This window comes from Halichoeres trimaculatus, unplaced genomic scaffold (assembly GCF_033239565.1).
Source record: "Halichoeres trimaculatus isolate MK-OKI-2021-1 unplaced genomic scaffold, fHalTri1.1 fHalTri1_scaffold_1, whole genome shotgun sequence".
In the NCBI taxonomy this organism is placed as follows: domain Eukaryota; kingdom Metazoa; phylum Chordata; class Actinopteri; order Labriformes; family Labridae; genus Halichoeres; species Halichoeres trimaculatus.
Window position 1 is genome coordinate 3,015,062 of NW_027437179.1, and position 72,089 is coordinate 3,087,150.

Genomic DNA, 72,089 nt, shown 5'->3' on the forward strand with positions numbered 1-72,089 from the left:
TGGCATCTTTCTTCTGACATGTTTACTTTGTTTCTGCACAGAAACTGCAAGATTAAAGCGTGTGATAAAGGTGAAGATGGAGCTAGACGACCCCTCTGTGGATCTGAACGACCCTGCAGTGAAAGCAGGCCTCCTGAGAGAGGTTAGTCTGCAAAAAACTTTCAAAAAGTTCAAAGGCTGGACATACTTTTTACATTTGTAACATTTGTTGGTTAAGCTGTTTCTTATACCGTTTAATTAACTCTAGTTTCCAGAGTTCAGCAAATCTTTTGACTTTGTCTTACAATGTGTTCCCCAGCTCCAGGAGCGGCTAAAAGAGAGGGGAGTGAGTGATGTCAGCTTGAAGTGGAGAGACCAGCCTGATGGCAAAGTGTTCCACAAGGAGGGAGAAAGTCCTGGGGACAAAGACGGAGAGAAGTGTGAATTGTGAACCTCTTCAAAGTCCGGTCCTGAGAGAAGACAGGGATTAGACCTCTCTTCATGTTGTTTCTGGGGCAGCACGCAGGGATTCATACATATATAACGTGCTTCTTAATCAATATTTATATGCACTAAAACATGTATTCTGATAAGAGACATAACCATAACACTCAACTAACAATTCGATACGATTACCGATACTGGGTTAACATCGTACATTTTTTTTTTTTTTAAAGAATGAGCTTGCAGACAAAATATGCATGACACAGACAATGCAATAAATGTAAAATTCAAACCACAACCACACACACACACACACACACACACACACACACACACACACACACACACACACACACACACACACACACACACACACACACACACACACACACATCTAAATTTGTGAAATTAAAAAATGTATTTTCTCTCTTTTTCAACAAACAAGTCAAAAAGATTCGGGTGAACTGTGCAAAACAAAGTTTGTCCTTTTTGTAAAAGTGAAATTATGTTTTTGTTGAATTACAAGAATTAATCAGAATAAATTACTTTTTTTCACAAATCTAACATCAAAATAACTTAATAAATAATACAAATAAACAATCTCAGGTTTGCATGTGTCCCAAGTCTAGAATTAACATGGTTTTGTTTGTTTGTTTTTTGTTTGTTTAATTAAGGAAAAACAGCCCTAAACTGTTGAAATAGGGCATTGAGATTTTTTTTTTTTATTCGCCGATTTGAATCATGTAACATCTGTATTGATTTTTAACTGTCTGGCGATGCATAATTACATCCCTAGTTCTGACCATAACACCTGTACAAACAGAAGTATGTGACTGGCAACTGAGCTTCTTAACAGCTCAGCTGCTCTGAGAAGAATGAAGATGAAACGAGAGTCCTGTAATAAAAACAGTCCATGTATGGGGAAGCCCAGCACCACACTGCCTTTTGCTGGTGATGCTGAAATTTCCTGTTATTTTCCATTACATCAAAATAAAAACAAATACACATTACATAACAACAAACATGTGACCAGAGGGGTATTGCACAAAAGTAAGATAAATACATCCAGGATAAATGAGCAGGCGCAGCTTGAGTAAGCCTGGTCGGCGCTTTCTCAGATTAGTTGGTTGCACGTTTGCCGAGCCAGGATGAAAAGATGCGGCTTAGTCAAGCCAGGTGTGGATCATTTGGATAAGTGCACTTTCAAAACCTTCTTAAGAAGACCACAAGATCGATCACAGAATCACAGATTGAAAATGGAACAAGGACGTGCATCTTTCTTCACGCGGGACAAACAGGCAATGCTTCTTCAACTATATGAAGAAGTAAAACATATAATCCACAAGAGAGGCAACACGAGTTTGGAAAAAAAAAAAAAAAAAGGAGAGGGAAAAAGCCTGGCAGTTGATAACGGACCAGCTTAATGCGTAAGTAGCGTGAACATGTACAATTAAGAAACTGTACTCCACACACTGTCATAATTACAATTTTAGGATGTGGAGCTGATGACTTTTCAAGTCCACGAATCACTATTTATGTTTTTCTTTAATGTGGCCCATAAAAGTGAATGTTACTCGGGTTATTGGAAGTATAATTAAGTTCAAAGAAAATTTCAACTCTGTGGTTTCGTACAACCTTTACTTCCTGTATTGCATTAGCCCAGCACTTGAATTGCTATCTTAAATCAACAATAGTAGACGTTTGTCCTCCCTTCTGTTTGTCTTGTCTCGTCCTGCCTGTCATTATTTCCCCTTCTTTCACACTGTGGTGTGGCACGGCCCTCCCCTATAGCTCACATCAGGGGTTAAATAAAGTTTAGAATGATGGAGTAGCCTACAGGGAGGGCTGGTGATGGTCACTATAGCAGTTAATCATATTCACATCTCTCGGACTGCTAGAAAAAAAAATGCATTGGTCTTTTCAACGCTGTCATATGACACAGTGCTCAGCAGAAAAGATAATGCAGACAAGGGGAAAAGAAAATAAAAATCAACTCTGTGTCCGTGTTATCTATTGAATCCAATGTTCTTATGTTGTGTTCTGTTTCATCCCTCATCTGTCATGAAGAACAAACCTGTCTGGCCAGAAAAGAACCTGGCAGCAGGTGAAAACCAAATCTAAAAATATTATGCAGTCTGGTAAGTTACTTATGCGTAGCCCAAAGAGCAATTAGCAAATGAAGTGATACATTTGTTGTCTGCTGAGAATTAATTTCTGTACGATTTTAGCTGTGAAAAAAAAAGACACATCAAACCAGCACAGGGGGTGGCCCACCAAGCCAGGACCTGACCCCATCAGAGGAGCTGGCACTCGACTTAAATAAAGGGAGGCCAGTGATGGAGGGGATCCAGGGCGGACTGTGACAATATACATATTAATTAAACCTCTGACAGCAATTTGACAAGCTGTCTTTATTAGTATTGCAATATAACAGTAGGATGGACAATGAGACCGAATGACTGAATAGAAAGATTGTTTAAGTTAAAAAGTGGAGTCAGAATGATGTGGGACCCTTTCACTCCTAAAGGTGGAGTCCTAAAACAGGACAATTTTCCTATTTTCAGGAGACAGTAAAGACAAAATTATATTCTGTCTGTTATATTGTAGTCCATTTCAGTGGTGTGATATATTTATTTTTCCTTTGTTTCTCCTCTTTCTCATTCTGTAGGTTTAGGGTTGTTTTTTTTTTTTTAATTTTTATTTTTTTTTTTTTTACATCAGTTTGGTTTAGTACCAATTTCAGTAAGGCCTGCTTTTTTCCATTTTCTTTATAATCATTTTAAACCTTTTATTGTGGGACTTGTATTAATTAAGAAAGGATTCTCAACTGTCTGTGTTAAAAGTTATTTTTGTCTTCATATAATCTGTGCAAATAAATAATACTAAAGTTAACCAGCAAATGCAATGGCTACAGTTGTAAGATTTGGATGCAGGATGATTAAATGATGTAATGTGTAGAAAAAGCATGGAAATGCTGTAAACCATGCTCATTTCTTACACTATAGAGAGCAGAGCCAGTGCAGGATTAATCTTATCCTGGTAGTTAGCCTGGTCTGGAGCAGGCTAGCTGCAGAGAATAAATCACCATAGTAACTAGTCCGGGATAAACTTGATCAGCTTTTTTTCAACCGACTTGGGGCTAACTTCATCCAGGATAACCAATGTTTGCCAGCTTAATCCCCTATCCTGGTTTTATGCAATACCCCCCAGACTGAAAAACAAAACAAACAAAAAAAAAACAATAATTGATTCTATTCAATTTCAGCTCATAGTGGCTTTGTGTGGTATGAAGATTAGCTAGTATGATTGTATAAAAGTATATAGGCGATAAAACACGAATAAAATATTTTTTGTGTGTTTTACCGAGTCTGTGCTGACCTTTGCTTTTATCACTTGGTATGGGATGCTCAACCTCAAAAATAGGAACAGGCTGCAGGGCATCACTAAGGTGTGTAGCAGAATTGCGGGCACAACACTTATTGACCTGACCATGCTGTACCAGAGGCAGACTCTGAAGAAGGCCCAGTCAGTCCTTGATGATCAGAGTCACCCCCTGCATGCTGAGTTCAGATTGCCTCCTTCAGGTCGCAGATACTGTGTACCAAAATGTAAAACGAATAGAATGAGGAATTATTTGGTTCCAGCAGCCATTGTGCTGCTAAATAACTAAATAAAAGGAAAACAAAAACATATTTCACAAATTGCAAAATAATCACTGTGTTTAACTTAAACATAAGTGTATTCTACAACTAAATAAGATAAAGTAAAGAATTCAGAGTGCTGATATTTGAGATTTTCGATGCAGGCTGGCATAATCTGATATATATATATATATATTTTTTTTTTACCAATATCTGGTATCAATATCAGATCGGGACATCCCTAATCACTGTGCTTCACAACAGTGTAGTTCACCCAATAAACCAAACTCAAATCTTCTGGAGTGCTGCTTTAAGAGCATTCAACAATCCACAACAGTGTCCCAGTTTACTTGCCAATAGTTGGAAGCATCATCTTATTTCAAACTGACCTTCAGTGACACACCGACAAAATAGTCAGCAGCTATCTTCTGAATCTTAGATATTATTTTGATATATTACCTCTCGAAAAACTCATCCGTCTGATCATTTCTCGACCTCTCCCCCTTGTTGCTTTCTTTCCCCTCTTCTTTCTCTTTATTTTTTTCATTGACTCTTCTGCTTCTTCTTGCCACCATGAGAGGTTGAAGAGCCTGAGGAGTCTGATAAGGGGTCGCTAGAGCAGGAGTAGCTTGACTCAGATGATCCAGAAGAATCTCTTGTTGCAATAGATGTCTCTGGGGATGGCTCATGCCTCATGTTGGGTGTTGGTTGTTTTTTTGAAGCTGTATAAAGACAAACATTGAAATATTAACTAGAGCAAACCCTACCCAACCTTAAATATTCAGGCCAGGCTGGCCGAGCCCTGAAATTACGTTAACTACCCGACCTGGCCAGGCCCTAAGTTCTGTGCAAGAACTTAACCCTTGAGCAGGAGCATATTAACCATTAGGCAACACAGGCAGTTGCCTGGGGCCCCTAGTTATCCAGAGGCCCCTAAACATCTCACAAAAATGTATTAATACAATTTTTCTGGTTCAAAGCCATTAATAGTATTTAATTCTGATTTTACATGCTGTTGTATGAGGTAGAGTAGATCAACATCCACATTTTATCCTCAATTTGTCAGTAAACCTCATACATTTGATGGCACTGGCCACTGGCTTTATTTTCAATCATAATATCCTGTAAAATACTTTAACCTTTTAACTGCTCACTCAAGTGTTTGGCAGAGGTCAATAAATGCAGGACTATTTTATTTGTTAAAAGAACATAACACATTGTTTGTCTCAGGACTGAAATAAATGCAAACACACTAAAAGAACTTGTACTTTCTCTGTGTAGGATTTTAAAAGCTAAAAGTTATTATTATAATAATTAGCTATTTTAATACTTGTCTAAAACATTTATAAATATGATTTATGTATAACATATTTTACTCATTAACCCCCCCCCCTTTTTTTTCAAACTCAGTATAATCTATTTTAGGTTCTGCTTGCCATTTTATTTAAATATATTTCTGCCTGTTCTAATTAATTTTGTCCCAATTTTTTTGTGTTATCGCTTAATCAACTGTTAGCTTATAAAATCTTCAACTCCCACACCAAGAACATTTCTGGGTTTTGGTTTGTTTTAAGTTTTCTTTGTTCCCTTAAGTGAATACAAAATCAAACAAGGATTTGATTATTTTTGTTTTTTAAAACATGAAATATCCCTGAATTTACTGATGACCTTTATCAAACTGTTGAACTGGTAGTTAAAAGGGTTAAAACATAACTTTTTTAAACTATATGACACTTACTATAAAAAGCACAAGGGCCCTGCACAGTATTGTTTTACAAAAATCTTTTTATTTATGTCCCTTCAGGGGCTTTGTAATCATAAACATTAGGGGCTCTAATTTCGTAGACCAGGTGCAGGCGCAGGCGCACTTGCCCTGCGCCGGCCTTGGTCGTGCGCACAGGGCGTGACCGACGCACTTTGCAAGTTTCCTGCAGTGCCAAGAGAGGCACAGTCAAGGTGCAGAGGAGCGCAGAGCTGCGCGTCCACGCCTCCCTCCGCACAAATGGCAGAGAGGGAGGAGAAAAGCCGTGAGTGGGTTTAACGCAGCCGAGCGCTGTCTTCACCAATCAAATGAGCACCTCTCCTCGCCTCTAAATGCCCTGCAGCCGAGGCGCAGCGTCTGATTGGTCTGAGTGATCTCCAGCACCGTGAAACAGTGCTGGTAGCGGAGACGGTCAGAGCCGCTGTGCCTGCAGCAGGACAATGGACAGTGGGGCACATCGGAGGACACGAAGCGCATCACCTTGTGGGTCAGCTCCCAGGACAGATTTAATCTGTTCCTTTGTCATTAATAGGAGTACAAAATGAAGAGACAGTTACACAGATGGCTTATTCATTCAGAATACTTTTTATTCCACCTGCACTCCTGGTTTGTCATCGCCAAACAGCAGAACCTATATACTGTATACTCTTCCGGTGTCTCCACCTCATCCTCCTTACAATAATGTACTCCATCTTTTTAGATCATGTTAAAAATAAAGACTAAAACAGAGAAATATGGGAAATCACGGGTAAATCCTGAATGAAAAACATTTATTATGTCTCTTTTTTCTTCGTCTTTTCTCTCCCTTTTTTCTTTGAATTAAATGAAATGGGAGAAGCCAGATATATACTCAGTATCAGATGTTAAGGCTGTTAATTGTTTAATTGTAAGATGTGCATCAAACTTCCAGCTGCCGTCAGGTTAACTTTCCATTATGACAAATGGCTTTATTCTGACATTAGATGTGATGGGAAAATTAATATAGATACAAATGTATATACTGATTCAGACGGTTATATTAAATAGTGATTGCTATGATTGTTTATTGCATTAAAATGTGCCTGACACTCTGGAAACCTGCCTCTGAGGCTTTGATGACATGTGCGCACATGTGCGCCTATCACCAAATTACAGCTGCGTGGGGTGCGCTCCGCCTTGCGCCTAGGATAGACCAGGTTGGAGCTGGCGAGCTTTCAGCATACTTTTTTGGCACGAAATTGTCACTGCACCAACATGAATCTGACGACACTTCCCCCTGGTGCGCCGTCAACTCCCCCTGGTGCGCAGTCACACCCATCTCTGCACAGACCGTCTACCAAATTGTCAAATTGGCAGCGCACATTGGTGCGCCGCACAAAATTAGCACTGCGCAGGCTGCGCCAGGCTTGGGCCCCCTGCGCTGCGCCACGAAATTAGAACCCTAAGATTCAAAATCTTATTTCGATCATAAATATTATTCCCTGGATGGGGATGCATATAAACTTGGTTATGTAACGAGAAACTTAAGCTTGTAGATAGCTAACAGATTTCAAAAGCAGGACAAGGGGCCTAGTTTACAAACTCACCTTCTGTCAAAACTGAACTAAATTACAGAATTTGAAGAAATGCATTTAGTTTGTGATGTCACTGTTATGATTCTGTTTTGGCTTTGTTTTTGTTGTAGGGTTTCGTTCTGTTTTTCCTCCTCCCCCTCCCTTTTCTGTTCTTTCTCCTGCAGGTAGGTGAGTGGCAGGGGGTGTGGCTGGCTTCTCTTCTCTGCAGCAGAGGCACACCTGGGTCCACTCAGCTAATCTACTCACCTATAAAAGCCTGGTCTTCACGTCACTGCTCTGCCAGATAATTCCGTTCACCTTGGTAGTCTTCCAGTGTTCTTTTGTGTGGTCTTTCTAGTTGCTAGTTGCTAAAGTTTTTGGTGTTTTTTCTGCAGTGTGATTCTTACCTGTGTTTTTTGTGTGCAGAAGTCCCGGTGTGCCTCGCGGCGTTTTTTCGGTTTCACCTGTACCTGTGCTCCTGTTTGTCTTCGGAGGATTCTCGTCGGCCAGCCAGCTCCCTGCCTTCACTGCCTGACTTTTTGAGTTATTAAAGACTTCTGGTTTTTTGACCTAACTTACCTGTGTCAGTCTCTGCTTTGGGGTCAGTTTGAACTAAGACCTAACAGTCACCCCGTACAAGATTATAATAATAACAAAAGTTTAATTAGCATAGAACAGTGATATGAAGGGCCCCAATGACTGGGTTTGCCTTTGGCCCCCAAATGACTAAATACACCCCTGCGCTTGAGGCAAAGGTCCATTTTACCTTTTTTTGAATCTTAATATCTCAGTCAGTTTAAATGAAAAATATATGATACTTGGCAAGGGTTATTTTTACATGTATTATTTTTAAAATTCTGTGATCCCATTGTTGTGAGTTGTATAGTAAAGGAGATACTGACCATGTGTACACTCTATGACTTTGTGCCCAACTTGGTCTCATCAACTCCCATATAAACACACACACACACACACACACACACACACACACACACACACACACAGATATATATACTGTGTGTCTGACATTTTAAAATATTTCCCCTATCAGAATCTGATAAATCTAAGCCTCTACCTTCAAATTAAAGCAAAAAAACAAAGTTTTAAGCCTCAGGGTTAAATTGAATAAAGGTCATTCATTTATTTAGAAATAGAGTTCATACTTTTAGTCACACATGAGAAAAAATGTAAAAAAAAATAAAAAATAAAATGAAATAATTAAAAATAACATTATTTGTACAAAACATATAGACATACTTAAGATATTTGTGAAAAACTTTGATTATTTACTTACCCTCCAACAGTTGTTCTTTTAAGAAATCTCTCTTCTTGGTTAGCTCCTTGATCAAGTCTTACTGGCATGCTATTTTCAGTTTTGCCAGGTCAAACTCATGTTTCTGCTTCTGGTGTTTTGCAGTCGGGGCCATTTGTGTGGCAGCACCTGGCAATGGCACAGAAATAGCAACTCCACGACAATACTAAACACATACTCAAGTAGCTACGTAGCTAGCTGGGTGTTGTTTGAAAGTTTGGGGTTACGAATTTGCACCGGTGAAACTTACCAGCAGACCCATCCTCTGCCTCAAAATGCTTCCTCTTGTCCTGTTTTCTTGGCCCTGAACGGGTTTGAATTCTCCTCAGGGGCGAAGGTGTTGGGAGCGGGTCGACAACCTCCATGTTGAACAATGGGTGATACGTTTGTTAAGACAATGGCACTACTCCGGGACTTCTTATTTCCGCAACTTTTGCCTGCCTTTAAAATAAAAGCGCTTACTTGAACGCAACATAAGACATGCTGGAAAGGAAAGAAGAACCATTCCAGATGTCAAAATAAAGCGGCCCGCCCCCCAAAAAACGAAGAACAACAAAAGAAGTCATGTTAAGCCTGGCTCACACTACAGGATTTTAAAAATCTTAAAAGATTCTGAAATCAGATTGTATCTCACACATAAGGATAATCTTCACAGATCATCTTCTCTTAAATCTTTAAAGTCTCGTGAATATTTTTCTAACTCCACCGTTAGGAGGATATTAAGATCGCAAGCTCCCCCAATAAGAGGCACAGCTGAGGGTCACATGATCGACAGGCGCCCTATGGCTGTAGGCGAAGCCCTTGCCATTACCAATATGGCCGTTATAGCCAATGTGCTTCATTTTCCATTTCAGAAACAGATAGGTGACATTGGCGAGACTACGGCCATGTTTTATACAGTCTATGATATAAACACTTAATGAGCATCTATTAAGTTCTTATCAAAGCTTATACCATAGTGGAGCAGATAAGTGAAAAAATCGTTCACTTGATGATGTAAGCATTAAATTTGGTACAGATACTCTCTAAGGGACACTCTTTTGAAACAAAACAATAGACATACCAAAATTCAAGATGGCGGCCATTTTTAAAGATGGACGCCATTTCTATCAGACGATTCTTATTTCAAAAGTTCAAATGGTGATGCAAGCATCAAATTTGGTACAGATACTCTCTAAGGGACACTCTTTTGAAACAAAATGTTAGACATGCCAAAATTCAAGATGGCGGCCATTTTTAAAAATGGATGCCATTTCCATTGAACGCTCATTGTTTTGACAGTTGAAATGGTGATGCGGGCATGAATTTTGGCACAAGTTCTCTCTAAGAGACAGTTTTTTGAAACAAAATGTTAGACACGCCAAAATTCAATTTTTGCACATACACTCTCTAACACTCATGAAAAATCAATTTAGACACCCCAAAATACAAATTGGTGACCATTTTTCATGATGGGGGCCATTTTATTCAAGATGGCTACCATTTCAGTTAAACGCTCATTATTCCAACTCAAACTCAAACGGTGATGCAAATGTAAAATTTGGCACAACTACTCTTTAAGGGTCACAAAAACTATGCTAGACATACAAAAATTGAAGATTGCCGCCATTTTTCAAGATGGCCACCATTTTGTTTTAAATAGCTCTGTTTTCAAGAACATTAATAATAATGACAATACTAATAATTTAATGGTAAAAACAATAATTACATGAATGCTAAAAAGAATACATTAAACCAACACTATGTAGTTTTTCAAACATGATATAGTCCTTACATATCCGTTGTCATGGCCCTCCGCTTTAGGATGAGTTGAATGACACCTCTTTCGTGTTCTGAAGTGGTCTGTATCGCTTGCACTAGCGCTATGTAACTTCGAGGTGGCTGGTAGTAACCCTGCCACACTAAAAAACTACAATTTTACATCGTCTTGCCTGCTTACGGCATACGTCACTTCCCCTGATTCCCGGTTTTCAAGGAAGTGTCGGCGAAAGCCAAACTCAGAGCTGTAGCCATGGCGGAGGCAGCAAGTAAGAGAAAATTTTTGTCGGAGGATGCAAAACAAAGAAAGCGAGAGAAAGACAAGCTGAATGCCCGGACCAGAATAAACATCGGTTCGGCGTTCACTCGGTGGCGTGAAATAAAAGATGAGGAGGGATGTCCGACTGATGCTGACTTGGCCCTGTTATTACTGGACTTGTAAGTACTTGTTGATTGTTTACAAACCGTGTACAGTATTCTCGAGTCTGTAACGTGACTTTTTGTATCACTAAGACCCATCTCATCCTGTTCATATTCATAAACAAGTAATCCCAGGCGGCAGCTATTTATTGCGAACATGGTAATTTTCGAAAGCTATTGAAACGATGACTGCAAACCGCTAAGCGTAAAAGAAAGTGTATGTGTGTTTAGCTTCCTCCGGTGTAAAATACCGGAAATGGAAGATCATTATATTGAATATTTCTAAGATTATCATCTTGGTGTTCATGTACCTGATCAAGCTGCTTGTGCTAACTGTAGCCTACACACGATTTTTTTTTTCATGAAATGTTTTGTTTCTACAGGTATCAACAGAAGCAAGTAACCTCAACTCCATATAAACCTCACTCTCTGCAGCCAATAGTTTCCAGTATTACAGAGGAGTCGGACTGTGGTAGGTACTGCGTTTATTTGTTTAATTTTTTACAGGGCCTGCAGTTTCATGTTTTCCCCAAATTTTACTTTATTTATATCATCATTGACTGAATTTCTGTTTTCACTCAGAGGGGAATTTGGAATGGAAGGTGTACAGATACTGCAACAATGTGCTGAGGCTGAAGAGCTCGATGTTTTAGAAGCCAGGTGAGTTTTTAATAGCCAGAAGCTGCAGTGCTCCCCTCCCCCCAGTACTTGTGAAAGCCCCTGGTCTTCTGAATTGTGTTCCTTGCATGCTGTCCTACAACACTTACTTATTGTTTCACAACAACACATTCTACGCTTTTGATTCTGTATTTTCAGATGGATGTTTTTGAGATTGTAAAGTCTTCTTTTTTTCACAGATGCAGACCATGGAAAGTACAAAAAATGGGGGCTCCAACATTCACTCGACATTTGGCATGCAGCGAAGAATTTAGGAAGAAGCTGAGATAGGTATACTATTTCATTGTATTATGAGGGATGTGTTGGTGATTGCATGTCTACACTTTTATAAAGTGCTGCAACAAAGCAGCATTTTTTGTGACTGTCTAACACTGGTCTTTTCTATTCTCAGGCTGGTACAGTGAGGGACTAGTCTAAACTGTTGCCTTGGATCTGGGACATTGTGAACCACTTCTGGTATTGTGCGAAGCAAGCATCATCTGTGGAGGATTTCAAGGTATGTTTGTGGAAAGTGAATTGAGGCCGTACAAAAACATGGATTACAGTAGGTTACAGATGTACAGATGTGGTTTTTAATTTTGCAGATGAGGTGGCACACTAATTCATCATGTTCGGAACCAACACACATGGGCAACTGGAGCCTGTGAGCATGAACCACTGGATGATGAAGCTCAGAAAAAACCTTGGATAAAACAAGGTAATTCCAATGTATTTTATGAGAGGTGCATGTTGCTTTGAATGGATTTTTGTCCATCTCATACTGAGATATGTCATTACAGGTTCAGCAGCTCATCAAGCCCTTATAGCAGTTGTCTTGGACAAGCGGTGGTTGAAGGATGTTAAGATATTCATCACCTTCAGGTATACACTTTTGTCAATGCTAATGTCAGTGTGTCTTACAAAAAAAATAATCCAAATAGTGCTACAGCTGGTGCAAGTTTTGCTAAAGTCACACATTACAATATCGATCTAAAAGATTTATTCACTGTCTGTTTATTGAGACATTTATACACTGATGGTAGAAGCAACAAGAAATAATGATAAAGTAAAATATAAGCATGTTCATTTATAAGGTCAGTAATTACCAAAATGTAATAACATTTGTATCTTTGTTCTCACACTATCCAGGACTACATCAGATCTGGGAAATTTCCAGAACCATATACTGATGTATGCAAGGAAGCGGTTCTCATACACTCCAGCAGTCTATCGCACACGGACTCTGCTCGCTGCAATAGACTATAACTGTCACAATGGCCGCCTCCCTGCACGAAACAAGGATGGACACAAGATGTAAGTTTATGCACATTTGCAGAGACACTCCCTGTCGTAATCTTAGAGCATTTTTTGAGTATTCTAAAATTGTTTGATATATTTAGTTACAGGCGATACTACAATAAAGGTCCAAGAGAGGGTGTTTTTCAGAGTTAACGCTGAGGATCATCCCTTATGTGTTTTGTTGAATGGACATGTTGACCTGCAATCTGACTTCATACACACAGCCACAGCTTTACCTGTACCCACACTCATATTGTTTGCTGCTATTACAGGGTTCAATTTTTATTACCAGTTTATTATTTTATTTTTCTACTGCATTTACACTTCTACATACATCACTCTCTCTTTACTTTATGCACAGTAACTTACTGTCCATCCTACACATTATTTATGATAATGAGTGGGATTTCTGCCGGAGTTGTTGTTGTTTTTGTAAATAATGTAAATAAAAGTTTGTTGTGCTTTGCAAAAAATGTCTTTATTTTACACACACACAAAAACAAGTGCACACAAAGAAGTAGAAAACAACAAAAACTAAAGCTCTGTTCTAAAGTAGTCGCCGAACCCTGAAACCTGTGTACTGTCCCATTGGGTCTGGAAAAGTGTCTGTTACTTTCCAGACACAGCAGCTTGGTATGACCACTCTGACGCCCACCCCGAGGCGACCATGCTGCCAGAGCACAAACTGGCGATACGCTGCGTGTCTGTACTGTCTTTGCTCCTCCCCAGGCTCCTGGTGATCCTCCACAGCAAAGATGTCATTCCAAGCTGCCCGGGCCAGACGCAACACCACCTCATCCAGGATGTATAAGCGCATGTGGGCCATGTTACTTATGCAGGTCTCTGGTGTTTGCCGACAGCACAGTCTTTCCTGGTCAGTGTTCATTTCCCAGCAGTTAGAACAGGCGCACCGATGGAGGGCCTCTCCACCTAGGTCTTTCTGCTGTTCAGGATCCCTCAGCAAAGCCAGTGCATCAAACATGAGGCCAGGAAGTCTTGTCAAGACCATTTTGAGCAACTGGTCTCTCTGCTCAGGGTCTAAAGCCTGGATAGTGGCATTTATCAGCATTTCGCTGTTCATGCAGATCCTGAATCCTCTGCTGGCTCTCGGGATCCAGGTCTTCAGGTGTCCTTCTCCCCCTTCCCCTCCCCCTCCCCCTATCTCTCCCTCTACCTACTCCCCTCCCCCCTCTACCTCTTCCCCTTCCCCTCCAAGTTGTACTCTGTGGGGGTTCAAACTCTGATGAGGCAGAGGTCGAGGTGTTCTCAGGAACATCAAATTCCTGATGAAACAAAGAAACAGAGTAGGTATGATGTAAATGCACAATTCTATGTTCAATATGAATCAATATTACACTGAACTATAAAGCCAAGGGAATTTTCACATACAGGGGATTTGTCTTGGGTTTACATAATTCTAAAATGATTGAATGTATCAGCAACAGAATCATTGAATAATAATAGTAATAATAAAACTGCAATTCGTAATGAGGAAGCTTTATTACGGAAATGTATGACTGCCACCCAATACCAATCATGTTATAACATGAAGCGTTTCACGTTCTTTCAATAAAGTTTAGCTCGTTATAACGTGAAAATATATTGTTCCAACAAAAACATAACACGTTATAACGTTACTGATCAATCATTATTTATATAAGATGACAGTAATACGCTGCCGTACTTATAACACAATTGTAAAGAATTATAAAAATAGAGGAAACAATGCAATGTAAAGAAAACGTATTGGGCATTTGTAGTATTTTTCCTGAGAAAAATGAAAGTTTGCCAGGCTAATCTGCTAAATAAGAAGAACAGGCATTTTATTCACGAGTTATAATGTATTTTGGGCGACCAATTTATGAGAAAGTTGCTCTAAAAAACTTGACAGGAAATAGTACAGCACAACAAATCCAGACCGTACCGGTATGTAGTTTTGTTTAGACCAGCTATTTCAAGAGTGTGATATCAACAGCTCGTGGTTGTCTTTACTTTTATTCACTTTATCGCTTCAACAGGACGAGGGCGACTTCACGGTAATAAAACCAAGTTGAACTTAGCGATTTATAACATCGTCATTTAGTCAGAAATAAATACATTACCTCGTCGCTATCCATCCTGCAAACAGCCGCTGAAGACAGAAGAATACTTTGGAGCGAAGTCCTGGCTTCTGTGTTTCGTTTTCAAAACAAATGCACAAGACCGGCAGATCCATATATTTACGACAGTACTCGCGCGCAAGGCCTCTTGGGTAGTTGAGTTCTCATAGCGGTCAAGCGGAGATCTTCCGTTGTCCTGCTTTAAAAGACGTTAAATCATAATAATAATTAATATTACTATTAAAATAATCTTAAGAAGAAAAATAATAATAACCTGAAAAAAATCTATATGTTTTATGGTACAGAGGTAAGAGAATTAAAATACAGGCACTTATTTTGCAGGGAATTTTTTTCTTTTTTTTTTATCAAACAGCTTAAGTTGGAAGGTGCAAATGTTTCAGGTTGGGGTTCACCTGCACAGCACTGTGCAGCTGCAAGTGTGAATTGAAGAGTAAGCAGCCAGCTTGAGTCTTTGGTATGGCTCAGTCTTTGTGTAGTTATCTTTTCTTTCTTTCTGTGTATCTCTGCCCCCCTCTCTCTCTTGCTCTTAAAAAAAAACATATATATATATATATATATATATATATATATATATATATATATATATATATATATATATATATATTAGGGCTGGGCAACAATTAAAACTTTTAATTGTAATTAAACACATGATTTCCCTGATTAATCATAATTAATTGCATTGTGAAAGTGCCATAACATCTGTCATGTTAACACTAAATTAGTACTTGTTAAACAGTAATAGTTAAATCACATATTTAGAGCAAATCAATTGAACAAAATGTAAATACAAAATTAAAGCTTATTGCCACTGTCCGGGCATTAAAGTGATACTCCGGGATGAAACAAGTTGGGTCCTATCACAAGGTTTAGGGCAGAAATTACCCCTACAGCAGTGTTTTTGTGCAGCAGAAGCCCAGAGCGCTCACACCAAAGACCCCCTCCCTGCTCGTCAGCCAGGGTCAGCCAGGGTCAGCCAGGGTCAGCCAGTTTCCTCTGCACTCAGACCATATTTTACTTAAAACACAAATAAACAGACTCCCACCAAAAAACTCTGATATCGGTCTGCATTCACGCTTTATTTAGAGAATTTTTAGCGCGTTTCTTACACCACTAAATAAGGCTCTAGTTCTCATCGTGTCTCTTTGTCCTGGCAGACTACCTGCGTTTGTTTATATCTGGCACGCCGTTTGCGCAGACTGATACACTTAGCGGCGAGCGCCTTTAAGTTCCGTGGGGTTGCCCCTCTTCTCCATGCTTGTTTTGGTTACTCATTGGGCCTTTTTCAAACCGCCCCCTACACACTCCCCCTCCATGACGGAGTGCACTCAGTGATGGAGTCACACTCGCAGCTGAATGAAGTTCACTTCATCAGGGTGTAGGGTATAAATACAGCTTTGGGACAGAAACTTCACTCGATCTCAGGCGGAAACAGATAAACAAAGAAAAAAAAGAAAATATAACATAGAAAATACAAAAGAAACTTACTCCCACGCTTCTTTGGCTGCATTTCCATTTTTTTATTGAAGAGTTTTTCATGATTCATTCTCGCTTTAATAGATTATTTTGTTTTTTGTAAATATTAAACGCTCAAATAAACATGAACTGTCTAAACAAATGCAAGGCAGACCTTAATGAATAACATGCACATCTAAAGTTGTGAACATCTGCATGACAATCATGAAATATTTGTGTTTGTTTAACAGTGTTTGTGCAGGCACATATGCGTGGAACTTACATTTGTCTGTTGCTTCCTCCATGGCTGACACCGGACACAATTTAGCACTGCACGTGTTCAGCGAGTCGGCATCCGTGCAGACTCGCTCGTGGAGGGTTTTATAGCCCACTACCCCTCCCGACGGATCGGTTTGGGATGGCCCTTAATGTGGCGGACACTCCGCGAGAACGCGCAAACGGAGGGGTAGCTGGTAGGGAGAGTGTGTAGGGGGCGGTTTGAAAAAGGCCCATTGTGTTTTTCCGCCAATTACGTCTGGTCCACCACGGTCAGCAACAGACATTTACAAAATAAAAGCATGTGAGCAACATGCACTAATGTGCAATAAAATATTCAACGGCGTTAATAGATTGACGGGTTAACGCAAAAATAATGCGTTAACTTGCCCAGCACTAGTATATATATATATATATATATATATATATATATATATATATATATATATATATATATATATATATATATATATATATATACATATATATATATATATGAAAGCATAAAAGCAAAAAATAAAAATAAAAAAAAAATAAAAAAATAAAGCCTCCCTTGTGACTGTTGCCTTGTTACGGTAAGGGAGCTTGTGTACTCTGATGAACTCTGTGAGCTATGCTGCTAGGGGGCAGTTCTGGCAGATTTAACCAATTCAGACAGGCCAAGGGTAAGGAGTTAGACAAAACACAGTCAAATAAACACTCTTGGCTTACAGTTTTGAAGTTTAGAGTGGCTGTAAATGGTTCCTTGTAAAAGGACCTCACGAGCACTCTTAACACCAGTTTTCTAGTACGGTGGTGGTTATCCTGAAAAATGACTGCCATTTTGAACATTCACGTGTCGAATGTCCTTGTTCAAATGAGTGGCTCTGAAGTAGTATTTGTGCCATCTTTTAAGCTCCATCACCATTAGAACCATTGAAAAAAGGTGCATACAATAAAAATAGCAGCCATCTTTAAAAATGGCCGCCATCTTGAAATTTTGTTGTGTCTAACGTTTTGTTTCAAAAGAGTGTCCTTTAGAGAGTATCTGTACCAAATTTGATGCTTGCATCACCATTTGAACTTTTGAAATAAGAATCGTCTGATAGAAATGGTGCACATCTACAAAAATGGCCGCCATCTTGAATGTTGGCGTTTCTAACATTTTATTCCAAAAGAGTGACCCTAAGAGAGTATCTGTGCCAAATTTCATGCTTGCATCACCATTTGAACAATTCTCTTGAAATTTTACAGTTATCTGCTCCACTACCATGGTCAGTGAGAATTCCAATGTCAACTGGTGTGCATTAGATTGGTTTAATGCACGCCAGTTGACAGTTAGTTCTGCAAGTTAAATCACCATTGTATCACTCCACTGTGCGCGTTACCATAGCAACGAGTCACACACATTTCAACGCATGCGAGACCAGCATGCGCTCCTACTGGGCCCCGTCTCTATAAAGCCTGGGTCGCACTACAGGATTCTCGCCCTGATTCAACCCAGATTCGGTCCTCCCAACAATTGGGGAAGAAATCTAGTCAGGGACTAAAATCGACCCCGACGTTCAGCCAAGATTATCTTCTAGTGTGAGCGGTTGACAGATGAATCTTTAGCCCCACGATCGTCTCACAGACTCGTCGGAGCCACCCCGATAATTTCCAAACATGTTTGATATTTATCTGGATGATTACAACATTCATTCTCACTGAGGATGACAACAGACAATTAGAAAGAGCCCCATTAGAAAGGGGCCCTGAGACCGGACAACAGACAACACAGGCTCAGAGTGAAACTGAAGGCTCAGGGTCAGCTGACTGCGCGCTCCACTGGCCCACTCGAGCCAGTTCAATAATGCCTGTAAAAATAACACATAACCACGCCATTTTCATACAGTAGCAAACTGTTGTTTTATCAGTGATGGGTGTGAGATCATGCCATTATTGGCTGATACAGCAACAGTTTCACCTCTGTCCCTCTGCGTGCGCGTATGGATGGAAAGGCACCACTGCAGACAGCTCCACTTCTTTCTCCTCCTGTCCCACCAGTGCGCTAAAAACATCAGATCAAACAACTGAGCACATGTGGTGCATCACTGTCTTTGGTCACATTATTCATAATTTCTTTTAAAGTTTACAGTTTGTGGGACCATGGTATAAGCGGATTAAACAACTCGGAAGCATGCATTAGACCGTTCTCTGCAGAGTAACACCACTCCGCTGCGCGTTGTGGTGTTCCCACTCCACATCGTGCCTTAGAACGGTCTAATGCACGCTTCCTTGTTGTTTAATCCTTACTTATACATTCTTATAAACACATAAAAATGTAGTTATGCACCTTACAAAGTCCATATAGCTGAAAGATTAAGTTGTTATAAATTCCTTTAAGTCTTGTATTAACTATTACAATGACCTTATTAAACACTTATTAAGCAGTTATATAGTCTTATAAACAAATAATAATGTTAATAAGGGTCTTATAAGTACTTACAAAGGTTGTATAATTGCTTATTACAGGACCTTAATATAAAGCGTTACCGACTTATCTGTTTAATTCTGTTTAATTTAGATGTGTAAAATTCTTTACATGTGTTGCTTTTAATACATTTCACCAAAAAGTGGTTAAAACCACATGTTTCTTAAATGACACGTTTGTTACACTTTTTATAATGGTCCAAAAAGTAAGTATATATGTGCTACCTCAGGGATATATGTGCTACACTTTACTATAAGGGTCCAAAAAGTATTAAATCAAGTGTAGCTTTAGTTCAGGCAGGCCACGACTTCAAGCTCTAACGGCTTAGCTGTCACCATTAATCAGCTGATGGCTCAGCTGACTCCCGTGTCCGCCTCCTATTGAAGAATTGCATTCAGAGAGGATTATTTAAACAGCTCTAGCTGTTTATATTTTATATATTTTAACAGAAATTACTGTGACTGTTTCTTAAAATAAATAATTTACACCATGAAATTACAGAGATTACCAGGAAAGGAATCTGATTCAAATGTGTTTTGGCAGAATTTGTAATTTTACGTTATAACGGACATTTACAAACTATGAAATAGTGTGTTTTAATAAATTTTATCAGTAAAATCTAGTTCTGTTTTTTTTAGTTATTTCACATAGTTTTGTGTTACACTGTTTGACTGTAATTTTACAGTATCCATCTGAAAACTTTGCTGCCAGTGCTTTTACTGGTTTTCTTATTTTTGTTTTTCTTTTTTTTTTTTACAGTGCAGGTATGTAATCCAACCTCAGCCACATTTGGCTCTTAGCTGTTAAAGGCTGAACCTCATCAGCACTACTGCATACTCTGCCAAAGTCAACTCAGCCATGGCTCTTACCTCCAACAAAAACAGAACTGTGGTTCATGTCTGTGCTTTGTCTGATAAGGTCTTCTTCAGTTCTTTAGACAGGTCAATAAAGGCCACGTTTGGGGTTTTGGTTTCAGGGCTGAAGTGTCAAAGGACCAGTGGAGTTGAGATGCAGTGCTTTGTGAAAGTCAGAATAACAAATGCAAAAGATTTGGATACTGAGGTGAATTTAAATTGGTGTGTGTGTGTGACCTCTGCAGCCAGATAATTTTAATCTAATGGAGAAAAGTTGCTAGGAATTCCTTCAATCGTTTTGAGTCGCAACCCCCCATTTTAGCATGTACTGGTGTCTGCGACCCCTGCCCCCTTCCCCTAAGGCTGTCAAAATAGGTTAAAAAAAGTTGGTCAAAACACAAACAAAAAGACATTTGTACTTGTACGCCAGAAGAAAAACTCTAATTTCTTTTTTGCATTAAAGGCAAATTTATGCAAACTGTGTTTGATGCAAACTAAGCTCTGAGTTTGTGAGGAGCGTGACATAAACAAGCCCAGCCCTCACAGCAGTCTCACTTTTATTTGTTTCCTTATGAAGAAATTGTGTATACATTTATTTTAAACTGTCCATACAGTGTGAGTGTTGACAGAGGAGGACACAAGCGGCATTTACAAGTAGCTGGTTGTGGTGTGGTTCATGGTTTGAAGCAGCAGCGTGGGAAAAACGGCTGAACCTACAGTGAAGAGTACCCTGTCTGGGGTAGTGTGGGAAAATGACTGAGCGCACAGTCACAAGGTACCCTGTTCCGGCAGTGTGGGAAGAATATCTGAGTTTACAGTTGCATTGTACCCTGTTCCTTAGAACAGATATTGAAGTGTGGGAAAACAGGAAAATTGACACCGAGCTGTATGTTGTACACCTCACCTCATTTCCAACACGGGAAATCTTCAGGCTCCTTCAAAATGACAAGTTGGATTCAGTGACGTGAAACCTTGGGGAGCACAAACCAGCAGATTTAAGGAAGAGGGCCAAATACCTTTTCAGTTCAAGAACTTACAGAGGGTAGACAAGCCATTAGAGTTCATCTTTCAAGGAACTAACATCATCTTTATCTATGTGAAGAAATAACTCAAACTAGTGTTTCTCAGATTGTTTTTTCAACCAAGGAAACACGTTTTTATAACAAAATTAAGGAGTGATGAGCAAAACATACTGAACACAACCCCAAAAACATAACAGTTTAAGAGCCTGGGGCCACTGAATTGGAATCTACTATGTGTAGGCCTTGGGTCCAGCCGCCATGTTGCCATTCTCCAAAAACACCTTGGCTGTTAGGGGAATATGCTATCTAGTGCTGAGGTCACTAACCCGTCGATGGTGATAGTTTGGTTGATCTTTGAAGCTTCCTGGTAGATCTTTAACATAATAGAATAATCAATCACTCTGCATCACGCATGATAGAGTTCTGCCCTGAAACACGCACATTTTAGACAAATGCCGACTATGGCTGGAAAAGTTGCTTGAGAAATCAAGTCCAGGTTACTATGATCATTTACCAGTGTGGAGCAGACGTGTTATCATCTAACTCTGTGTTCTATATACTGAAGTGATTCATACCATAACCTCAATATCCTGTGAGTCACAGAGAAAACTTCTGTTCTACACAATAGTGTAGAACGGAAGTTTTCTCTTCAGGTTCATAAGATTTACAAGCAGAAGCAAAAGTTCTCCCTGTCCATCTGTGTGGGTTATATTTACTTTAACCTTCATCTTAATCAGTTTTTTTGGATACTGTAACCCCTAATTCACACATAGAGCGTGAGCATGTGTCAATTCATACTGGATGCATCTCTGGAGCGCTGCTCAGCGCTACTCAGGACAGTGCCCATAGCAGCTGGATACCCGGGATCACAAGAGAATCACATGTTCCTGCAGGAATCCCACCCATGACAACATACTTACATGGTAATTAATTACTATGTTAAACTTGCCTGGCCCCTCCCAAAACATCAGCCCCTTCAGTCCATGCCTTCTCCTGTCTGTATAGAAAGGATGTGTTTTTTTATATAAAATTATGAAGTTGTTCACCTGCAGGAGTAACTTTTCCTCATCCAAAATCATGCATTTGCTCTGGATCTGCCCTGTGCCAGTGACGTAGTTTTGATACATAGGAATGAGAATTAAGATCAGGAGACAGAACATGGTGCTTTATTATGAAATAAGCAGATACATAAAGCGCGAGCGCAACACTCAAACTTTATGTGTGAATCAGGGGTTATGTTGAATGCTGTGCTCCGCACATATTCCGATCAGCTGATCGTTAATCCCCTCCCGCTCATACACGAAACCCCTTTCTGCTGTCTTTAGGACTGAAGTTTTAGTTTAATACAAAATAAAAAAGATAAACATTTGAATGACTACAACAGGAACACTTAAAGCAGTAATGGCAAGAACATATTTAATGGAAAAGGTTTGTGTGCAAAATTCCTTATTACTTGATAAATCAAAGCTGCAGGTGCTGCCATTAAGTGCAAGAAGATTTTTTATTTTGTTTTATTCTCTTTATTTTTCTATGTAGAATGATGTAGCCAACTAACCTTAATTAGTTGCTGCAACAGGATCCTTCAACCTTCAACAACATTTAGTCATTAGTGCTAACTCACTGAGATCTGGGTCTGAGACCTTCTGACTCATTCTACCCCTGAGGACAAAGAGGAGAAGAGTCAGATTAAGTGCTCTGAGTGTTTCCTGAACAGATGAGTCTTCAGGCATCTCTTAAAGTAGAAAGGGACTCTGTGGATCATATGGAGTTAGCTAATTTAACCCACTATTTGGGAACAAGGGAGGAGAAGAGTCCGGCTAGCGATTTCGAGCCGTGCTTGGCTGGGAGCACCAAGTGTCTTTCACAAGCAAAGCATACTGGGTGAGAAGGAGTGTAGACCTGGATGAGGGACCCCAGGAAGGCAGGAGCTTTGAATTTAATGCCACTGGGAGCCAGTGAAGAGACATAAAAAGCAGGAGACATGTGCTGTGCAGTTTTAAAATTAAAGAAATGTTTTTGCTTTTGGTAGAAGATGTACGAGTGTGCCTACTAAGTGCATGATTGACCTGAAATTTGTTCAATTTAGGTGGAAGTTACTCATGTGCCGAGTTTGCTTTATGGAATTAAAGGACAGTTAATTGTCCGGTTTCAAAAAGATGTCAAAACTGTAAGCTGGAAATGGATTAAGTTTAATAAAAAACCCATCAAAGAAGACCTGGACAAGTGGGGAAAGGGACTGCCTCCTGACCAATTTGATTTACCTGACATTTGTTTCATTTAACTAAGGGTCATTTCAGTTTTGAGTTGGCACTATGGAATGAGAGGGTAGTTTAAGCCAGGTTTAAAGTTGCCTAAGTAAATAAGCCTTGGGAGGAATGTATAAAGTTTCAATGTATGCAATGTTAGTTTCAAAGTGTTAAACTTCCTCAGTCCTGTGCCACCACAGGAATCTTGTGCGTGACAAGTTTTGAACCCAGCTGCAACATCTTTTTCAGCGTTAAACGAAAAAAATACTGCTACACAGCCGACATCACTCCTACTCCTTGTTACTCTGTTAGCACCTGAACACACCCTGTGACTGTGTGGGCTCTGTAATAAAATCTACCTGGTTCTTTAGTCGATCAACTCCCAAAGATCACAAGAAGACAATCCATTTCTCAGTTCAGCACTTATTGTGGTCACAGGTAAGGTTTATGGTGCTGGTTTCAAAAGAATGAGCCCTGATATCCGGGAGCAATACAACTTTATAACAGTCATTGTTACGCCTATACAGAGGCTGAGTTAAACTGAACACCCAGGAGTAACGGGCCAAAAAAACACGATTGATACCACTGTCTCCACCTACAGCTGGTGTTAGTTTTCAGAAAGATGTGCTATCAAAGTGTTTGACTGTTGAATCAGGGCATGCAGCTAAGAGAGAGTTTACACAAGGTCAGACAGACCTCGCAGACACAAGCTGGAGACAGAAGCTATCCTTCTATCTGCCAGATAGACATACATCAACCCTGAGCAGAGCATATGACTAGATTAAAACAGCAAAATTTCATAAATTATTACAAAAATGTAAAACAGCTCTGCATGCTGGATAGAAGTGCTGGAACAGAGTTTCTGTAGTCACATTGGTGACGGACGTGTTTTGTACAGGACATTGATAATCCTCTTGACAAACAGTTCATGAACTTTGTGTTTTACTTTGCAACGTGTCCTGGAACCTGATTGCGTGGAGGAAGATCAACGATGAGTCCTGAGCTTCTGCCTCCTGTATGGCTGTGACAGCAGCAGCGCTGTGCTCTGGTGAAGAAGTACAATCAACAGACATCAGATGTACTTTTCTTTTGCATTTCTTTTGCATCTTTTGCCTTTTTCCTTTGCGTAAGGAATTAAAAAGAATCTGCTGGAGGAGTTTCAAGTCAGCTGCATATCACTGCACACACTGACCTCTTTACATACCCAAATATCTCCAAAATCTCAGCTTAACCATAAAGAAAGGCCCCAGAGTGTTGACTTACATGAGCTTAGTTAAGGGAAATACCCTGATACAGACAGCCAAATAAAACTCAGCTGATGGCTTCAAGACTACTGGAGATGCCTTCAAAATACAACATGGGTGGGTACAATATTAAAGCACAGCAAGTGCAGAGGCATTTTAATTGTGAAAGGTCAGATCACAAAACAAAGATTACAGGTTGGATGAAGAGCTGTCCCAACTGTTTCAAAAATGCCAGTAAAGAGCTTGGGAAGATGGTAAGAAGCAAAGCTCAGAGACACTGATCAGTTTGAACAGCTCACAATGATACCAGCACATGGAGCACATCAACAAGCAATCAGGATGACACAAAACTGGATAGAGTTCCTCCTGCTTTCTGTCTCCATACCAAAGAGCCACTCCACAGAAGTTACTCTGTGGGTGCAGCTCGTCCAGGGTGGCATATCAATGCACGCTGTGGCTTAAAGGTTTGCTGTGTCTCCTATCACAGTGTCAAGAGCATGAAGGAGGTACCAGGAGACTGTAGGAGGACAAAATGAAGAGAAATAGACTCCATACACTCACAGAAAGATTTAACTCTAACTTTTAAGATTTATGTAATTTTATTACATGACAAATTCACATTCTTTTTTTAAAGTTAATTGTAACCCAAATTGGTCTAATAAACATTACATGATGAATATTCATTAGTGTTATTAAGTCTATTTATTTCAAATGCATAACCACTGGGTTTATGTATTCAGTATAAATAAAGTCTAATTAGTCCAAATAAATAATAATCAAACTACATATTTAAAACACACAAAGTATATTGTTTGAATTGCATAATAATCAGGTTACCTATTCAAGTTGAATAATATATATTTGTTTGAATTATGTTATTTATTATGAGGTAATACATCAGATTTAATTTATGAAATTATTTTCCATTCACCATAAGGCATTGATAGCACTAATAAAATGGCAGAGTGTAGGATATGTCCTTTTATATTGGACCCCGAGTCAGACCGGGACGGTTCTGCAGCTCAGGAGGAAGACCATCCAACTCAACACAGATCATTTCAGGACACTTCGGTGTGGTGAGTCAAACCAGTACTGTAACATTTATAGTTTATACGTTTATAGTCGGCTCTTGGTGGCTGTATCCCTCGTTGGCGGTTGTGTGACTAACTGACATCACAGAGGAGGAGCTGCGTTATCAGATCACTCCAATTAAAAGAAAGGATCCTCGTGTCGTCATGAAGGTCGAAATCCCGCGGCCAAATGCATTGCATATTATGCAACTGCATAATACGGGACCTTTAAATAATATGTTTTCTTTTTTAAACTTTTATTATTATTATTAATATTGTGTTTGTGTGTTTTAAATTTTGCATTCATTGCATGATTGTGTCAGTCACATTTTGCATTGTTAACCCAGTATCGGGAATCATACTGAATCAATAGTTGAGTGTATGGTTACATAGCTAGTCAGAACACATGTTTACGTGTGTATAAATATTGATAAACACAAAAGAGACATGCAACATATGTACGAATCCCTGCGTGCTGCCTCAGAAACAACATGAAGTGAAGTGTACTCCATGTCTTTTCTCAGGGCCAGACTTTGAAGAGGTTTTACAATTCACACTTCTCTCCGTCTTTGTCCTCAGGACTTTCTCCCTCCTTGTGGAACACTTTGCCGTCAGGCTGCTCTCTCCACTCCAAGGTGACATCACTCAGTCCTCTCTCTTTTAGCCGCTCCTGGAGCTGGGGAACACAAAGTAAGACAAATCAAAATATTTGATGAACTCTTGAAATTAGATTTAATTAAACGGTACTAAAAACAGGTAAACCAACAAATGTTACAAATGTAAAAAGTATTTCCTGCCTTTGAACTTTTTAAAAGATTTTTTTTTGCAGACTAACCTCTCTCAGGAGGCCTGCTTTCACTGCGGGGTGGTTCAGATCCACAGAGGGGTCGTCTAGCTCCATCTTCAACTTTATCACACGCTTTAATCTTTCTGTATGGAAACAAAGAAAACATCATGTATGAAGAAAGATGCCATTCATCTTAGCTTCATGTAATCACTTACCTGTGCAGCATTAAATGGAGAGAGAAATTGTATTTTGCAGTTAGGATCACCTTTGGATTTCACAGCAGCCCAATATTTTTGTGGACACTTTGTCTGAGTTCTTTGCTGGATTCTCTTCAATAATTGCAGCTGTCATTCGTGCTTCACCTGTTAGATGATTTTTGCTTGGAGATTATCCTCATGCCCAGCCAGATCATGCAATCACCAGGCTTTAAGATACTTTTAAAAAACCTGGGAGTCCCTTTTCAGAGGAGAAAGCTTCAGGTCCACTTCAAGTTATAAAGTTTCTCAATGAATTTCTAGGTATCAATTAGAAGGTGTTCTTCAGGAAAGCTTCTGGCTCTCAAGAAATTAAAATCACATCAGAGAGTTAATGCAGGGTCAAGTATCAAAATCCATTTCAAAAGGAGATGTGTTCTCTCTGCTAAGTCATCTCAATTTCGTCGTGTGTGATTCCTCAAGACTGTTCATTTTTATCAAGGCTTCAAAATCAGTTGAAAGCTACACGACACAGTAACTCTGGACGAAGGGTGCAGATCAGAGCTCCGGTTCTGGTCTTTGCTGCTTGAGAAATGGAATGGCATTTCTTTTTTCTATAACGATTATACAGAATCATCTTTGGCCATTAGTTTATTCACCGATGCAGCTCCTTCCTTGCGTTTTGGGGGTTCTTCGATAACCAGTGGTCCGCTGATGCATGGCCAAAAGTGTTCTCCTCTCTGCCTGCTAGTGCTTTATCTTGGAATGGTCATATACCCAATTCTGGTCTAGGAAGGAAATTATCTTTTCTTGTGACAATGAAGCAGCTGTCTTCATTATAAACAAAGGATTTTCAGCTATCAAACAAACAAACAAACAAAAAATTAAAAAAGCAGTAAAAGCACAGGTAGCAAAGTTTCCAGATGGATACCATAAAATTACAGTGAAACACCGTAAAAACACAGAACTACATGAAATAACTGTAAAAATACATGAGTGAACTGTTCTTTGATCAATGACAGATTTTTAAAAACAAAATACCTCCCAACAGAACACTGCTCTTCTCCTGGAAACACTTTCTTGTCATGTGTCACTGGTCACTTTTACCTCCATCAGTTTGTGTCCTAAATTTTATTTTTTTCCTGTTATTTCACAGCAAAGTCATTTTAATCGTGACAGCATTATTATTGTGCTCCAGGGGGTGGACCGGCTGTCTGTGCACCACAGCATGGACAATCTGTCCAGTGATTTTTAAAGTGTATGTTAACAAAGGAGATGTGCCCACTGTTACAAAACGCCATCACAATAAAAAGTATTTTGCAGTAAAATAACATTATTTTAACTCTTTGCATTGTTACTTTATTAAAGGTGTGGTCGAAACAATTTAGGAAAAATATGTTAAATAATGGTAATTTCCTCTAAAATTACATACTCATGCTGTGCACCTGCAGACATTTATTTTTAGTTTTAGGTACAGATGTTGTTTTTATTCATTAAAAATTTGTCATTGTACATGGGAAAAAAGTATTCTAACAGAAATTACTGTAGATTGATTTGACTGTTTCTTAAAATAAATGATTTACACCATGAAATTACAGAGATTACCATGAAAGGAATCAATTCAAATGTGTTTTGACAGAATTTATTTGTTATTTTACAGTGTGGACATTTATAAACTATGAAATAGTGTGTTTTAATTAATTTTAACAGTAAAATCTAGTTCTGTTTTTTTTTTTTTTTTTTAGTTATTTCACATAGTTTTGTGTTACAGTGTTTGACTGTAATTTTACAGTATCCATCTGAAAACTTTGCTGCCAGTGCTTTTACAGTTGTTGTTTTTTAATTTTCTTTTTTACAGTGCAGGTATGTAATCCAACCTCAGCCATCTACAAGCCCTCCACATTCAGCACTTAGCTAAACGCTGTTAAAGGCTGAACCTCATCAGCACTACTGCATACTCTGCCAAAGTCAACTCAGCCATGGCTCTTACCTCCAACAAAAACAGAACTGTGGTTCTTTGTCTGATGAGGTCTTCTTCAGTTCTTCAGACAGGTCAATAAAGGCTACGTTTGGGGTTTTGGTTTCAGGGCTTCCCTGAAGTGTCAAAGGACCAGTGAAGTTGAGATGCAGTGCTTTGTGAAAGTCAGAATAACAAATGCAACAGACTTGGAAAAGGAGGTGAATTTAAACTGATGTGTGTGTGACCCTTGCAGCCAGATAGTTTTTATCTAATGGAGAAAAGTTGATAGGGAGCCATTCCCTCTGTTGTATCATTTTTTAAGGGACATTTCAAGAAACTCAAGAACTGTACATCAGCACATACTATGGAATGTCTGCAGTTTAAAATTAGATGACAGCTGTCCCTCCAGCCCTCTCAGCTTTGGGGAAGGAGAAAACAGAATTGTAAATAACAGAATGACAGGTGACCACATTGCTTTCAATGTCTTCAAAAGTACAGTGAATGAAGCTGGACACTGACCAATGGATGAGCTTGCAGAATTTTATAATGTAGCTGTTTACATCAGTAAGTCCTTAAAGGCTCTCTGGAGTCTGAGCAACATTCTCACATTTAAATATCTCCTCTCTCTGACTGATAAATGAAGACATGATCACGTTACACCAGTCTCCTCCTGAAGTGTTAGCCGACATGCAGGTCCAGGGCCAGCTATGACACAAATAACATGGAAACATCTGAGCCTGCTCCAATTCAAGATGCAACAGAAGTTTGTGTTATGAACTTCAAACTGACAGCAGATGGACATCTTCCAAATGTGGACACCAGAAAGACAGCTTCTTTTGCTCAGAAAAGAACAGCCAATCAACACCTTGTATTGAGGAAGGGGGGAACGCCCTACACCAGTACATAGCACAAGCTGCATCACCCTTGGGGAGCGATAGAAAAGAGAGGGAGAGAGAAAGAGTCGTTGATTTCCTGCAGATCTGTCAACTCACTTTGTTCAAGATGGCATGTGTCGATGGCTTTTGCTGGGCAACACAGACTTTCAACTCCCTACACTAATTTTCTATGGGGTTGAGGTCTGGAGACTGGCTAGGCTGCTCCAGGACCTTGAAATGCTTTTTTTTAGAGCCACTCCTTCGTTGCCTTCGTTGTTATGGTGTTCTTGGGATGCAGCTCAGTATTCTTCTTCCTCCAGACACACTGAGTTGAGTTTTGTTTATTATTGTTGCATTTAACCCTTTATTTGACTTCACAGTATTTGACATCTGAGGAAGGATGAAGAAGAATGTCATCCTCTGCTAGAGTCCCCAAACAGGTTCTTCACTTCCTTCGAAAGGACAAGTCAGTGAGAAGAGTTCCCCTGCTTTTTTCTTTTATACCTAACAGTATTTGAGACAGTTTCTTTTCTCTCTTTGCTGTGTACATTACAGAGGCTGTGTAGATGCTGGCTGAAGCCATGTTTCCAACAAGGAGGATTAAAAAGCTCAGATCGGGGTTTTCATCAGGGTAACTGTTGCTGCATAAAACCCAGCATTCAAAGAGGATATCCAACAAGTAAGACCTGTTTCCATCAATGAACGTTCAGGGCGAAACTTTCTGTAAGTACTGTCATGATCGAAATGACAGATACAGCAATAACACGCTGGTCTGTACTGAACTAGCCTCATGGTCGATGTGGTCACATCACTTTACAGATGTGAGGTACAAATCCACAGCCTCACACTGTTTTACACTCAGAGTTTGGGGAATGTCTCTGTTGGTATTTTGAAACCCCGTCAGCAAGGAGAAATGTGTGGCTTAGTTTGAAACTGAGTGATCTATTTTTTTATCTGCAGATGTGGTTCACAATCCATGACAGGCCAGGATTTCTCAAACCTGTACCTGGGCCTGGTGAAAGGACAATTTGTGAACCAGGGCTTAGAGATGTAGTGGATGTACCGACCCTCTTTGCACCCTTCTTCTCTTCCGTTCAGTGAACTGATCCTGCAGCTTCTCAAAGGTTTGAGTTTACCACATTCTTCGGGCTGAGGAAAGCGTCAGGTTGCTTTGGTCAATACGTAGGATGAAGACGGAGATTTGTAAAACTATACATTTTTGGTAACCTTATAACATAACAAATCAGAAAACCAATGTTGCCATTTTTTTCTGAGATCGTTATGGCAGCCATCTTGGATCTTCTAATATGGCCTCTTTCAAAAACGAATTTCTCCATATCTTGTCTCCTATATGACCTAAATTCATGGTTTCAGTGGTTAAATCTACAATTATGGGGGCAAGGAATCCAATGGAGTTGACCTTCCTTCTAATTGAGGCATGTATGGTTGTGTATTCTGCATCTTTACATGATAAAATGGTATTTTATGGTCATTTGGATATGAATGTCATCCAAACAATGTAATTTTTTCACTAACACTCTTTATCACATCTTACAAAAGACAACTCTTAAAAGACAACCTGCCCATTCATCAACTTTGAGGGTCTCTTAAAGCTTTGGTGTAACACCGTTTATAGGGCTGTTTTGGTCCTATGGTCCAATCTACACAATATAAAGACCAAAAATAACGAAAAAAATCCATTTAGTATAACCGCTGCAAAGCTGCATACTAGTTGGCCATCCGAACCGCGCATGGCACGTGTAACCCAGGTGATTAAACTGTATCTGTGCCTTCTGTATGGAGCTCCTGTCTGAAATCTCGCATTGTTTCCCAGTGTTTTCGCGGGAAGTCATGTTGACCAATCCGGGTTGCGGTTTGTGATGACATCACCTGGTCACGTGGGTTGGCGCGGCCAATCGGGTCTTAATAGTAGGTGAAGCACACCAGTTGAACAGAATCAGGGCAGGGGGGAGCATGTACAAACGGAGCTACAGGTCGGTTTATAAACTCATTTCTTCCATATTATCATTTAACTTAGACATGACACTAAACCCATTGTATTTACTGACTTATAGGAGCCTTCTACCTTGGCCTATTTTGAAGAAATCGAGTCGCGGTAGCGTTTATGGACGACTGGTAAGTCGAATTGTTTGTTGGTGGTAGTGTTAGCTTAGCCGCCTCCATTCATTTTAAAGGGACGCGCTTAAACTCCACGTGTGTGATTACTATGCCTGCTGCTCTAAAATAACTGACTTACATTACATATATGAAGTGCCTTGATAGACTGAATGTCCTTTGATTAATTGTTTGCATCAAAACGTTAATCATTATTGATGTTATTTATATATTTAAAGCTGCCTTAATGAAAAAAGTGTACTTATGCTGTCAATGTATTTATGCCTCCAAAGTTAATTTATTAAGTCTTCTTTGTGTACTTTAACATTGAATTTAATGTATTAATTATATTTATTATTATTTATTATATATATTCAATGCCTTATGTAGTCATGTTTATTTGGGTATGACTATGAAATGTATTTATGTTTCTCATTGTAAGAGATATATATATATAGATACATAGATGTGAATTTATAATGCTGCTGGTGTTATTTATGAATTTTTGTGCACACTTGGATATAGATATAGATATAGATATAAATTAATGTACATTAAGGATCTTGAAACTCTGGTGCTGTTCTTTAGACCAGAGTTGTGTCTCCACTGATGGCGAGCTGAAAGGAGCCCGTTGAACCCGAAGGATAAAAGACTGACCGGTGGAGAGCTGCTCCTCCTCCTGCCAGGCTGGTAGGGGGCTCTTTTGTAGCCCAAGGAAAAACACTCATTCCCCATTCACGGCCCCTGTAACACACATCCCCCCCCCCCATAAACTTTATCCAGCATCATCATTACTTGCCCTCAACTCAATTAAAACCCAGACGTGGGTTCCAGTTACATTCTCTCTGGACTGTGGGAGGGCTGTGGGGTTTTGGGAGAATTTTGGGAGACTTTGATGACTTAAGTCAATCTGTTTGTGTTTCTTTATTCTTTTCCTTCGCCTGAATTGAGATTAAGTATTTTTGGTTTGTCTAAATAGAATGGCTATTCATTGCTTTTCACTGTAAATAATATGCACTGTTCACTGTATGTAAACTTTGTCAATACATGGTACCATTATTTGCAAACCTCTCAGTCTCTTGTCAACTCCCTCCATGAGCAATTCCTACATCTTCTGATTTAGCTCAGTTAACATACCTATGTCGTGTTTTACATAGACATACCTCATAGAGTAAATTAACACTTGGTAGTTAAACTTATTATTTTGACCCAGGTGCTACACACGCGCGGTTCAGATTGGTCCGTGAGTTCATCCAATCCCCTGTCTCCCTCGCATCGCACCGTCATGCCCATGGTCGCACCTCATCGTTCCCCACTACCCCTCTCACGTCAGCTAGCTGCTCAGCTACTGAAGCGTCATGGAGCCAGAGAAGACCGAAACCAGAAAGCTGTTACTGTTACCCTCCACAGGAAAGGGAAGAAAACGAAAAAGTTTCAAGGAAAAGGCTGAAGCAAGGAAGAATTATGAGCGATACAGGTGCCAACAGAGACTGAATATTGGAGAAATGTACGGCTGGTGGAAAAAGCTGAAGAGGGATGTGGGACTGCAGACTGATGCAGAGACGGCTGAGTTTCTGTTGAACAGGTATTGACTTTGTTCACCACACTGGGAGATGTCAGCTGAATAACTCTGGTTAGTCTGAACCTATACTGGCTAATGACTGAACGCTGCTGGTCGCAACGGGTCGGCTCTGTCAATAGATTTTAGCATAAGTTAGCCACGCGTCTTTAGCATTGTAAACTGAGCTGGTGAAGACACGCCGAGAAATGTAAAGCCTCGCCCACTGTTGGCTCTGCTCTGATCAGCTGGCAGTGGCAACGCCAGACCTGCTTCGCCGGCTAATTCATGGTTTTGATCGCGCCGGTCCGATTGAAAAAGCTACCACTGTGTGTTACAAGGAGGATGACTGTTTTGTTTGTTACATTTTCTGCCGGCCGGCTTCTTACTCTGTCAGAGGGAGCGTGTTGTTAGGAGGCAAAGAGCTGGGGGGCGGGATCTTGGAACACGGAGAGGAGGGGTGAGTGAGGCTGTGTTTTTTAAATGTGTCTCATCAGCCGAACTGGGTTTCAGATCGTAGACCAAAGCTTTAATCAAGAACTTAAAGGGGGGTGCTCTTATCATCGCATACCATCATGAGAGATCATCAGACACTATCACAAAATATGGACAAATGAAGGACAGTTTTGTGATCATACACTAAAAGATAAACTAAAAGCACATAGTATCCCCTCCCCAAATACAACATATACAATATTCTCTGTACATTGAACATTCAATTATCTTCAATATATCGAACATGTCCAACAATATCTAACAAACTTGTTTAACATAACAGAAATGTTTAGAGCTCTTCTCATCAAACCTTGCAGTTGACTCAATGCAATTGCTAACTAGAGTTACCTTGGCCATGCCATGTAGGCCCAGCATATTGGTGTCTAAATTAATGTTCTATTCTGTATTAATCACAAGCTGTGAAGCTTAAGTAGAGAGATCACATTTTTTCTATCACACTACCACACCTCTATTCTCTTCCTTTTACATCAATTTAAGTGTCAAAACTGTTACTACATGCATCAGATTATTTGTGCTCACAGTTTTTGAAGGTATCATATCGAGTGAAATGAAAATATACGCCTCTATAGGGACCTTTTATTTTTATTGGGGGGACCATTCTACAAAATGCAAGAAAAAAAGTCAGGCATGTTTCAATCAAAACAGCCAGCTATTTTATCATGTGAAACACTCTAAGACATGATTAAAATGCAAAATACCCACCCATACATGTCTTATTTACAGTGTAGTCAGCTCCATTGGATTCTTCGCCCCCCAAAATGTAGATTCAACCATTGAAATCATGAATTTAGGTCATATGGGAGGTAAGATATAGAGAAACTCATTTTTAAAGCACCAAGATGGCTGCTATAACAACCTCGGAAAAAATGGCAACATTGGTTTTCTGATTTGTTACATTATATGGTTTCCAAAAATGTATAGTTTTACAAATCTCCGTCTTCATCCTACAAACTCATCTGGCTGAACTTAGTGGCCCTAACTTATTGTGGTATATCTCTGGAGCAGGAAGTGAACCTGAAAGCATGCGCCCATAGAGGTTATTACTGCTTTCACCGTCGATCAGCTTCACATGATGAATACCAAGATCTTTTAGTGAAAATTAAAATCAAAACAAACTGAAAGCTGCCATGTGCTGATCCAGTACCTTGTGTCTGCATGTTACCAACTTATTTGCCTTTACGTTTACTTTTGCATTACGTCTCAGACAGCTTGGAGCTTAACGCGCCACTGCAACAATGACAAGGTTATCAAAACAGCATGCAAAGCTGCTTGTAAGAAGAGTAAACAATCAGTGAAAGGTCTCTTCAATGAAATGAAGAGTAGGGATCATGTTTGTACAAACTTTAGAATAGATGCACCAGACAGACTCATTCCAGAACAGATTTCTAGCCAGTGTTTCATTTTTATTTTTTGTCTTTTTAGAAAGAACTGACAAAAAAAGAAGAAGAAAAGACCAGAGTTAACTGCTGTCATAAACTATTATTTGTTGGTCTTTGTGTAAACTGTTTGAAAACAAAGATGTACCGCTTTCACTTCTGTGGTAAAGCAAAAAACTTTTTGTGAACTAATATTTGGACCTCTCAGGATTGTTTGAGTTGGTTAATGATTTTAAGGGTTCGCACACATTTATTATAGAGGGAGAAGACAGTGGACCGAGAAGAAACCTGGAGATTGGAAATGTTTTGAGTATTTATTTAAAAGGTAAAACTTTGATCATCTGTACTTTATATTTTCCAGTCAGAGATGAAACTTTCCTACACGTACTATTCAAATTAGGGCTGTCATTTTAACGTGTTAATTAAATTAATTACACCTCAAATTAACGTGTTATAAAAATCAACGTAGATTAATCTGGATCCCAAACCCGCAGGGCATTCAAAGACGCAGTTATTTTCAAATGTCTGGCATTTACAAACCGTTTGTCCTACTTGGAAAAAGTGGTGTTCTCGTGAGATTCTCAAATTTCCGACGGTCCCTGAATGTATCACACCTGACTTCAGCAACATGCTTTAAACCGGGGGGAAGCGAGAGTGATTTTGGGGGGACTGCCGTCCACATCTCGTTTATTCACATGTCCTTTTTGAAAATCTGCAGAAAATCAACCGTTTGCTCTAGCTCAATTCCGTAAAAAACAGATAATTCTACACTCTTTACTGCATTTAACAAGCCCTGTATGATCGATAAATGTTCAGTATCTAAATCTAAAGAATTCTTTGAAAATTTCCTTCCATCTTCCTGGTGTCATGTTTCACCTTGGGGCTGCTCTGCACTAATGAGCAACAATTTGTGTGTTCAGAGCATGAAATACTTCACTTTTCTCGCCTTCATTAAATATCTTGAAAGCCCAGATGGTTCCCCTCTGCTTAGATTGTTTTTTCAACCAAGGAAACACAAGTTTTTATAACAAAATTAAGGAGTGATGAGCAAAACATGCTGAACACAACCCCAAAAACATAACAGTTTAAGAGCCTGGGGCCACTGAATTGGAATCTACTATGTGTAGGCCTTGGGTCCAGCCGCCATGTTGCCATTCTCCAAAAACACCTTGGCTGTTAGTGGAATATGCTATCTAGTGCTGAGGTCACTAACTCGTCGATGGTGATAGTTTGGTTGATCTTTGAAGCTTCCTGGTAGATCTTTAACATAATAGAATAATCAATCACTCTGCATCACGCATGATAGAGTTCTGCCCTGAAACACGCACATTATAGACAAATGCAGACTATGGCTGGAAAAGTTGCTTGAGAAAATCAAGTCCAGGTTACTATGATCATTTACCAGTGTGGAGCAGACGTGTCATCATCTAACTCTGTGTTCTATATACTGAAGTGATTCATACCATTTGGCAGTGTGAACTCACAGGTGGACTTACAGTGACGTAGTTTTGATACATAGGATTGAGAATTAAGATCAGGAGACAGAACATGGTGCTTTATTTTGAAATAAGTGGATACATAAAGCGCAAGCGCGACACTCAAACTTTATGTGTGAATCGGGGGTTATGATGAATGCTGTGCTCCGCACGTATTTTGCATCAGCTGATCGTTAATCCCCTCCCACTCATACAGGAGACACCTTTCTGCTGTCTTTGTGACTGAAGTTTTAGTTTAATACAAAAAATAAAAAATTAAATTAAACATTTGAATGACTACAACAGGGACATTTAAAGCAGTAATGGCAAGAACATATTTAATGGAAAAGGTTTGTGTGCAAAATTCCTTATTACTTGATAAATCACTATTTTCACAAGTTATTTGGCTGCAGGTGCTGCCATTAAGTGCAAGAAGATTTTTTATTTTGTTTTATTTTCTTTATTTTTCTATGAAGGAGAAGAGTCAGATTAAGTGCTCTGAGTGTTTCCTGAACAGATGAGTCTTCAGGCATCTTTTAAAGTAGAAAGGGACTCTGTGGATCATATGGAGTTAGGTAATTTAATCCACTATTTGGGAACAAGGGAGGAGAAGAGTCAGGCTAGCGATTTCGAGCCGTGCTTGGCTGGGAGCACCAAGTGTCTTTCACAAGCAAAGCATACTGGGTGAGAAGGAGTGTAGACCTGGATGAGGGACCCCAGGAAGGCAGGAGCTTTGAATTTAATTCCATTGGAAGCCAGTGAAAAGAAATAAACAGCAGGAGACATGTGCTGTGCAGTTTTAAAATTAAAGAAATGTTTTTGCTCTTGGTTGGAGATGTATGAGTTTGCCTACTAAGTGCATGATTGACCTGAAATTTGCTCAATTTAGGTGGAAGTTACTCATGTGCCGAGTTTGCTTTATGGAATTAAAGGACAGTTAATTGTCCGGTTTCAAAAAGATGCCAAAACTGTAAGCTGGAAATGAATTAAGTTTAATAAAAAACCCATCAAAGAAGACCTGGACAAGTGGGGAAAGGGACTGCCTCCTGACCAATTTGATTTACCTGGCATTTGTTTCATTTAACTAAGGGTCATTTCAGTTTTGAGTTCGCACTATGGAATGAGAGGGGAAGTTTAAGCTAGGTTTAAAGTTGCCTGAGTAAATAAGCCTTGGGAGGAATGTATAAAGTTTCAATGTATGCAATTTTAGTTTCAAAGTGTTAAACTTCCTCAGTCCTGTGCCACCACAGGAATCTTGTGCGTGACAAATTTTGCACCCAGCTGCAATGTCTTTTTCAGACTTAAACGAAAAAAATACTGCTACACAGCCGACATCACTCCTACTCCTTGTTACTCTGTTAGCACCTGAACAAACCCTGTGACTATGTGGGCTCTGTAATAAAATATACCTGGTTCTTTAGTCGATCAACTCCCAAAGATCATAAGAAGACTATCCATTTCTCAGTTCAGCATTTATTGTGGTCACAGGTAAGGTTTATGGTGCTGGTTTCAAAAGAATGAGCCCTGATATCAGGGAGCAATACAACTTTATAACAGTCATTGTTACGCCTATACAGAGGCTGAGTTAAACTGAACACCCAGGAGTAACGGGCCAAAAAAACACGATTGATACCACTGTTTCCACCTACAGCTGGTGTTAGTTTTCAGAAAGATGTGCTATCAAAGTGTTTGACTGTTGAATCAGGGCATGCAGCTAAGAGAAAGTTTACACAAGGTCAGACAGACCTCACAGACACAAGCTGGAGACGGAAGCTATCCTTCTATCTGCCAGATAAACATACATCAACCCTGAACACATCATATGACTACATTAAAACTGCAAAATTTCATAAATTATTACAAAAATGTAAAACAGCTCTGCATGCTGGATAGAAGTGCTGGAACAGAGTTTCGGTAGTCACATTGGTGACGGACGTGTTTTGTACAGGACATTGATAATCCTCTTGACAAACAGTTCATGGAATTTGTGTTTTACTTTGCAACGTGTCCTGGAACCTGATTGCGTGGAGGAAGATCAACGATGAGTCCTAAGCTTTTGCTTCCTGTATGTCTGTGACAGCAGCAGTGCTGTGCTCTGGTGAAGAAGTACAATCAACAGATATCAGATGTACTTTTCTTTTGCATTTCTTTTGCATCTTTTGCCTTTTTCCTTTGCGTAAGGAATTAAAAATAATCTGCTGGAGGAGTTTCAAGTCAGCTGCTTATCACTGCACACACTGACCTCTTTACATACCCAAATATCTCCAAAATCTCAGCTTAACCATAAAGAAAGGCCCCAGAGTGTTGACTTACATGAGCTTAGTTAAGGGAAATACCCTGATACAGACAGCAAAATAAAACTCAGCTGATGGCTTAAAGACTACTGGAGATGCCTTCAAAATACAACATGGGTGGGTACGATATAAAAGCCCAGCAAGTGCAGAAGCATTTTAATTGTGAAAGGTCAGATCACAAAACAAAGATTACAGGTTGGATGAAGAGCTGTCCCAGCTGTTTCAGAAATGCCAGTAAAGAGCTTGGGAAGATGGTAAGAAGCAAAGCTTAGAGACACTGAGCAGTTTGAACAGCTCACAATGATACCAGCACATGGAGCACATCAACAAGCAATCAGGATGACGCAAAACTGGATAGAGTTCCTCCTGCTTTCTGTCTCCATACCACAGAGCCACTCCACAGAAGTTACTCTGTGGGTGCAGCTCGTCCAGGGTGGCATGTCAATGCACGCTGTGGCTTGAAGGTTTGCTGTGTCTCCTATCGCAGTGTCAAGAGCATGAAGGAGGTACCAGGAGACTGTAGGAGGACAAAATGAAGAGAAATAGGCTTCATACACTCACAGATAGATTTAACCCTAACTTTTAAGATTTATGTAATTTTATGACATTACAAATTCACATTCATTTTTTTAAGTTAATTGTAAACCAAATTGGTCTAATAAACATTACATGATGAATATTCATTAGTGTTATTAAGTCTATTTATTTCAAATGCATAACCACTGGGTTTATGTATTCAGTATAAATAAAGTCTAATTAATCCAAATAAATAATAATCAAAGTACATATTTAAAACACACAAAGTATATTGTTTGAATTGCATAATAATCAGGTTACCTGTTCAAGTTGAATAATATATATTTGTTTGAATTACATGTTATTTATTATGAGGTAATACATCAAATCTAATTAATGAAATTATTTTCCATTCACTACAAACAATTTTAATGATGCAACAATCAGACTTCACCGTAAGGCATTGATAGCACTAATAAAATGGCAGACTGTAGCATACGTCCTTTTATATTGGACCCCGAGTCAGACCGGGACGGTTCTGCAGCTCAGGAGGAAGACAATCCAACTCGACACAGATCATCTCAGGACACTTCGGTGTGGTGAGTCAAACCGGTACTTTAACATGTATAGGGTGTATCCCTCGTTGGCGGTTGTGTGACTAACTGACATCACAGAGGAGGAGCTGCTTTATCAGATTACTCCAATAAAAAGAAAGGATCCTCGTGTCGTCATGAAGGTCGAAATCTTGCGGCCAAATGCATTGCATATTATGCAATTGCATAATATGGGACCTTTAAATAATATGTTTTCTTTTTTTTTTACTTTTATTATTATTATTATTGTGTTTGTGTGTTTTAAATTTTGCATTCATTGCATGATTGTGTCAGTCATAATTTGCATTGTTCACCCAGTATCGGGAATCATATCGAATCAGTAGTTGAGTGTATGGTTACATAGCTAGTCAGAACACATGTTTAAGTGTGTATAAATATTGATAAACACAAAAGAGACATGTAACATATGTATGAATCCCTGCGTGCTACCTCAGAAACAACACGGAGTGTCTTTTCTCAGGACCAGACTTTGAAGAGGTTTTACAATTCACACTTCTCTCCGTCTTTGTCCTCAGAACTTTCTCCCTCCTTGTGAAACACTTTGCCGTCAGGCTGCTCTCTCCACTCCAAGGTGACATCACTCAGTCCTCTCTCTTTTAGCCGCTCCTGGAGCTGGGGAACACATAATAAGACAAATCAAAAGATTTGATGAACTCTGGACACTAGATTTAATGAAACAGTATAAGAAACAGCTAAACAACTAAAAAAAAGTATGTCCAGCCTTTAAACTTTTTAAAATCTTTTTTTTGCAGACTAACCTCTCTCAGGAGGCCTGCTTTCACTGCAGGGTCATTCAGATCCACAGAGGGGTCGTCTAGCTCCATCTTCACCTTTATCACACGCTTTAATCTTTCTGTATGGAAACAAAGAAAACATCATGTAAGAAGAAAGATGCCATTTATTTTAGCTTCATGTAATCACTTACCTGAGCTGTGGCACACAAATGGATATTTGTCTTCACAGGTCATTGGGAGCCATCTTCCTGAATTTGAATTATCTGTAGCTCCACAGAGCACACTCTGGGTGCCCAGTGAGTTTTCAGTCCTACTCCAGTACTGAAATGAGGCTGAACTCCCGTCTGACCAGAGTATACCAGGATCTCTGTACAATCCAATCCATGATTTCTTCCCTGGTGCTATTAAGTACCCCAACTGCTGGATCTTCCGGGTGTCTGCGGAGTTCCTCACTGTGGCCAAGTCTACATACTTCTCCCTGCAGTTCCTCAGAGCATCAGACCAACTCATCTCTTCACTGATAAAAATGTAATGTGGATCCTGTTGTGTTCCTGCAGTCAGAGTTGGAGAAACCAGGAGATGTTTAGTCCACTCTAAACTTTTGATAAACCTGTTTAAAGTCAGTAACGTCTCATGATGGAGTGTGTCTCAACCTTCTTTAAGATCTGGCTGGCTAAAGACTGAGTTATGCTTTCCTCAGAAACGTTAAGCACAGAAATGAGACACACAGAAATGAAATGTGCAGAATCAGCACTGTTGTGTTATTTTTTTTAAAGGGACAATCCTAAACTCAAGAATTGTACAGCAACTTAGTTATAGTGGCCAGCAAAAACTAAAACTAAGGGACTCCTTGTCTTGGTAAATGGACCAGTACTTATATAGCGCTTTTCTCGTCTCTCAAACCACTCAAAGCGCTTTGCACTGCTAGTCTCTCATTCACCCATACACACCGCATTGATGGTGGATTCCCTTCCTATGGAAAGTGGATCAGTTTTTATCTAATACATTCACACCCATCTGCACACCACTGACCAAGAGTGGGAGCAATTCGGGGTTCTGAGTCTTGCTCAAGGACACTTCATGGGACGTGGGACTGTAGGAGCTGGAATCGAAGATTGACCTTCCGATTGAGAGGTGACTACTCTACCACTGAGCCACAGCCTTCCTCAATAGTGTCAGATCAAGATATTGGAACACTCAGATATGAAGTGTTGAGGCAGAGGAATTCAGGGTCCACCCAGACCAGGCCCGCAGGAGGCCCTAAGCACAAGATAAAGTTACAACATGAGAGAATGCTTGTGGCTTTTGTACGCTTTAACACTCTGTGCAGCGTCCCAAACTGCAGCAGGAGGTGTATTGTAAACACACATCTACCACAGTACTAAGCTGGAGTAGAAGGTTGATTAAAAGGTTCTTTTTTTTTTTTTTTTAACAATTTCTTTTCTCTGATGAGTTTGGCCACAACTTCATGCCAGGAATTGTTCATCACACAGTTACTGTGGTGATCTCTGTGTGATGAATCATATAAATGCCTTTTTTTGTACCTCAGACACTAGGAACTCCTGTTCCTCCAGGTGTATCTGTGCAGAGGTTAGAAATTTTCAGATGTGCACAACACTCACTGCAAGGGCATACATACACCAAGCTTCACTCTGAACACACACACACACACACACACACACACACACACACACACACACACACACACACACACACACACACACACACACACACACACACACACGAGTAATACTTACTCCCATTAACACCTTCAAACAAGGCTATTTTATTTTTTTTGTGATTTTTTTTTCTTACCGGTGTAACAGATTGAAGTCCACTGACTCTTACAGTCCTCGTCCCACCATCTTCCTTTCTCATCTGTTTGCACACAAAGCTGACGACCAAACTTAAAGTCTGGTTCAAAGGCTCGAAAATTTTCCCAGTTTGTATATTGAGGCTCACTTCCTTTGTAGCCGTCTGACCATTTCCATTGGATCTTCATGTACAGGCCAATCCATGCAAGAGCAAAGTGCAAAATCCACGGCACTAAGGAATCCACTTTGTTCACTTCTTCAGCACTTTCGGTGGTGGCCAAATCAGTGTATTTCTCTCTGCAGTAGGTCTGAGCTTCAGTCCAGGTCATGCTTTCCCTCACATAATGGTACTCACGACGGGGACGGGAGGAGACGCTCCAGTCTGTGAGGGGGACACATACTTCATAAATGCCTGACATCTACTTATAACTCTTTGTCATCTCTGTATAGCTCTTTATTCATTTTATATATTTATTCCCTTTTACAGTATTTACTACCAACTCAACTAGGGAACTTTAAAACCTGTATTGTTAACATTTCAGGAAGCTAAATGCAACAGGATTTCATTCAAAATGCACTGCTGTGTGATTTGTAAAATGACAATGAAGAAATTCTTAGTACACAGGTGCACCTCAGTGAATCAGAACATGGTAAAAAAATGTTTTTATATCACTAGGTCAATCCAAAAATTGATTTTGCAGTTAATTAAAACCTAAACTTCAATATTCCATAGATAAGAAAATATAGAATAAGACCAATATTTTTGTTATAATAAACTTTATAAGAGACAGACATTGAAGTCTTTAGGCACTACACTTGCACTCCACTGGTGATGTATATTGTTACCCACAGAACGAAGCTTTACTTATCACAACTAAGTTCAAATGGGCACAATGCACTACAGGTGAGCTTAATGAGTTTAGAAACACAAAGACAAAAGCAGTCAGTAAAAAGAAGTAATGAAAAGCATCCATAATTCAAGTCGATAAAACATACATCATGTGTCATGTTTCGGTCGTGACACTGTCTCCATTCAACATGACAAATGTGAGCAGATTGAACGTCCAGAGGCTCATATTGTAAGGATGAAACTGTTTTCAATCATAGAGCATGACTTAAAGTTTTACAGTAGTTTATTTAAACCTATTAAACCCTTAAATCATCCGAGATGATTAAAGCAGAATACACACTCAAAAAGCAACAAGTCAGGAAAGTTTACTGACCTGAGAGACACAAGAGGCACAGAAGGATCCTCTCCATTTGGTGCTGCCTTAAAGACTCGACCTTTCACAATCGAAATGCTTCTGCACTTGCTGAGCTCTTATATCGTACTTGGCTATGTTGTACTTGCTGAAGCATCTCCAGTAGTCTTTAAGCCATCAGCTGAGTTTTATTTTGCTGTCTGTATCAGAGTATTTCCCTTAACTAAGCTCATGTAAGAAGACACTGGTGCCTTTCTATATGGTTAAGCTGAGATTTTGGAGATATTTGGGTATGTAAAGAGGTCAGCGTGTGCAATGTACAGCAGCTGACCTGAAACTCCTTCAGCAGATACTTTTTAATTCCTAATGCAAACAAGGAAGGCAACAGATGCAAAGGAAATGCAAAAGAGGACATCTGGTATCTTTTGATTGTACTTCTCCACCAGAGCACAGCGCTGCTGCTGTCACAGACATGCAGGAGGCAGAAGCTCAGGACTCATCACTGAACTTACTCCATGCAGTTAGGTTCCAGGACACGTTGCAAAGTAAAACACAAAGTTCATGAACTGTTTGTCTAGAGGATTATCAATGTCACCTACAAAGCATGTCTGACACCGATGTGGCAACTGTCTAGGAATCCACCAGAGTGAAAAATGCATTTGCTGTAAACTAATACTGATGTATGAGCCAAATTCCTTGATATTTCTAGATAAGCCAGGAGTTAGCTGTAGAAAACCTACAATTAAAACACTATTTTTAGTTGTATGCACTGTTGCCAGTTTACCCCTTATGTACTTTTTAAGTCACATTTGACCCAAACCATACTGAGGAGGTATGAAACACGAACAACATGTAAAGGTTAAAAAGCCACTTGTAAAGTGAGTTTCAGAGTTAGAGTTGAAATAAAGTCTGGTAAACTATCAATCTCTGGTTTATTACACACCTTACAGTAGCACCTGTTTATCCCTTTTTTTTGGAAGTCTCTGTTTCACTGTAAACATTAGGTTAAACTGATGCAGTACTCCAGCTTACTTTGTGGAATCAACTCAACAAAGAGGTCACTTTACTTGTGATTAGCAATTCACAGGTCTTCAGGTTCCTGGTTAATTTGCTAATGATGTGGTTTTTACAGCTCTTTACTGTGTGTTGAATGAAGATTAATCACATTGCTCACTAAGGTTGAAATGTTTAATCTAAAACAAGTTGATGATGGGAGTCGTGATGTCGTACTACTGGATACTAAAGGCACACTACAAGTAGAAACCCCTTCCTGGTAACACTTTACAATAAGGGTCCCTTAATTAATTAAGCCATTATTTACCATTCATTATCAGTTAATTACATGTTTAATCGTTATTATGCATTACTTAACATTAACTAACATATTGTTAATGCATAAATAAGCAGTTGATAAATGTCTACTGCTTAGAGTTTACTAATACATAATTAAGCATTAATAAAAGTTACGTAATGTAATTGTTTTTCTGTATGCATTACTTGTTGTTCATTAATATATTAATAAAACATGATAACGTCACTAGTGATCATTTACTAGTAGTGTTTATTTGGAGTGAATAAGCATTAAGTAAAAGCTACCCGAGTCATCAACTGATCATTCACGACTAACTTATCATGTTACCTGGATTAGCATTCATGAAAAGTTACTTAGAGTCTTATGTTATCACTAACTAATACTCCTTTGTTTATGCCCCCAGGTAGCCCTTACATAACCTGAAGTAAGGTATCACTGAACACAAGTGAACCATAATTATCAGTTAATGAATACTTTCTGGACCTTTACTGTAAAGTGTAACACATCTATCCCTTAGGTAACACATATTATAAATGCTTAATTGTCTCATCAGCTTGACTTAATTGAACATTCTTAAATACTTCTTGGACCCTGATGAAAAGTGTAACAAAGGTGTCAGTTAAGAAACACATGGTGTTGACCACTATTTGGTGAAATGTATTTAAAGCAACACATGAGTTTCACACAATTAATTTCAAACATAATAAAACAGATAAAGCCTCATCTCGCACTGAAGAAAGCTTTGAACAAATGTGACACCTCTTATATGATAAAGTGTAACATATGAATCATTTAAAGGTAGGGTAGGTCATATTTTCGAAGGATTTGCCTCCCTGATCGTGTGAGTCAATATAACCACGATAAATGGATGATTACTACAGCCAAATGTGTTCATCAATATGCACATGTACACACGTCCATGCAGGGGGGCTTCATCATGTTGCTATATAAGTGGTGTTCATGTGTTGCTTTAAATACATTTCACCAAAAGTGGTTAAAACCATGTGTTTCTTAAATGATACATATGGTACACTTTATAATATAAGAGGTGTCACAATTGTTCAGAGCTTTCTTCTGTGCAAGTTGAGACTTTATCTGGTTTATTCTGTTTTAAATAAAATGTATAAAATTCAATATGTCTTGCTTGAAATACATTTCACCAAATAGTGGTCAAAACCATGTGTTTCTTAAATGACACGTTTTGAAGTGGCAAAATTCAAAAAACCCAAAATAACAAAACACAAAAAGTTTCCAATCACCTCTCCAGGGTTTGATTTTACCACGTGGAGAAACGGGAGCAGTTCATTTCAACGCGCGACCTTTCCAAAAAAGGATCCATTCAGATTTGGTATTTGTGAGACGAAATCAACGTTTATTGTACATCCATCTGAACTAAAAACTGAAAATACAATTAAACTTTCTTTCATAGGTCTTAAGGACTGTGGTCAATGACGGTATGCCTTCTCTCCCGTCTCTCTTCCCCAGGCAAGCTCTGCCCTCCCACTTATCACCTCACCTGGGGAGGGCGTGCACACAAGAAAGCAATTAGTGCAAAGTAAAACATGACCAAGTGTGGCTCCTACACACCGGCCCTCAATTGTTCTCCTAGAATCAATTAAATCATTAACTTTACAGGAGCCATAAACTCATAAAAATGTACAGATGTGCAATAATAATAATGAAAATACAAATGTCTACATTACGTCCCTTTTACTTTTACTCTGAGTTCTCCAAGATGCAGCACAGCTTAGAGATGGGCCTTTCCAGCATCGATGTTTTAGTCTTGAGCTTCACTGAGCGGACTTGACCCTTCTTGTCAGGCTTTGCCTCCAGAATCCTGCCCAGTGGCCATGAACCTCGAGGAGCAGTGGGGTCAACCACTAGAACGATGTCTCCTACGCTGAGGTTCCTTTTCACCTTCGTCCACTTCTGCCTCTCCTGGAGCAGCAGAAGATATTCTTTTGTCCATCTGTGCCAAAAAAGGTCAGCCATGTATTGAACCTGTTTCCAACGGCGTCTTGCATACAGGTCCGATTTAAGGAAAGCTCCAGGGGGCAGGATGGGTTGAGTTTTGAGCAGGAGGATGTGATTTGGAGTCAGTGGCTCTAAGTCATAAGGTTCAGAGGAAACTGTTGAAAGAGGGCGGCTGTTGAGAATGGCTTCCACCTCACAGAAAAGAGTTTGAAGGCCTTCATCGTCGATGGTTTGCTGATGGAGGATGGAGTTCAGCACCTGGCGGACAGATCTTATTAGTCTTTCCCAGACGCCGCCATGATGTGATGCTGCAGGTGTATTGAAGCTCCACTGAATTCCATCAGGAAGCAGGCTATCCCTGATTTTGTTTTCATTCAGGGAACTCAGGGCCTTTTTTAGCTCTGCTTCAGCACCCACCAGGTTTGTCCCATTATCAGACCTGATGTGTTTCACCTGACCTCTCCTGCATACAAATCTTCTCAAAGCATGGATGCATGAGTCTGTGTTAAGTGTAAAGGCCACCTCCAGGTGTACCGCTCTGCAGGACATGCATGTGAAAAGCACCCCATACCTTTTGATGGTCCCTCTTCCTCTTTTCACCTCAATAGGGCCAAAATAATCCAATCCTTCGTTGGTGAAGGGGGGAAGGTCAGGTGAGAGTCTTTCACTTGGCAGATCTGCCATTTTCTGCTCCTCTGTTTTACCTTTAAGATGTCGGCAAACCACACACTCAGAGATGACTTTCCTTGCTGCTGAGTTTCCATTAATTATCCAGTATTTTTTGCGCAGCTGTGAAAGCATATGATTTATGCCACTGTGTCCAGAGCGGTGGTGGATGTGTCTTAAAATGAGAGTTGAAATGTGGGTGTCTTTGGGTAAAATGCAGGGGTGTTTAGTTTCCTCAGGCATCGCAGATCTATGAAGTCTGCCTCCTACCCTAAGGATTCCGTCTTCCAGAACAGGGTCAAGCTTGCAGATTCTACTGTTCTTTTTCACTTTTCCTTGAGATTTTTGTGATTCCATTTCAAGTGGGAATGACTGTTTCTGAACATAGGAGATCACTGCTCTTTCAGCTTGAGAGAGGTCATCCACTGTGGGGAACTGTCCACCCAGTGTGGTCCTGAAAGTGTCAAGGTGTGTGCTCACCTTTTGGCTGAATGCACGGGTAGTCATGTGACCTGAGGTGAGTTCTCTTTTCCTTTTGACCATCAACAACAGAGCCTTTTTCAGTTTCAGGTACCATGCCACAGCTTTTAACAATCTCATCCAATCTGAGAAAAAGGAAAGGAGCTGGTCTGTGGGAGTTACACTGCTTGTCACTACTGTGGTGAGAACAGAGGGCTCTTTCCTCACCTCTGGATCATCCTCTGCTTCATCCTGCAGAACTGTCTTGGAGCCCAATGCCCCCTCTGCTGGCCACCTTTCCTCCGGCCCCCATAAGAACTCGGGGGAATGAATCCATCTCTTTTGTTGCATGAACTTTGCTGAACTCATTCCTCTCGAAGCGTCGTCAGCAGGGTTGTCCTTGCTGCTGACATATCTCCACTGAAACAAATCTGTGTTTTGGCAAATGAAAGACACTCTGTTGGCTACAAGTGTCTTGTATCTCGCACGGTTGTTTGCCAGGTACTTGAGCACTGTTTGGCTGTCTGTCCAGAAGACTGAAGGTTTGAGCTCAAGGTGTAGCTCTCTCCTTAGCATTTTGTCCACTTTCACAAGAAGTGCTGCTGCAGTCAGCTCCAGACGAGGTACTCTTATGTGCTTTAAAGGGATAACTCTGGACTTTCCTTGGACAAAGGCGACATGCAGGACATCTTGAGTGTTAACTTGTGTGATGTAGCTGACTGAACCATAGCCGCGCTCACTTGCGTCAGCAAAGTGATGCAGTTGTGCACATTTCACTTCTTCATAATTTTTGGGTTTGAAACAACGTGCAATGCTGAAGTCCTTTATGCTTTCCAGACCGGTCATCCATTCCATCCATTTATCTGAGAAAGCTTGGGGTAAATGCTCATCCCATCCAAAGCCTCTCTGGCAGAGCTCCTGTAGCATCTGCTTCGCTGGCAGAATGAGAGGGGCAAGAAAACCAAGGGGGTCAAAGATTGAACTTACTACAGATAGTATGCCTCGTCGGGTGCATGGTCTTTGTCCAAGATGGATGTTGAATTTGAAACAGTCAGAATCCACGCACCATTGCAGTCCTAGAGCTCTTTCAACAGGAAGACTGTCTCGGTCCAGATCCAGTGTCCTCACTTCCTTTGCCCTTTGTTCTTTGGGAATGGAGGCTAAAACTGCTCGGCTGTTGCTAACACACTGAGTAAGATGAAACCCACCTTGGCTGCAGAGTGCTGTGAGGTCTTTGCTCAGCTGGACTGCTTCGGATTCTGATGCTGAGGACTTCACACAGTCGTCTACATAGAAATTGTGTTTAATGGTTTCAGGTACCTGAGGGGGAAAACAGCTTCCAAAGTCGTCAGCAGTTTTTCGCAGGGCAAAGCTTGAGCAGCTTGGGGAGGATACTGCACCAAATAGATGTACCAGCATTCTGTGCTCTTTAGGGTTTTGGCTGGTGTCACCCTGTGGCCACCACAAGAAGCGCAGGAAGTTCACATCCTCTTTCTGAACTCTTACTTGGTGGAACATCGATTTTATGTCCGCCATGATTCCAATGGGCTCTTTGCGGAATCTCAAAATGACTCCTAAAAGAGAGTTGGTCAAGTCTGGACCCTGCAGAAGCTCTGAGTTGAGGGACACTCCCTTATAGGAAGCGGCACAATCAAAAACAACTCTGAGTTTTTTCTTTTTTGGGTGGTACACCCCATGATGTGGGATGTACCAAGTTTTTCCAGGTGACTGTCTCAGCTCTTCCTGTGGGATCTCCTCTGCATATTTATTTTCCAACATGTCATCCATAAATGTAGCATACTCCTGTTTGTACTGCTTGTCCTTTTCCATTTTCCTTTTAAGACTCTGGAGGCGCTGTTCTGCAACTTGAAGATTATTTGGCATCTGGACATTTGCCTTCCTGAATGGTAACTTCAAATGATAATGTCCATCTTGTAGGTACGCCTCTTGAGCAATCTGCAAAAACCTTTTGTCCTCCATTGACATCTCTGTTTTTTCCTCAGATGCTACCTCACTGAAATCCTGATTATAGTGGGAGATCAGAAGCCTTTCCAAGCTAGCTACTGATATTTGGTTCACTGTAACACAATCTGCTCCACCGTCACTACCACTTCTGAGCGGCCCATTTACAACCCACCCCAATAGGGTTCTAACTGCATAGGGACCCTCCCCTTGACTGTTGATGATTTCCCAAGGCTCTAATAACCTTGGAGCATTTGTGCCAATCAGTAGTTCCACCTCCACACTGATACTAGGAAGTTTAACTTTACTCAGGTAATCCCACTGAGCTAAACTTTCTTGTGTGGGGATGTTGTTTGTTGAGACAGGCATTTCCTTTTGTGTGAAAACTTCAGGGAGAGGTAAGAAGTTGGAGCTGTCCAGTTCTGAAACTTCAATCCCAGATATCACATGAGCTGGAACACGCTGCCTCTGATTCATAATGCTGAGAAGGATGCTCGTTTTTTTGCCTTTCAGGTTGAGTTGTGACATGAGCTTCTCAGAGCAGAAGGTTGCTGTCGACCCAGGATCCAGGAGAGCATAAACTTGAGACACCTGACTGCCCTTAGCTGCCTTTACCTGAACTGGGACAATGGATAGGACATTTTCTTGGCTACCAGTCTCTATGTGGCCACACAGCTCTACAGGTGAACTGCTCTTTGCCCCAGGGGATGGTTGTTCTTGATTACCTGCCCCATCTCTTCTGACTATGTGTAGTGCACTTGGATGAGCTTGTTTACACACTGAACAGGTGAGGCGTTTCTTACAGTTACTGCTAATGTGGCCCGTGGTGAGGCATCCAAAGCATATGCCCTTTTTCTTTAAAAAGGTGAGCTTATCTCTATGTGTGGTGTTAAGAAATTGCTTACAGAGATCCAATGTGTGCTTAGAATTACAGAATGTACAACAAAGTGGACACAGTGTCCAATTCCTCCATGTACTCCATTTCCTCCATAGTATTGCAGCAGCTCCTTAAAAACATGGCGTAGCCTTGCAGACCTCTTGAATCCTCTGATCGTATTTGAGGCCAGGACAGAGCCTTTTCCAGGTAAGCACAGGAGATTTTATACTCATTTCCAAAGTTTTCTTTCAATAAAGCCTTTGCCTTTTGGTAGCCTCTGTCTGGTGACATGTATTCACAGCTTTTAACAAGTCTTTGTGCTTGTCCTTTGGTAAATTGAATGAGAAACTGCAGCCTGTCTCTGTTGTTATCTGTCTTATTTTCAATCATGTTTTCAAAAGAGTGAATGAAAGACTTGTACTCAAGAACCTGTCCATCAAATGGGGGCAGGCTTCCATGTGGTAGAGAGGACTGAAGCTGTTGTTTTACCAGGATCCTTGTTAGGTCGTTTTGGTTCTCCAGGATTTTGATTATATTGCTGTCTTGAACTGTAATGGGGCTGGAAGGAAGGATGCGGCCACTTCCACCAGGACAGGTTGGTTGCGGGTCTTGGGCTGATCTGTCTGATGAGTGGGGACTTAAACAAGCTGAGAGGAGGGGAACTCTGTGGGCTGAGGTCTGGCAAGGCTGCGGCTGTAGCTCAGGGTCACTTCTGGCTCTAAGCTGGATAGCAGGCTGATTGTCACGGCTCACTTTGTCTGGGTCAAACATGGGTAAGTTAACCTTAACACCTGACCTGCTTCTCACTACTGATGGTGTTTTATCATAAGAAAACATAGAGTTTTCCTGCTTTAAATCAAACTTGGGATCAATAGCTGCTGCTGCTAGACCTGCCAACTGAGCATCTGGCTGGGCTGAACTACTGAGTGTAGCTTCAGCTTCCTTTAGATAATTAATTTTAGCAGTAGTGGCTTCTATCTCTGTCTGGAGCTCCAGTGCTTCTCTCTTCTTTTTCAGCAGTTGTTCTTGCTCCTCTATAGCATGTTTTTGTTGAAGTTTTGAAGCTTTGGCCATTAAAGCTACCCTCTCTGCTTCCGTACTAATGATTAAGAATGCAGCTGATAATCGAGAACTGACAGATTGCCTATCTAGATCCACCAGATCTACATCATCAGCCTCGTCACCCGATGGGGAATCTGCTGCGGCATCGGCGGAGACTGCAGGTAGCACAAGTGAACGAGGGTTTTCTGTGGCAGATGAGGCTACTGCTGAATCAACAGTGCTGGAGATTTCTGCATCATCTATCCACTTAGTAACTTTTGTGAGGAAGGCGGTAATCTGCATGTATCAGGGCTGATACCATTCCCCATCATCCTCCTTTCTTTGTTCTTCGTCCAACATTTCAGCATATGAGGCATGCGCAGCATTAACATCGTCCAAGGACTCATTGAACTTCATCATGTTTCCTTTAACTTCGTCTACTAAGTCTTTGTCAGCCATTAAGCGGTTCACAATGTTCATTCTTCGCGTTATTTGAGCCATTTTTCCTGATCGGGATGAGCGGAGGCGCGCAGCTGCGCCATCCAAGTCCCCCGCAGGTTAACTCTCTTCTCCAGAGTTTTTCATTTTACAAAGTTCCAACAACACGTTCAAAAAAGTACTTTGTTTTCTTTAGAAAAAAATCAAAAGAGCATCAAAAAGATTTATCTTTTCCAATATCCAGTTATCTTTACTTAATTTCCTTCGTAACAGCTCGTGCCTCCTGACTCTCCAATGTTTGGCAGCGGCAGGAAGTTGCACCAAAAAACACAGAATTCAGTTCATTTAAACAAAAATTCGTTTCAAAATTTGTTTCAATATACTTGCAAAAATATTTAAGAACGAATAGAATCTTCTTTTAAGTTGTTTTTTCAGGCATGAACCTCTTCCAGCCTGTTGCTTTGTTTCCTCCGCCACGAGGTCCAGCGGGCGTCTCCACTTTCTTTGTTTCTCTTGATGCTCTCCAGGTACTTCTGTATCCATCCAAAGCTCATCATTGACGATTGAAGTGGCAAAATTCAAAAAACCAAAAATAACAAAACACAAAAAGTTTCCAATCACCTCTCCAGGGTTTGATTTTACCACGTGGAGAAACGGGAGCAGTTCATTTCAACGCACGACCTTTCCAAAAAAGGATCCATTCAGATTTGGTATTTGTGAGACGAAATCAACGTTTATTGTACATCCATCTGAACTAAAAACTGAAAATACAATTAAACTTTCTTTCATAGGTCTTAAGGACTGCGGTCAATGACGGTATGCCTTCTCTCCCGTCTCTCTTCCTTAGGCAAGCTCTGCCCACCCACTTATCACCTCACCTGGGGAGGGCGTGCACACAAGAAAGCAATTAGTGCAAAGTAAAACATGACCAAGTGTGGCTCCTACACGTTTGTTACACTTTTTATAATGGTCCAAAAAGTAAGTATATATGTGCTACCTCAGGGATATATGTGCTACGCTTTACTATAAGGGTCCAAAAAGTATTAAATCAAGTGTAGCTTTAATTCAGGCAGGCCACAATGTCAAGCTCTAACAGCTTAGCTGTCACCATTGGTGCAGATCAGCTGATGGCTCGGCTGACTCCCGTGCCCGCCTCTTATTGGAGAATTGCATTCAGAGCGGGCTGTTAAAACAGCTCTAGCCCAGCCTCCTTCCTGCTTCCTCTGCTAGTAGTTTGCAGTCAAGCTCCCGCATGAAAAAAGATTGCTCTCATTCATACCAACCTTGCTGCTCCAGATGTTGTCACCCCTCATCCACGATGGAGACCCGTGGCTTTACGACGGTATGGTAGAGCCTCATCAAATCTCTGAATCAGAAGAAGCCATCAATGAGGAAAGGGCTCCTTCTCTCCGTCATATCTCCTGCCTGGCCACGTCCTGTCTCCACTCCCTGGAAGTCTTCTACAAACATAAACCTGCTCCCAGGACTCAGTCGTCTTTCCGACTCCAGCTGCTGCCCCGCCTGCCATAAAAGCCAGACCCCTGACCTCAGCAGTCGCCTCCACAGCTCTGATAAATGATGCAATCCTAGCAACGCTGTCTTCCATTCAGTCATCCCTCTCAAGTGTGAATTCAAGAATCCAGACACTAGAGGCCACCTCCGTTTCATCCTCCAGCTCTGCTTTCCAGTCCAATGTGATTACATCCTAGGAACCTGCTGCCCCTTCTTCAACGCAGGCCAGTGATGTCATTTTGGCGCCCCTCGACGTCATCAAAATCCCGCACAGCACCCTGGGTAGTGCAGTCCCAGTGTCCACTGGTGTTTCATTCTTCCTCCTTGCTGCTGCCATTTTCTGCAATTTGGGAAGCCAGAGCCTCAATCTAGTCAAAATCCTGCTGTGCTCAGATGTCTGCGATAAGCGTGTGGTAGATTGTGGCAATGTGTCCGTAATTTTAAAGGATAGTGACCTCAGACTTTCAAAGACTCTCACTTAGAATTTATTGTTGTTTTTGGAGCGTTCAGAGATGTAATCTGCAAAGTCTACCCATCCCGTTGAGCTGAAGTAGACACCTATTTGGCCATCATTCGCCATGACATATGGTGGAACTCTGTTCTATGAACACCTCAAATCATTCTCTGCCAAGGCTGCATGTTCATTCAGAGGTTTAACCAACGAATTATTTGTTAACTGGACTGGTTCAAGGATTGTTTGTTGTGGTTGCCTAGAGTATCAGATACATGTAGTAATCCGCAGTCTGCTCTGGAAGAGCCTGGAATTGTGGACTTTCTGTTGGAAAGAAGTCAGGAAAGGTTTCATGTTCGGACCTCTGGATAAAACTCCTTTCTCATATCACGTATTAACCAAGGTGTTGCTCTTGGAAATATTCTGGTAAAAGCGTCTCATAGATTTATCAGATCCTCATCATGATGAAGTCCAAAGTATTAACAGTCTCATTCTGCCTCAATGAACAATGTCATTAAGCTCATCAAACAAGCAGGTAGAGGAGTGTGGTTATCAAAGGACGACATCAGATGCGTTTTAAGTCATACCTCTACACCCTTCACAATGGCACCTGTGCAGCATTAAATGGAGAGAGAAATTGTATTTTGCAGTTAGGGTCACCTTTGGATTTCACAGCAGTCCAATATTTTTGTGGACACTTTGTCTGAGTTCTTTGCTGGATAACAAATGCAACAGACTTGGGAACGGAGGTGAATTTAAACTGATTTGTGTGTGACCCCTGCAGCCAGATATTTTTTATCTGATGGAGAAAAGTTGATAGGAAGCCATTCCCTCTGTTGTATCATTTTTTAAGGGACATTTCAAGAAACTCAAGAACTGTACATCAGCACATATCAAGGAATGTCTGAAGTTTAAAATTAGATGACAGTTGTCCCTCCAGCCCTCTCAGCTTTGGGGAAGGAGAAAACAGAATTGTAAATAACAGAATGACAGGTGACCACGTTGCTTTCAATGTCTTCAAAAGTACAGAGGATGAAGCTGGACACTGACCAATGGATGAGCTTGCAGAATGTTATAATGCTGCTGTTTATATCAACAATACCTCAAAGGATCTCTGGAGTCTGAGTAACATTCTCACATTTAAATATCTCCTCTCTCTGACTGACAAATGAAGACATGATCACGTTACACCAGTCTCCTCCTGAAGTGTCAGCTGACATGCAGGTCCAGGGCCAGCTATGAGACAAATAACATGGAAACATCTGAGCCTGCTCCAATTCAGGATGCAACAGAAGTTTGTATTATGAACTCCACACTGACAACCGATGGACATCTTCCAAATGTGGACACCAGAAGGACAGCTTCTTTTGCTCAGAAAAGAACAGCCAATCAACACCTTGTATTGAGGAAAGGAGGAACGCCCTACATCAGTACATAACACAAGCTGCGTCACCCTTGGGGAGAGATAGAAAGAGAGAGGGAGAGAGAAAGAGTCGTTGATTTCCTGCAGATCTGTCAACTCACTTTGTTTAAGATGGCATGTTTGAATACGTTTTTGGATTCAGGATGACTGAACTCCTTGGCTGATTGGACTCTGCGTCTTCTTCCTCAAGTAGTCTAATATCAAGGTATTTAGGTTGAGGAATTAGGGGCCCATCCCGACGGGGCCAGCAGGAGGCCTGAAGCACCAGAAAAAGTTATGAGACCTCCTTGCAGATCTCCTCTTGAGCAGTGAGGTTTTAGGGCTTTTGCTGGGCAGACTTTCAACTCCCTACCTAGGTTGTAATAGTTAACTAAAACGAAACTAAAAAGGAAAACTAAAATTTGAGAAACATTGCAGTTAACTCAAACTAATAAAAACTAGAAAAGAAAACAAAAAAAATAAGTAAACTAAAACTGTATCTTGTGTTCACAAAACTAACTGAAACTAACTAAAATTAAAGACAAAATTCCCTTAGTTATACTTTTTGACAATATTAATAGCCTTTAGGATTTAAATGAATCCGACACATTTTCCCAACCAATATTTGTCAACATTGTTTTATATAATTTATGATTATTTTTTTATATTAAGTTTATATTATTTTCTTGTGCTTAAGGCAGCAGGCAACAGTTCAGTATCAGCATTGACTGAGCAGTGAGCACTATGTTGAACTGGAAAATAAACTGTATTACATAATATTTACTCTGACCTTTTTGAATCCTGCACCTGGTTAATAAGGTATGAAAAAACTAAAATCTAAACTAAAACTAAACTAAAACTATACTAAAACTAAGCCTTGTTGTACAAAATTAAAACTAAATAAAAACTAGAATGTCTTCTCTAAAACGAATTAAAACTAAATTGTAATGGAAAAAAATGTCAAAACTAACTAAAACTAAACTATAATGACAAACCCAGAACTATTTTAACCTTGCTCCTACACAAATTTTCTATGGGGTTGAGGTCTGGAGACTGGCTAAGCTGCTCCAGGATCTTGAAATTCTTTTTTTAGAGCCACTCCTTTGTTGCCCGAGCGATGTGTTTTGGATCATTGTCCTGCTGGAAGACCTAGCAGGACAATGCTCTCACTGATGAGAGGAGGTTTTGGCTTAAAATCTCACCATACATGGCCCCGTTCATTCTTCTCAGTCATTCTGATTCCTTTTCAGAAAAACAGTCTCAAATGATAAACGGTAAATGGACTTGAGCTTATATAGCGCTTTTCTAGTCATGGACCACTCAAAGCTGCTGTACACCACAGGTCACACTTACCCATCCACACCCATTCGCTCACACATTCACACACTGATGGATCCAATGTTTACTATGATAGCTATCCATCAGTATCTCTAACACAGTCACGCCCTTTTCATACCCATTCACACACCACTGACGCAACCAAGTGTCTTGCCCAAGGACACATTGCCATGTGTCGCCCAGAGCGGGGCTTGAACCTGCAACCTTCCGATCACCGACCAAGCGCATTCTCCAACTGCGCCACCGACACCCCCCCAAAGCATGAGGTTTCCACCCCCGTGCTTCACAGTAGGTATGGTGTTCTTGGGATGCAGCTCAGCATTCTTCTTCCTCCAAACACAATGAGTTATGTTTTGTTTATTAGTGCTGCATTTAACCCTGATGTCTGAGGAAGGATGAAGAAGAACGTCATCCTCTGCTAGAGTCCTCCAACAGGTTCTTCACTTCATTCGAAAGGACAAGTCAGTGAGAAGAGTTCCCCTGCTTTTTTCTTTTATACCTAACAGTATTTGAGACAGTTTCTTTTCTCTCTTTGCTGTGTACATTACAGAGGCTGTGTAGATGCTGGCTGAAGCCATGTTTCCAACAAGGAGGACGAAAAAGCTCAGATCGGGGTTTTCATCAGGGTAACTGTTGCTGCATAAAACCCAGCATTCAAAGAGGATATCCAACTAGTAAGACCTGTTTCCATCAATGAACGTTCAGGGCGAAACTTTCTGTAAGTACTGTCATGATCGAAATGACAGATACAGCAATAACACGCTGGTCTGTACTGAACTAGCCTCATGGTCGATGTGGTCACATCACTTTACAGATGTGAGGTACAAATCCACAGCCTCACACAGTTTTACACTCAGAGTTTGGGGATTGTCTCTGTTGGTATTTTGAAACCCCGTCAGCAAGGAGAAATGTGTGGCTTAGTTTGAAACTGAGTGATCTATTTTTTTTCTGCAGATGTGGTTCACAATCCACGACAGACCAGGATTTCTCAAACATATACCTGGGTCTGGTGAAAGGACAATTTGTGAGCCAGGGCTTAGAGATGTAGTGGATGTACCCACCCTCTTTGCCGCCTTCTTCTCTCTCCGTACAGTGAACTGATCCTGCAGCTTCTCAAAGGTTTGAGTTTACCACATTCTTCGGGCTGTTGTTAGGAGGCGAAGAGCTTAGGGAACGGGATCTTGGAACACGGAGAGGAGGGGTGAGTGAGGCTGCGTTTTTTAAATGTGTCTCATCAGCCAAACTGGGTTTCAGATCGTAGACCAAAGCTTTAATCAAGAACTTAAAGGGGGTGCTCTTATCATCGCATACCATCATGAGAGATCATCAGACACTATGACAAAATATGGACAAATGTAGGACAGTTTTGTGATCATACACTAAAAGATAAACTAAAAGCACATAGTATCCCCTCCCCAAATACAACATATACAATATTCTCTATACATTGAACATTCAATTATCTTCAATATAACAAACATGTCCAACAATATCTAACAAACTTGTTTAACATAACAGAAATGTTTAGAGCTCTTCTCATCAAACCTTGCAGTTGACTCAATGCAATTGCTAACTAGAGTTACCTTGGCCATGCCATGTAGGCCCAGCATCAACATTACACTGATAAAGCAACATACCTGGATTCATCTGAGATGTATTGGCACCATTTGTTTTTTTCACAGCTAAAAATGTAGAAGCTAGTGGAATCTTGAATTAGGGTAACATAAGAGTTGAGCTACGGTAAATCAACATTCAATTAGGATATAAAGTATTGTCATGATGACCTGATTGCTTCATTATGCCAATTATATGCAACACTGTGTGGTGTTGAATTGATATAACAGCCTCGTGTTGATTGGTCATTTTCTTGTTGATTTTTTGTGATTGGTGCTCTTGATATTGGTGTCTAAATTAATGTTCTATTCTGTATCAATTACAAGCTGTGAAGCTTAAGTAGAGAGATCACATTTTTTCTATCACACTACCACACCTCTATTCTCTTTCTTTTACATCAATTTAAGTGTCAAAACTGTTACTACATGCATCAGATTATTTGTGCTCACAGTTTTTGAAGGTATCATATCGAGTGAAATGAAAATATACACCTCTATAGGGACCTTTTATTCTTATTGAGGGGACCATTCTACAAAATGCAAGAAAAACAAGCCAGGCATGTTTCAATCAAAACAGCCAGCTATTTTATCATGTGAAACACTCTAAGACATGATTAAAATGCAAAATACCCACCCATACATGTCTTATTTACAGTGTAGTCAGCTCCATTGGATTCCTTGCCCCCAAAAATGTAGATTCAACCATCTAAATCATGTATTCAGGTCATATGGGAGGTAAGATATAGAGAAACTCATTTTTAAAGCACCAAGATGGCTGCTATAACAACCTCGGAAAAAATGGCAACATTGGTTTTCTGATTTGTTACATTATATGGTTTCCAAAAATGTATAGTTTTACAAATCTCCGTCTTCATCCTACAAACTCGCTGGCTGAACTTAGTGGCCCTAACTTATTGTGGTATATCTCTGGAGCAGGAAGTGAACCTGAGAGCATGCACCCATGGAGGTAATTACTGCTTTCACCATCGATCAACTTCACATGATGAATACCAAGATCTTTTTGTGAAAATTAAAATCAAAACAAACTGAAAGCTGCCATGTGCTGATCCAGTACCTTGTGTCTGCATGTTTCCAACTAATTTGCCTTTTTTTCATGCATTACGTCTCAGACAGCTTGGAACAATGACAAGGTTATCAAAACAGCATGCAAAGCTGCTTGAAAGAAGAGTAAACAATCAGTGAAAGGTGTCTTCAATGAAATTAAGAGTAGGGATCATGTTTGTAGAAACTTTAGAATAGATGCACCAGACAAACTCATTCCAGAAAAGATTTCTAGCCAGTGTTTCATTTTTATTTTTGTTTTTTAGATAGAACTGACCAAAAAAAAAAAAAAAAAAAAAGACCAAAGTTAACTGCTGTCGTAAACTATTATTTGTTGGTCTTTGTGTAAACTGTTTGAAAACAAAGATGTACCGCTTTCACTTCTGTGGTAAAGCAAACAAACTTTTTGTGAACTGATATTTGGTTCAAACCTCTCAGGAGTGTTTAAGTTGGTCAATGATTTTAAGGGTTCGTACTAGGGCTGTCATTTTAACACGTTAATTAGATTAATTAATTACACCGCAAATTAACGCGTCATAAAAATTAACGTAGATTAATCTGGATCCCAAACCCGCGAGGTGTTCAAAGACGCACTTATTTTCAAATGTCTAGCATTTACAAACGGTTTGTCCTACATGAAAAAAGTGGTGTTCTCGTCAGATTTTCAAATTTCCGACGGTTCTTGAATGTATCACATCTAGCAACATGCTTTGAACCCGGGGGGAAGAGAGAGCGCTGTTAAAGGATAAGTTCGGTTTATACAGCTTTTACGTTGTTTATAGAATGAAATAGAACAAAATATTCACCCAGAAGGCTAATCTGATCCAAGCAGTGCTTTGGGAGATATTTAGATCCAAAATCGTGCAGCGGACGTCCGTATAATTGGATCCATCGGGGCATAGACAGCGCTGCTCCTAAAACTGCGCAGTACTCTCTGGAGCACTGACTCCTTTCTTTGAGGGGCAAGCGTAAACGAAGTCTTTGACAGTTCAGAGGTCAGTACAGCCGCACAGCGCTGTCTGGAGTGACACAGACTGCAGCAGAGGACTATCTCGACCATGATGGAATATTGGTGAAAAACACGAGTTTTTGGACGATTAATGCCGTTTTGAGGAGCGGCGCTGTCTATGCCCCGATGGATCCCATCATACGGACGTCCGCTGCACGATTTTGGATGTAAATATCTCCCGAACCACTGCTTGGATCAGGAAAGCCTTCTTGGTGAGTATTTTGTTCTACTTCATTCTATAAACAATGTAAAAGCTGTATAAACCAAACTTATCCTTTAAGGGGACTGCCGTCCACATTTCGTTTATTCACACGTCCTTTTTGAAAATCTACAGAAAATCAACCGTTTGCTCTAGCTCAATTCTGTAAAAAACAGGTAATTTTACACTCTTCACTGCATCAAACAAGCCCTGAATGATCGAAAAAGGTCTTGCATTTAAATCTAAAGAATTCTTAGAAAATTTTCTTCCATCTTCCTGGTGTCATGTTTCAGCTTGGGGCTGCTCTGCACCAATGAGTAACAGTTTGTGTGTTCAGAGCATGTTAAACTAAGAATACTTCACTTTTCTTTGATCCAAGACTTGAAAAAAGTGTTTTGTACATAGTTCCTCACAGTTTTTAGCCTTTAGCCCTGGTCTCCATACCTCATAGAAGTATAGAAGTTCATATCGCAGTGAAAATTGAGTCCACAGTGAGTAAATATTTGACAGAAGCAAAAACCGTCCTAAAAATCAAATCAGCTTATCTTAAGTGCAGAAATGTGTAGATTTTGTAAAGATAGAACCATAAAACTTTTTCATGTGTTCCTTATGCCTAAAAATGTGTTGTATATATTCCCACCTTATTTTTAAATGTTTTTTAATGTCTGTTAGTGTAAGTTTTATGCCCTGGAATTCAAATTCTTTATTTTGGGACCTTAAGCAGATATGAGATTGAAATGCGATTAATTAAAATAATTAATCACAAATCCTGTAATTAATTAGATAAATTTTTTAAATTGCCTGACAGCACTAATTCAAAAAATGCTTGAAGTAACGGATGGTTTGTAGAAATGTTGTAGAGGGTTGTTTTGTATTATGGGTTAGCTAAATTAACCTTTAAAGATTTAACAAAAAAAAGTTTGAAATACCATTTTAGACCAAACACAACAGGTTTGTTTTAACAACATTACAAGGGATGTCCTGATCTGATTCTCAGGTTTGCAGTGATTCATTTTACTGAAGAAGTAAACACAAATTAAGTTAACACAAATGAATAGTCAAAAATAATAGCTGAAATATGTCTTGGGAATATTGATTCCATTTTTCTACGTCAAGCTAGTTTAGATGTTTAGATGTTCTAATCTGATTAGCATGCTCTCCTGCAAGTTGAACAATACAGCACAATCTAATCCAAGGCTGCCCAAAACAGAGCTCTCACAAGGCCATGCCAAAATGAGAACATAATTATTACAGCTGAAAGAGACCAAATGCTTCCACAGTCTGGCAACGGATCAGATTGCAGGTAATATACAGCCATCCTTTTTTTTTACCAGGCGCTTGCTTTGGAGGAGAGGGGCCCTGGCAAAGTCCAAGCCTCAAATAATCAAATAAACATGGCCATAGCATTCAAGCATATTAGCTCTTAAAATCTTGAAATTTTGACTTGCAGCTGCCAGATACCAGGGTCTTTTCACTTTACTCTTTAAACCTCCTTTTTGTTCTGCATGAATATATATTTTGCAGCTCCAGAAGTTACTGTGAGGAGTGGCCCACTGTAAGGTCTCAATCTTTTTGAGTTGCAACCCCTAATTTAGCATGTACTGGTGTCGGCGACCCCTGCCCCCGTCCCCTAAGGCTGTCAAAATAGGTTTTAAAAAGTTGGTCAAAACACAAACAAAAAGACATTTGTACTTGTACGCCAGAAGACAAATTCTAATTTCTTTTTTGCATCAAAGGCAAATTTATGCAAACTGTGTTTGATGCAAACTAAGCTCCGAGTTTGTGAGGAGCGTGACATAAACAAGCCCAGCCCTCACAGCAGTCTCACTTTTATTTGTTTCCTTATGAAGAAATTGTGTATACATTTATTTTAAACTGTTCATACAGTGTGAGTGTTGAGAGAGGAGGACACAAGTAGCATTTTCAAGTAGCTGGTTGTGGTGTGGTTCATGGTTTGAAGCAGCAGCGTGGGAAAAATGGCTGAACCTACAGTGAAGAGTACCCTGTCTGGGGTAGTGTGGGAAAATGACTGAGCGCACAATCACAAGGTACCCTGTTCCGGCAGTGTGGGAAGAATATCTGAGTTTACAGTTGCATTGTACCCTGTTTCTTTGAACAGATATTGAAGTGTGGGAAAACAGGAAAATTGACACCGAGCTGTATGTTGTACACCTCACCTCATTTCCAACACAGGAAATCTTCAGGCTCCTTCAAAATGACAAGTTGGATTCAGTGACGTGAAACCTTGGGGAGCACAAACCAGCAGATTTAAGGAAGAGGGCCAAATAACTTTTCAGTTCAAGAACTTACAGAGGGTAGACAAGCCATTAGAGTTCATCTTTCAAGGAACTAACATCATCTTTATCTAGGTGAAGAAATAACTCAAACTAGTGTTTCTCAGATTGTTTTTTCAACCAAGGAAACACGTTTTTATAACAAAATTAAGGAGTGATGAGCAAAACATACTGAACACAACCCCAAAAACATAACAGTTTAAGAGCCTGGGGCCACTGAATTGGAATCTACTATGTGTAGGCCTTGGGTCCAGCCGCCATGTTGCCATTCTCCAAAAGCACCTTGGCTGTTAGTGGAATATGTTATCCAGTGCTGAGGTCACTAACCCGTCGATGGTGATAGTTTGGTTGATCTTTGAAGCTTCCTGGTAGATCTTTAACATAATAGAATAATCAATCTCTGCATCACGCATGATAGAGTTCTGCCCTGAAACACGCACATTATAGACAAATGCCGACTATGGCTGGAAAAGTTGCTTGAGAAAATCAAGTCCAGGTTACTATGATCATTTACCAGTGTAGAGCAGACGTGTTATCATCTAACTCTGTGTTCTATATACTGAAGTGATTCATACCATAACCTCAATATCCTGTGAGTCACAGAGAAAACTTCTGTTCTACACAATAGTGTAGAACGGAAGTTTTCTCTTCAGGTTCATAAGATTTACAAGCAGAAGCCAAAGTTCTCCCTGTCACTCTGTGTGGGTTATATTTACTTTAACCTTCATCTTAATCAGTTTTTTTGGATACTGTAACCCCTAATTCACACATAGAGCATGAGCATGTGTCAAATCATACTGGATGCATCTCTGGAGCGCTGCTCAGCGCTACTCAGGACAGTGCCCATAGCAGCTGGATACCCAGGATCACAAGAGAATCACATGTTCCTGCAGGAATCCCACCCATGACAACATACTTACATGGTAATTAATTACTATGTTAAACTTGCCTGGCCCCTCCCAAAACATCAGCCCCTTCAGTCCATGCCTTCTCCTTTCTGTACAGAAAGGATGTGTTTTGTTATATAAAATTATGAAGTTGTTCACCTGCAGGAGTAACTTTTCCTCATCCAAAATCATGCATTTGCTCTGGATCTGCCTTGTGCCAGTGACGTAGTTTTGATACATAGGAATGAGAATTAAGATCAGGAGACAGAACATGGTGCTTTATTTTGAAATAAGCGGATACATAAAGCGCGAGCGCAACACTCAAACTTTATGTGTGAATCGGGGGTTATGATGAATGCTGTGCTCCGCATGTATTTTGCATCAGCTGATCGTTAATCCCCTCCCGCTCATACAGGAAACACCTTTCTGCTGTCTTTAGGACTGAAGTTTTAGTTTAATACAAAATAAAAAAGATAAACATTTGAATGACTACAACAGGGACATTTAAAGCAGTAATGGCAAGAACATATTTAATGGAAAAGGTTTGTGTGCAAAATTCCTTATTACTTGATAAATCACTATTTTCACAAGTTATTTGGCTGCAGGTGCTGCCATTAAGTGCAAGAAGATTTTTTATTTTGTTTTATTCTCTTTATTTTTCTATGTAGAATGATGTAGCCAACTAACCTCAATTAGTTGCTGCAACAATGTCCTTCAACCTTCATTTAGTCATTAGTGCTTACTCACTGAGATCTGGGTCTGAGACCTTCTGACTCATTCTACCCCTGAGGACAAAGAGGAGAAGAGTCAGATTAAGTGCTCTGAGTGTTTCCTGAACAGATGAGTCTCCAGGCATCTCTTAAAGTAGAAAGAGACTGTGGATCATATGGAGTTAGGTAATTTAACCCACTATTTGGGAACAAGGGAGGAGAAGAGTCCGGCTAGCGATTTCGAGCCGTGCTTGGCTGGGAGCACCAAGTGTCTTTCACAAGCAAAGCATACTGGGTGAGAAGGAGTGTAGACCTGGATGAGGGACCCCAGGAAGGCAGGAGCTTTACATTTAATGCCACTGGAAGCCAGTGAAGAGAAATAAAAAGCAGGAGACATGTGCTGTGTAGTTTTAAAATTAAAGAAATGTTTTTGCTTTTGGTAGAAGATGTACGATTGTGCCTACTAAGTGCATGATTGACCTGAAATTTGTTCAATTTAGGTGGAAGTTACTCATGTGCCGAGTTTGCTTTATGGAATTAAAGGACAGTTAATTGTCCGGTTTCAAAAAGATGTCAAAACTGTAAGCTGGAAATGAATTAAGTTTAATAAAAAACCCATCAAAGAAGACCTGGACAAGTGGGGAAAGGGACTGCCTCCTGACCAATTTGATTTACCTGGCATTTGTTTCATTTAACTAAGGGTCATTTCAGTTTTGAGTTCGCACTATGGAATGAGAGGGTAGTTTAAGCTAGGTTTAAAGTTGCCTAAGTAAATAAGCCTTGGGAGGAATGTATAAAGTTTCAATGTATGCAATTTTAGTTTCAAAGTGTTAAACTTCCTCAGTCCTGTGCCACCACAGGAATCTTGTGCGTGACAAGTTTTGCACCCAGCTGCAACATCTTTTTCAGAGTTAAACGAAAAAAATACTGCTACACAGCCGACATCACTCCTACTCCTTGTTACTCTGTTAGCACCTGAACAAACCCTGTGACTGTGTGGGCTCTGTAATACAATCTACCTGGTTCTTTAGTCGATCAGCTCCCAAAGATCACAAGAAGACAATCCATTTCTCAGTTCAGCATTTATTGTGGTCACAGGTAAGGTTTATGGTGCTGGTTTCAAAAGAATGAGCCCTGATATCAGGGAGCAATACAACTTTATAACAGTCATTGTTACGCCTATACAGAGGCTGAGTTAAACTGAACACCCAGGAGTAACGGGCCAAAAAAACACGATTGATACCACTGTCTCCACCTACAGCTGGTGTTAGTTTTCAGAAAGATGTGCTATCAAAGTGTTTGACTGTTGAATCAGGGCATGCAGCTAAGAGAAAGTTTACACAAGGTCAGACAGACCTCGCAGACACAAGCTGGAGACAGAAGCTATCCTTCTATCTGCCAGATAGACATACATCAACCCTGAACACATCATATGACTACATTAAAACTGCAAAATTTCATAAATTATTACAAAAATGTAAAACAGCTCTGCATGCTGGATAGAAGTGCTGGAACAGAGTTTCTGTAGTCACATTGGTGACAGACGTGTTTTGTACAGGACATTGATAATCCTCTTGACAAACAGTTCATGAACTTTGTGTTTTACTTTGCAACGTGTCTTGGAACCTGATTGCGTGGAGGAAGATCAACGATGAGTCCTGAGCTTCTGCCTCCTGCATGTCTGTGACAGCAGCAGCGCTGTGCTCTGGTGAAGAAGTACAATCAACAGATATCAGATGCACTTTTCTTTTGCATTTCTTTTGCATCTTTTGCCTTTTTCCTTTGCGTAAGGAATTAAAAAGAATCTGCTGGAGGAGTTTCAAGTCAGCTGCATATCACTGCACACACTGACCTCTTTACATACCCAAATATCTCCAAGATCTCAGCTTTACGATAAAGAAAGGCCCCAGAGTGTTGACTTACATGAGCTAAGTTAAGGGAAATACCCTGATACAGACAGCCAAATAAAACTCAGCTGATGGCTTAAAGACTACTGGAGATGCTTCAGCAGAATACAACATGGGTGGGTACAGCATGAGTGGGTAAAAGCCCAGCAAGTGCAGAAGCATTTAATTGGGAAGATGGTAAGAAGCAAAGCTCAGAGACACTGAGCAGTTTGAACAGCTCACAATGATACCAGCACATGGAGCACATCAACAAGCAATCAGGACGACGCAAAACTGGATAGAGTTCCTCCTGCTTTCTGTCTCCATACCACAGAGCCACTCCACAGAAGTTACTCTGTGGGTGCAGCTCGTCCAGGGAGGCATATCAATGCACGCTGTGGCTTAAAGGTTTGCTGTGTCTCCGATCACAGTGTCAAGAGCACGAAGGAGATACCAGGAGACTGTAGGAGGACAAAATGAAGAGAAATAGACTTCATACACTCACAGAAAGATTTAACTCTAACTTTTAAGATTTATGTAATTTTATTACATGACAAATTCACATTCTTTTTTTAAAGTTAATTGTAAACCAAATTGGTCTAATAAACATTACACGATGAATATTCATTAGTGTTATTAAGTCTATTTATTTCAAATGCATAACCACTGGGTTTATGTATTCAGTATAACTAAAGTCTAATTAATCCAAATAAATAATAATCAAAGTACATATTTAAAACACACAAAGTATATTGTTTGAATTGCATAATAATCAGGTTACCTATTCAAGTTGAATAATATATATTTGTTTGAATTATGTTATTTATTATGAGGTAATACATCAGATTTAATTTATGAAATTATTTTCCATTCACTACAAACAATTTTAATGATGCAACAATCAGACTTCACCGTAAGGCATTGATAGCACTAATAAAATGGCAGACTGTAGGATACGTCCTTTTATATTGGACCCCGAGTCAGACCGGGACGGTTCTGCAGCTCAGGAGGAAGAAAATCCACCTCGACACAGATCATCTCAGGACACTTCGGTGTGGTGAGTCAAACCGGTACTTTAACATGTATAGTTTATACGTTTATACTCGGCTCTTGGTGGGTGTATCCCTCGTTGGCGGTTGTGTGACTAACTGACATCACAGAGGAGGAGCTGCTTTATCAGATCACTCCAATTAAAAGAAAGGATCCTCGTGTCGCCATGAAGGTCGAAATCCCGCGGCCAAATGCATTGCATATTATGCAACTGCATAATACGGGACCTTTAAATAATATGTTTTCTTTTTTAAACTTTTATTATTATTATTAATATTGTGTTTGTGTGTTTTAAATTTTGCATTCATTGCATGATTGTGTCAGTCACATTTTGCATTGTTAACCCAGTATCGGGAATCATACTGAATCAATAGTTGAGTGTATGGTTACATAGCTAGTCAGAACACATGTTTAAGTGTGTATAAATATTGATAAACACAAAAGGGACATGTTACATATGTACGAATCCCTGCGTGCTGCCTCAGAAACAACATGAAGTGAAGTGTACTCCATGTCTTTTCTCAGGGCCAGACTTTGAAGGGGTTTTACAATTCACACTTCTCTCCGTCTTTGTCCTCAGGACTTTCTCCCTCCTTGTGGCACACTTTGCCGTCAGGCTGCTCTCTCCACTCCAAGGTGACATCACTCACTCCTCTCTCTTTTAGCCGCTCCTGGAGCTGGGGAACACAAAGTAAGACAAATCAAAAGATTTGATGAACTCTTGAAACTAGATTTAATTAAACGGTACTAACAACAAATGTTACAAATGTAAAAAGTATTTCCTGCCTTTGAACTTTTTAAAAGATTTTTTTTTGCAGACTAACCTCTCTCAGGAGGCCTGCTTTCACTGCGGGGTGGTTCAGATCCACAGAGGGGTCGTCTAGCTCCATCTTCAACTTTATCACACGCTTTAATCTTTCTGTATGGAAACAAAGAAAACATCATGTATGAAGAAAGATGCCATTCATCTTAGCTTCATGTAATCACTTACCTGTGCAGCATTAAATGGAGAGAGAAATTGTATTTTGCAGTTAGGGTCACCTTTGGATTTCACAGCAGCCCAATATTTTTGTGGACACTTTGTCTGAGTTCTTTGCTGGATTCTCTTTAATAATTGCAGCTGTCATTCGTGCTTCACCTGTTAGATGATTTTTGCTTGGAGATTATCCTCATGCCCAGCCAGATCATGCAATCACCAGGCTTCAAGATACTTTTAAAAAAACTGGGAGTCCCTTTTCAGAGGAGAAAGCTTCAGGTCCACTTCAAGTTATAAAGTTTCTCAATGAATTTCTAGGTATCAATAAGAAAGTGTTCTTCAGGAAAGCTTCTGGCTCTCAAGAAATTAAAATCACATCAGAGAGTTAATGCAGGGTCAAGTATCAAAATCCATTTCAAAAGGAGATGTGTTCTCTCTGCTAAGTCATCTCAATTTCGTCGTGTGTGATTCCTCAAGACTGTTCATTTTTATCAAGGCTTCAAAATCAGTTGAAAGCTACACGACACAGTAACTCTGGACGAAGGGTGCAGATCAGAGCTCCGGTTCTGGTCTTTGCTGCTTGAGAAATGGAATGGCATTTCTTTTTTCTATAACGATTATACAGAATCATCTTTGGCCATTAGTTTATTCACCGATGCAGCTCCTTCCTTGCGTTTTGGGGGTTCTTCGATAACCAGTGGTCCGCTGATGCATGGCCAAAAGTGTTCTCCTCTCTGCCTGCTAGTGCTTTATCTTGGAATGGTCATATACCCAATTCTGGTCTAGGAAGGAAATTATCTTTTCTTGTGACAATGAAGCAGCTGTCTTCATTATAAACAAAGGATGTTCAGCTATCAAACAAACAAACAAACAAAAAATTAAAAAAGCAGTAAAAGCACAGGTAGCAAAGTTTCCAGATGGATACCATAAAATTACAGTGAAACACTGTAAAAACACAGAACTACATGAAATAACTGTAAAAATACATGAGTGAACTGTTCTTTGATCAATGACAGATTTTTAAAAACAAAATACCTCCCAACAGATCACTGGTCGTCTCCTGGAAACACTTTCTTGTCACTTGTCACTTTTACCTCCATCAGTTTGTGACCTAAATTTTATTTTTTCCTGTTATTTCACAGCAAAGTCATTTTAATCGTGACAGCATTATTATCGTGCTCCAGGGGGTGGACCGGCTGTCTGTGCACCACAGTATGGAAAATCTGTCCAGTGATTTTTAAATTGTATGTTAACAAAGGAGATGTGCCCACTGTTACAAAACGCCATCACAATAAAAAGTATTTTGCAGTAAAATAACATTATTTTAACTCTTTGCATTGTTACTTTATTAAAGGTGTGGTCGAAACAATTTAGGAAAAATATTTTAAATAATGGTAATTTCCTCTAAAATTACATACTCATGCTGTGCACCTGCAGACATTCATTTTTAGTTTTAGGTACAGATGTTGTTTTTATTCATTAAAAATTTGTCATTGTACATGGGAAAAAAGTATTCTAACAGAAATTACTGTAGATTGATTTGACTGTTTCTTAAAATAAATGATTTACACCATGAAATTACAGAGATTACCATGAAAGGAATCAATTCAAATGTGTTTTGACAGAATTTATTTGTTATTTTACAGTGTGGACATTTATAAACTATGAAATAGTGTGTTTTAATTAATTTTAACAGTAAAATCTAGTTCTGTTTTTTTTTTTTTTTTTTAGTTATTTCACATAGTTTTGTGTTACAGTGTTTGACTGTAATTTTACGGTAACCATCTGAAAACTTTGCTGCCAGTGCTTTTACTGTTGTTTTTTTTATTTTCTTTTTTACAGTGCAGGTATGTAATCCAACCTCAGCCATCTACAAGCCCTCCACATTTGGCTCTTAGCTAAACGCTGTTAAAGGCTGGACCTCATCAGCACTACTGCATACTCTGCCAAAGTCAACTCAGCCATGGCTCTTACCTCCAACAAAAACAGAACTGTGGTTCTTTGTCTGATGAGGTCTTCTTCAGTTCTTCAGACAGGTCAATAAAGGCTACGTTTGGGGTTTTGGTTTCAGGGCTTCCCTGAAGTGTCAAAGGACCAGTGAAGTTGAGATGCAGTGCTTTGTGAAAGTCAGAATAACAAATGCAACAGACTTGGAAACGGAGGTGAATTTAAACTGATGTGTGTGTGACCCTTGCAGCCAGATAGTTTTTATCTAATGGAGAAAAGTTGATAGGAAGCCATTCCCTCTTTGTATCATTTTTTAAGGGACATTTCAAGAAACTCAAGAACTGTACATCAGCACATACTATGGAATGTCTGCAGTTTAAAATTAGATGACAGCTGTCCCTCCAGCCCTCTCAGCTTTGGGGAAGGAGAAAACAGAATTGTAAATAACAGAATGACAGGTGACCACATTGCTTTCAATGTCTTCAAAAGTACAGTGAATGAAGCTGGACACTGACCAATGGATGAGCTTGCAGAATTTTATAATGCTGCTGTTTACATCAGTAAGTCCTTAAAGGCTCTCTGGAGTCTGAGCAACATTCTCACATTTAAATATCTCCTCTCTCTGACTGACAAATGAAGACATGATCACGTTACACCAGTCTCCTCCTGAAGTGTTGGCTGACATGTCCAAGGCCAGCTATGACACAAATAACATGGAAACATCTGAGCCTGCTCCAATTCAAGATGCAACAGAAGTTTGTGTTATGAACTTCAAACTGACAGCAGATGGACATCTTCCAAATGTGGACACCAGAAGGACAGCTTCTTTTGCTCAGAAAAGAACAGCCAATCAACACCTTGTATTGAGGAAGGGGGGGAACGCCCTACACCAGTACATAGCACAAGCTGCATCACCCTTGGGGAGCAATAGAAAAGAGAGGGAGAGAGAAAGAGTCGTTGATTTCCTGCAGATCTGTCAACTCACTTTGTTCAAGATGGCATGTGTCGATGGCTTTTGCTGGGCAACACAGACTTTCAACTCCCTACACTAATTTTCTATGGGGTTGAGGTCTGGAGACTGGCTAGGCTGCTCCAGGACCTTGAAATGCTTTTTTTTAGAGCCACTCCTTGGTTGCCTTCGTTGTTATGGTGTTCTTGGGATGCAGCTCAGTATTCTTCTTCCTCCAGACACACTGAGTTGAGTTTTGTTTATTATTGTTGCATTTAACCCTTTATTTGACTTCACAGTATTTGACATCTGAGGAAGGATGAAGAAGAATGTCATCCTCTGCTAGAGTCCCCAAACAGGTTCTTCACTTCCTTCGAAAGGACAAGTCAGTGAGAAGAGTTCCCCTGCTTTTTTCTTTTATACCTAACAGTATTTGAGACAGTTTCTTTTCTCTCTTTGCTGTGTACATTACAGAGGCTGTGTAGATGCTGGCTGAAGCCATGTT

The 72,089-nt window shown here is 40.0% G+C and overlaps 1 long non-coding RNA gene across 1 annotated transcript; it reads left to right on the plus strand.

The window, feature by feature from the left end:
* Positions 1-11,915: 11,915 nt before the first annotated feature.
* On the plus strand, positions 11,916-12,354 carry LOC141787417 (uncharacterized). The gene is made up of 3 exons (XR_012598070.1): positions 11,916-12,022; positions 12,111-12,223; positions 12,306-12,354. It is a non-coding gene; the product is annotated as an uncharacterized LOC141787417 (long non-coding RNA).
* The last annotated feature ends 59,735 nt before the right edge of the window (positions 12,355-72,089 follow it).